The 72,089-nt window shown below is 35.3% G+C and overlaps 2 protein-coding genes and 1 long non-coding RNA gene across 6 annotated transcripts in view; 2 read left to right on the top strand and 1 right to left on the bottom strand.

Moving 5' to 3' along the window:
• Positions 1-30,293, bottom strand: part of LOC127882460 (uncharacterized) — a 60,724-nt gene extending 30,431 nt beyond the window's left edge. Inside the window, exons 1-7 of one of the 4 annotated variants that reach the window (XM_052431100.1) lie at positions 30,245-30,293; positions 13,076-13,517; positions 10,015-10,162; positions 8,404-8,496; positions 3,427-3,512; positions 2,530-3,165; positions 397-423 (exon numbers count right to left, since the gene is read on the bottom strand). In XM_052431100.1, coding sequence (XP_052287060.1) covers positions 397-423; positions 2,530-3,165; positions 3,427-3,512; positions 8,404-8,496; positions 10,015-10,162; positions 13,076-13,195 — 1,110 coding nt within the window. In that variant the 5' untranslated portion in view covers positions 13,196-13,517; positions 30,245-30,293. Of the gene's footprint in view, positions 1-396; positions 424-2,529; positions 3,166-3,426; positions 3,513-8,403; positions 8,497-10,014; positions 10,163-13,075; positions 13,518-17,254; positions 17,348-30,244 lie in introns of those variants that run through there. The other 3 variants (XM_052431099.1, XM_052431101.1, XM_052431102.1) reach the window with 3 other exon arrangements.
• Positions 30,294-41,532: 11,239 nt separating this feature from the next.
• LOC127881333 (uncharacterized) lies at positions 41,533-60,222 on the top strand. Its single transcript, XM_052429091.1, has 11 exons — positions 41,533-41,788; positions 44,634-44,903; positions 47,301-47,401; positions 50,176-50,272; positions 51,003-51,239; positions 51,545-52,735; positions 53,300-53,360; positions 54,015-54,052; positions 55,330-55,415; positions 57,441-57,487; positions 60,158-60,222. The coding sequence occupies exons 1-11, from the start codon at positions 41,699-41,701 to the stop codon at positions 60,220-60,222; spliced, it is 2,283 nt and encodes a 760-aa protein (XP_052285051.1). The 5' UTR covers positions 41,533-41,698.
• Positions 60,223-63,009: 2,787 nt separating this feature from the next.
• LOC127882467 (uncharacterized) lies at positions 63,010-69,829 on the top strand. The gene is made up of 2 exons (XR_008050542.1): positions 63,010-68,799; positions 69,024-69,829. It is a non-coding gene; the product is annotated as an uncharacterized LOC127882467 (long non-coding RNA).
• Positions 69,830-72,089: the final 2,260 nt, after the last annotated feature.

Genomic DNA, 72,089 nt, shown 5'->3' with positions numbered 1-72,089 from the left:
TTAAAAGCAAGTTTCATGATGCCTGGGCAAAGAAGTGATTTGTTTAGGGTTCACAAGCTTTCAATATAGCTCTTTAAAGTAAAATGCCCCCTGCTGGCCATGTTTAGCAACAAACCAGAACCATATTTGAACAAACCCATGGTTTTATTTGGACAAACGTTCTGAGCAAGTTTCATGAAGTTTTGATTATGAATGTGGCCTAAAGAAAGTGTTTCTTCACTTTGAACTAGTGACATAGTTTATGATCCCACATGAACCAGTTCTGAACTCATCCGAGATGTCATAGCGAAAAATGTTTTAAGCAAGTTTCATAAAAGTTGGACAATAAATGTGGCCTATAAAGTGTCAACAGTAAACAAGAACCATGGAACTAGAAGCATGTACGAAAACATTTACCTCTTGGAGTGGCTGAGCGTTGTCTGTCTAAATAGTACAAAAGCATAGTTAAATGTTATGATCTATCTTTGGTGAAAATTAATAAAACCTAATGAATAACAGTAATATTAGACCTAAATGCATTTTCAACAAAAATCAGGCAAATCAAGTACAACACATGTCAACGAACAGAAGCAGCCAATCCATAAAAAGCCAAAACAGATTCTTCACGAAATGCTTAATTATTACATGCAGTGATGTAACCAAATCTAGGATTACTAAATGAGTTAGACAAGGGACAAAATTGTCACAAAACCAGGTTTTCAATTTAAAAAAAAAGTCTGATAAAGGGAGACAATTCAAAATGTGCATTGTTACACCCCTTGTGTCAAATTCAATCTATTTTTACTCTTGGCGACCTTGATTTCAATTTGAAAAACAATCTGATAAAGGGAGACAACTCAAAATGTGACCTTGGAGATATCGACAAAATTCTTTCGCGCGACACACCATCCAATGATGGTGAACAAATGTGTTAAATGATTTTAAAATTTCACAATGAATGACATAGTTATGGCCTGGACAAGCTCATTTATGGCCATTTTTTTACCTTTGAACTCAAAGTGTGACCTTGACCTTGGAGATATCGACGTAATTGTTTGGCGCCACACATTGTCCAATGATGGTGAACAAATGTGCCAAATGATTTTAAAATCTCACAATGAAACATTAAGTTATGGCCCGGACAAGCTTGTTCCGCCTGCCAGCCCGCCCACCAGCCCGCCCGCCGACATTCGCCAATCTAATAACCAATTTTTTCCTTCAAAAAACCTGGTTGAAAATGGACACAGTGAGATAACATTCCACAAGATAATGGCTTTGCAGTGTGAAAATATGTGAAGCCTGCAAGATACAAAAACACCAATACCAGACTCAAAAGACGACAATGTAACTTATGCAGGCAAACCATTAGTTACACTCTCACCTTGGATTATTTCACAGATTAACAGCTACATAAAGACTGTTCATCCATTCCATGTTTAAAACACTCACAGATAAACGATTACATAAATACTACGTGCGTCTGTACCATGTTTAAAACACCCACAGATAAACGACTACATAAATATTATGTGCATTCTGTATCATTTTTAAAACACCCACAGACAAACAACAAAATAAATACTGTGTGCATCGGTATTATGTTTGAAACACCAACAGATAAACAACTACATAAATACTTTGCACATCTGTACTATGTTCAAAACACCCACAGATAAAAAACTACATAAATACTATGTGCATCTGTACCATGTTTAAAACACCCAAAGATAAAGTAAAACAACTACATAAATACTGTTAGCACCCGTACCATGTTTAAAACACCCAAATATAAACGACTGCATAAATACTATGTGCATCTGAACCATATTTAAAACACCCACAGATAAACGACTGCATAAACACTATGTGCATCTGTACCATATTTAAAACACCCACAGATAAATGACTGCATAAACACTATGTGCATCTGTACCATATTTAAAACACCCACAGATAAACGACTGCATAAACACTATGTGCATCTGTACCATATTTAAAACACCCACAGATAATCGACAACATAAATACTATGTGCATTTGTACCATGTTCAAAACACCCACAGATAAAAAACTACATAAATAATATGTGCATCTGTACCATGTTCTAAACACTCACAGATAAACAACTACATAAATACTATGTACATCTGTACCATGTCCAAAAAAACCACAGATAAACAACTACATACATACTACATGTATGTATACTGTACCTCGTATACAACACTTATAGAAAGACAATTACATAAATATAATGAGCATATTTACCTCATTTACAACACTCACCGAAAGACCAATACATACACATGAGTTGCGTTCTAATAACACTGGGCTTCATGCATGTTTGTTCAGTGTAATCCCAGAATAGCCTGTGTAGTCTGCACAGTCGTAACACTTTCCACCTAAACTAGATTTTCTTGCGGAAGAGACTTCATTTAAAGGGACAATTCCATGAAAGCAGAAAGTGTCATCCCTGATGAGCCTGTGTGGACTGCACAGGCTAATCTAGGATTACACTTTACGCACATGCAGAACCATGTTCATCTGTACCTCGTTTACAACGCCAAGGAGCCTAGGTTTCTGGGATATCAGCTTTTCCACGTTTTCTTCCATGTTTGCTCCTGTCCGCGCACATTCAAATAATTTCTCCTTGACCGCATTCAAATCTTTGACCAGTTCTTCCTTTTCATCCTTCGGTTTTGCCTTTGCTTTCTTCTTTTTCTTCTTGCCACCTTGATCGACTTCCTCTTTCTTTGATAAATGTGTGCATCCTGGACATACATCATCTTCGGACGCGTAAGTGGAACGACAATAATGATAAAATTCTCTGTAAGACTCTTTAGTAAGCGTCTCATTCCAGCTGTTTTGTGGACAGGACGTCGGAGAATAAAGTGGATTATTTTCATCATTGAAACGAGGGTCCCCAAATTTCCAAAATTTTACATGAATGGGTTTGTCTTTTGAACCCTTTATTGTTTCAAAATGAAATTTCTCGTCACATAAAGTTACGCAAGTTTTACACATTCCGTTCGGGACAGGAATGGGGGGTTCTTCAGTCAGAGGTTGCTGAATGACCCAATATGAGTCGTCATTGGGATCCTCCATATTGGGCGCCTCCATCCATTTCGTCAAGCAGCGGCAGACAGAGCCACCAAAGCGAAGATACACAGGGCTCAGAATATAAACCTGAAATAAAAGATTGAGAATTACCAAACATAATGGACCACCATACCATGTTATGTAACAAATACTAAACATCTGGGCCTTGTGGTTGCAGCAAATAATTTTTTGTTGCAGATTTTTTTTTTTCAAGCTTTCACTACATACGTGATTTCAACAAATATGGTAAAGAACTGCTAATGTTGGTTTTCATTCTTTGATTAAAGATTTTTTCCAGACATTTCTACATGTTCAGGCATTTCTAATTATTAAGTTTAAATGAACCACCTTCATATATGATGACTTTTGATCAGGCGGTCCAAAAAATTTCCTGAAAAGCTCTCGCGTTTCTCTGTGGTAGAATGGGTCTTTAGCTGAAATGTAAATAAGCAAGTGAAATAAACTGAATTATGTTGATCTCTAATCAAACATGCATTTGAAGAATTAATAATTCTTCAAATGCATGTTTGATAAGCACTCGATTTTCATACACATCCTTTAGAAGCGCCTAATTGCCATATGACAAACAAATAGTAACCTAGTATTATAATAAACGTTTTTAACTTTGTCTAAACGTGTAACACATATTCAAACAAGAGGGCCTGAAAGGCCCAAAGTCGCTCACCTGAGATAACAAGATGTGTTTGTGAAACACTATGTCCGCCCATATATATTTTACCTTTGACCTTGAAGGATGACATTGACCTTGACCTTTCACCACTCAAAATGTGCAGCTCCATGAGCTACACATGCATGTCAAATATCAAGTTGCTATCATCAATATTGCAAAAGTGTATATTAAATGAGCGATTTTGACCCACATATATTTTACCTCTGATCTTGAAGGATGACCTTGACCTTGACCTTTCACCACTCAAAATGTGCAACTCCATGAGATACACATGCATGCCAAATATCAAGTTGCTACCTCCAATATTGCAAAAGTATTCATAAAATGAGCGATTTTGGCCACATATATTTGACCTCTGACCTTGAAGGATGACCTTGACCTTTCACCACTCAAAATGTGCAGCTCCATGAGATACACATGCATGCCAAATATCAAGTTGCTATATTCAATATAGCAAAAGTTATTGCAAAATGTTAAAGTTGGCGCAAACCAACCAACCAACAGACCAACCAACAGACCAACCAACAGACCAACCAACAGACAGGGCAAAAACAATATGTCCCCCACTACTATAGTGGGGGACATAAAAACAAAAGGGCCTGAAAGGCCCAAAGTCGCTCACCTGACATAACAAGATATTATTGGGACAAATCTTCTGACCAAGTTTTATGAAGATCGGAAAGAAAATGTGGCCTCTAGAGTGTTAACAAGGTTTCACTATAGCCATATTAGGAAAAATGCCCTGCCCCTTGGAAGCCATGTTTTTCAAGCAAACATAATTATTTTCGACCTCATCCAAGATATCATTGAGACCAATCTTCTGACCAAATTTCATGAAGATTGAATAATAAATGTGGCCTCTAGAGTAATAACAAGGTTTTACTAAAGCCATATAAGGAAAAATGTCCCGCCCCTAGTGGCCATGTTTTTAAAGCAACCAAAACCATTTTCGAACTCATCCAAGATAACATTGGGACAAATCTTCTGACCAAGTTTCATGATGATCGGAAATTAAGTGTGACCTCTAGAGTGTTAACAAGGTTTTACTTTAGCCATATAAGGAAAAATGCCCCGCCCCCGTGGTGGCCATGTTTTTCAACCAACCGGCATCATTTTTGAACACGTTCAAGATATAATTGGGATGAATCTTCTGACCTAGTTTCATGAAGATCAGACTATAAATGTGGCCTCTAGAGTGTTAACAAGATTTAACTTTAGCCATATAAAGCCATATAAGGAAAAATACCCCGCCCCTTGGCAGCCATGTTTATCAAGCAAACGTAACCATTTTCGAACTCATCCAAGATATCAAGAAGACAAATCTTCTGACCAAATTTAATGAAGAGTGGACCAAAATGTGACTTCTAGAGTGTTCACGTTTTCACTATATACATATAGAGAAAACTGCCCCGCCCCCTGGCAGCCATGTTTTTCAACGGACCAGAACCATTTTTTAACTCAACCAACATATCATTTAGACCAACATTTTGACAAAGTTACATGAAGATTGGGCATCAAATGTGACTTCTACAGTGTTCACAAGGTTTTTCTTTGTTTTGACCTAGTGACCTAGTTTTCCACCCAGCATGACCCAGATTCGAACTCAGTCGAGGTATCAATGGGACAAATGTTCTGACCAAGTTTCATGAAGATCGGACAATAAATGTGGCCTCTGGAGTGTTCACAAGGCAAATGTTGACGGCGCACGACGCACACCGCACGACGGATAAAAAGCGATCACAAAAGCTCACCATGAGCACATTGTGCTCAGGTGAGCTCAAAATATATGATGATTAGGCAAAAAATGTGACTTCTAGAGTGTTCACAAGCTTTTTTTACTATATAAATATAAGGAAAATGGCCCCACCCCCTGGAGGCCATGCTTTTTTACCGATCCAAACCATTTTCGAACTCAACCGTCATATCCAGAAAACACATGTTCTGACCAAATTTCATGAAGATTGGACCAAAATGTGACTTCTAGAGTGTTCGCATGTTTTCACTATATACATATAGAGAAAACTGCCCACACCCCCTGGCGGCCATGTTTTTTCACCAATCTAGACCATTTTCGAACTCATCCGAGATATCAATGAAACCAATGTTTCACCAAGTTTCATGATGATTGGGCAATTATTGTGACTTCTAGAGTGTTCACAAGGTTTCTCTATAGCCATATAAGGAATACTGCCCCGCCCCCTGGCAGCCATGTTTTTCAACGGACCAGAACCATTTTTTAACTCAACCAACATATCATTTCAGGGGACAAAAATTCCACTCGTCCGCTCGTATTGACGAGTAAAATCTTGAAAGGACGAGTGAATTTCCCAAAAGCTCTCGTTCTACAGGACGAGTGAAAAAAAACTGATGTTAAAATATGTATTTTCTGACCAGTAAGACTCTTTTTCATTAAATAAAATCATTTCTTAAAGCATATATATTCCAAAAGTAGACAAGAATGAACCGGAAATCGTAATTGTAAATTTCATACAGCAGGTGCGCGTTGTTATGCGAGACTGTGTCCCGAGTAAATATTGGCTTTTTGGTGTAAACTTTGCGCATTCATGTTGACAGGGAACCATCTGACTTCATTCACTGTAAGTATTGATTTTTTTTAAGAATTATTTTACTGCGAAGTACGGTTTTAAACCAGTCTGAATTTCATCTGAAAAATGTCTGACATACGAGCGTTCTTTAAAGGGGGCAGGAGCGATGTTCAACCATCCGAAATGGAAAGCACGCAAGCATTAGAAAACGGAAAAAACAAATTTGTCTTCATTTATTTATTTTGTGTTCCTCATAAATAAAGTAAGTTAACATTTCTTCTGTGATCAGCTGGCATGAATAACTAAGTAAGCAGCATTTTAGCAGTGATATAGAAAACATTGTTAGTCATATCAGTCCTTTGCAATCTTTCTTTCACACATATTTGAAGGACAAGTGCAGTTGTTTGCAGGAGGAGTGAAAATTTTAATGCACTTGTCCTGCAGGACGAGTGCAATTTATAAATATTTTTGTCCCCTGCATTTAGACCAACATTTTGACAAAGTTACATGAAGATTGGGCATCAAATGTGAATTCTACAGTGTTCACAATGTTTTTCTTTGTTTTGACCTAGTGACCTAGTTTTTCACCCAGCATGACCCAGATTCGAACTCAGTCGAGGTATCAATGGGACAAATGTTCTGACCAAGTTTCATGAAGATCGGACAATAAATGTTGCCTCTGGAGTGTTCACAATGCTAAATGTTGACAGCGCACGACGAACGACGCACGACAGACAAAAGGTGATCACAAGTCTCACCATGAGCACGTTGTGCTCAGGTGAGCTAAAAAGAAACTGTGTCAATTTAACCAAGAGAAAAAACATTTCATCAATACAAATATACTGCAAATACCCGTTCTATTTATCTCAAATCCGTGTAAAAAGTTAACAATATTTATGATTGTACAAATTATCCATGTGAGACGTTTGTTTTAAAACCGTAATATACACATGTAATTATGATTATCTTTCAAACTGATGTTACACTTTGAATCTGATTACATACACCTAGAGTATCATTCGCACAATAATGCATCCAAATTAAACTAATGAGTAACTGAAAATTAGCAAAATATGTCACGCGAATAAGAATCTAAACTTCAGCTAACAGAATGAACTTTTTTCATTGTAACTATTAACTTTGTTTGTGTAACTGTTATAAGCTTGAGGCAGCATTAAAATAATATTATTGCAATCAAATATTCATTAACACGCACAGATTTATAGATCATAATTTCATCTATGGTAGTAGCAGGATTTAAATTAATTTATTAAATAATATTTTTTAACAAATTAACATTGTTTTGCAAAGCTTCTTACAAGAATGATTTTAGTTGTGCTTATTTTTCTTTTTAACCAAATATTTATTAACAAGCATAGTTTTATAGATCATAATTTCATCTATGGAAGTAGCATAGATTTATAGATCATAATTTCATCTATGGTAGTAGCAGGATTTAAATTAATATAATAGATAATATTTTTTAACAAATTAACAATGTTTTGCAAAGCTTCTTACAAGAATGATTTAAGTTGTGCTAATTTTTCTTTATAACCAAATCAATTTTTTAAGACACAACCCCAATTTTTTTTATATTTCTTTATGTCTTATTACAGATGGGGTAATCATAAGACAAACAAAAGCGCGACGTCCATGCTGAGACAGGTAGTTTTCACCATTTTATACCCTTTATTACATGTACTTGCATTTGTTGTTTTAATGCCCCTCAATTTTCCACCATATCAGCAAGAAAATGATTAGCGTTTTTTTCGTATTAACATTGGCTCTTTGATTTGACTTTACTTGCTACAAATTTTCTTAGTAGAGCTGTAATAAGGTCATCTCACTAAGAAATTTCGCAGCGAGTTAAGTCAACATAAAAAGGGAAACTAACATAATATAAACGCTTTTCAATTTCTTGCCGATATGGCTGGAAAGTGAGTGGCATTTTAACAATTATTTAAAGTAATCAAGAGTATACAATGGCGAATAATTGCTTCTCTGCATGTTAAGTAGCCATCTTGTTTGTCACGTGATTACAACCTCTGTATTAGGCATCAAAGAACATATTCCTAGAGAGATTCTTACCAAATGATTTTGAGTCAAGGTCTGGGAATCTCTCCTGATTCTGGGCAAGCCGAGCTATGTCCTCTATAAAGTTTTTTGCCATGTTTACTTTTGCTGAAATCAAAATAAAAGATTAAACAGAAATAGCAGGGATTAAAGTTATTTACTCTCCCAAAGATTATATATCAAACATACAGATAAATCATATTTTATCGAGCTGCATGAAGTATAATGCTTTCTGCATTGTCTTCTTAAGAAACTCTCTATATCTGTTGTTTTTTTCTAAGATTTGACCTGGGGCCCTAGTTTTTTTACACCTGTTACTTAGATTTGAACTTGTCTTAATAAACATGTTCTGACAATTTTCATCAAGATTGAATTATACAAGTGGCTTCTAAAGTGGTAACAAGGTTTTTCTAAGATTTGACCAGGGCCCGTATTCACCAACCCATTCTTAGACTTAAGAATAAAGAAAAGACTTGGATCCAAGAAAAATGCATTCAGTGTTTGAATATATAGATGCCTCCAATGGTAATTATGTCATTTGCACAATGTTCTACATGAAGAATGCAATAGATAGAGGTGATTAATAACAAATTTTACTCAAAATTCAAGCAATTATTGAATATATCAATTTAAATAATATTCTTTATTCTTAATTAGACTTAAGTCTAAGAATTGTTTGATGAATACGAGCCCTAGTGACCAAGTTTATGGACCCAAATGACCCAGATTCCAAGCTCTGATCATTATTGTCAAAATAAACATTCTGACGAAGTTTCATCAAGATTGGATGAAAAATGTGGCCTCTGGAGTGGTAACAAGCTAAAAGGTTACTAATCACACCCACACCTCACCTTGAGCACTTCATGTTCACATGAGCTAAAAGGTTTAATTGTTTCATAAATTATACTTGAATAAAAATTGTTGCAACTTATATCAAATAGAAAAATCCTCAGACACTAACAAAAACAAGCAAATTAGTTGAATTGATATTCCCCATCAAATTTATTTTGTTTATAAATGCAAAGCCCTTGATATACTGTATAATCTTAAAAATCTAATTAATTGAAGGCTATACTTACTGTTTTTATGCATTTCAGTTCTACTCATTGATATCTATACATCCATGATGTTTCATTGTTAAAATCATGTATTGTATTTGAGATATAGCCCTAAAAAGTTACTTCCTACAAAAACAAACAAAGGGAATAGTTCTTCTTTTAGAAATTGAAGGATTACTGTGTGCAAGCAATTCTCCTTATTGATACCAATACACCAATAAAGTTTCATGTGAAAATCTTGAATGGTGTCTGAGATATAGGGCCTGAAGTTACATCAAACAAAAACAACAAAGGGCAATAACTCTTCTTTAAGAAAGTTCAGGGTTTTGGTTCTTGTGCAGGGCAGGATCATTGATCACTATACACCCATGAAGTTTCAAGCCAACATCTTTTACTGTATTTGAGATATAGGTCTGAAAAGTTACATCATACAAAAACAACAAAGGTCAATAACTCTTACCTAAGAAGGTGAATAGTTATGGTTCTTTAGTATGGCACTACTCTTCATTTTTTTTCAAAAGCTTGTCTTCATGAAAATTTTGTACCAGAGTCATACAAGCTCACTCACCGCCTACAAATTCTTCTTCTATCAGTATGAAAGCATCGTCAATTGGGTGGCAGAACTTCTGCATGTCCAGCTTCATCTGTTGGATGATGCCGTGCTTCATTGTGAAGTTGCGGAACGTGATCTCAAACCGTTTCCAGAAAGACTTGCCCTAGAATTGATTGCAAGTAATAAAATAAAGCACTATTTTATTTATTATTTTCTAACTTTTGCATTAGAGGATTAATCAGTGTTCTACACTAATAGGAGTCCAAGACCCCTGGAAATGAGACTAGGACTCCTTGTTATTGTGTCAAGGAAGTAAGTCAAATTCCTTCAAAATCATCTTTAAATTATAAAAAATCGATTGATTTACTTATTGTTTCGCTAGAACAAGAACTAAAGTGCATCTAAAAATATGCCAATCATCATTCTACTTAAACACATAGACAAAAACAACATAGTTTATTTTTGCTCCCTGTCGTAGTCCGTGCGTTGGGCTGTGAGGAACTAGAATTCAAAATTAACCCAATTGTTTTACTTGGATATTTTCGCTAAGGTAAACTAGCTTTCCCCTAACAGACCCAATTCACTTAAAAAAAAATCACAACTGACCGTAATTGTTTAAAGAATGCAAGTTTAATGTACACACTTCACTGAAGATGGTAACAACTGTGAATCAATTGTTATTGAATAACCCCGTGTAACTATCTATACTGCAACACGGTATTCTCATGGTTCATGTACTTTATTCAGGAATAATCATTTGCATCTATGAACCATCTTCATTTATAAGATAAATGATTTAAAAGATATATTTGACATAACTTAATTGGATAATTGCATTTGTATGACGCAAATCCTTCAATTTTAACTGTGGAAGTAACAAAAACAACACTGTCCGCGATTGTTGTTGTTTTTTAGTCGGGTGATTCCACAGTAAATAGGTACAAGAGGGCCATGATGGCCCTGAATCGCTCACCTGACTCATTAAGATCAGATGAAAACTATGACCTCTATTGTCTACACAATGTTTTTCTATGATTTGACCTAGTGACCTAGTTCCTGACTCTAGATGACCCAAATACAATCCCAATCCAGATTTCATCAAGATAAACATTCTGACCACAGTTCATAAATATTGGATGAAAACTGTGACCTCTATTGTCAACACAAGGTTTTTCTATTTATTTGACCTAGATTTTTACCCCAGATGACCCAAATACAATCCCACCCAGATTTCATCAAGAATTCTGACCAAATTTCATAAAGGTTGGATGAAAACTATGATCTCTAATGTCTACACAAGGTTTTTCTATTATTTGACCTAGTGACCTAGTTTTTGACCCCAGATGACCCAAATAAAATCCCAACCCAGATTTCATCAAGATAAACATTCTGACCAAATTTCATAAAGATTGGATGAAAACTGTGACCTCTAATGTCTACAGAAGGTTGTTCTATTATTTGACCTAGTGACCTTGTTTTTGACCTCAGATGACCCAAATACAATCCCAAACCGGATTTCATCAAGATAAACATTTTGACCAAATTTCATCAAGATTGGATGCAAACTGTGACCAATACTTAAGAATGATCAAATGGGAAAAGGTAACCTAGCACTGGCAGTAAATATGGGGCTCATTTACAGGTCAGATTTGGAATCTCTGCTGTAAAATGAGATTTTGAATGAATTAAAGGGAGGCAAATCTGTAATAAAAAGAACATGCATAAACCGTAGTTGTTTCCCTTGTTTGAACCATGCTAAATCCTTACAAGTTTGGAAAGAATTGGATGAAAAATTTGGACTTTATTGCATAAACAACATTTTCTCAATTCAAGGGGAGGTAATTCTGTACTTCATGGACCAATAATGCTCATTTTTTGTAGGGTTCGTGTCCTCATTGATATAAAGACACTGTGCAAATTTGGAAAGGATCGGACAAAAAATGTGGAAGATTTTTGAAAGTTTACAAAATAGGCAAAAACGAATAAACATGCAAAGTTCAACGAGCTCCTGCGGCCATGTTTTTTGACGAATCAAATATCTTTGAACAACTTTTTCAGGGGAGCCTTCAAAGGTCATCCCTGTGAAATTTTTTGAAAATCTGATGAGCGGTTTCTGACAAGAAGATTTTTTAAGGTTTTTACCATATATGGTCATGGCGGCCATCTTGGTTATGTGATTAAAAATTTTTTAACAATTCTTTTGTCCCATGACCTAGGGATGCTCCACATGAAATTTAGTTGAAATTGGCTCAATGGTTTAGTAGAAGAAGATATTTACAAATTGTTTACAGACAGACAGACGGACGGACGGACGCCGGACGCTGAGTGATCACAATAGCTCACCCCGAGCTATCGCTCAGCCTCAGATGAGCTAAAAACAGCACTAATATTAAATTAAACATGAATAAACAAAGACCTCCGACATATTATTCAAAGTAACAATGAATAATGTTTGAAACAATTTAAATTTATGGAAGAATCAACATCAAATCAAATACATATAGCAGGTATTTTCAGGCACTGTCTAATTTTTCTAATATTGTTAGAGTCTGAATTTTAACCCAACCAATGAGATTTAACGGGTTTGACTATATTGATAATTTCTGCTGTTCATTTCATTTTTCCAGTTACTTAAGAGATTGGTGATGAAAAGATCTTTCAGTAATCATTGATAGCTCTTTGGGTGATGGCAACCTGGCGTTAATTTATCTGGGAAGTAATGAAGGTCTAATTTAATTAAAATAAATCTTAGTCCAAACTTGCCCACCCTACAAGTAATATAAAAATATATGAGCCCTTCTCTGCAAAAAAGGGGGTTTATGAATGTGCGTTAAGTGTCGTCCCAGATTAGCCTCTGCAGTCTGCAAGGCTAATCTGGTACGACACTCTCCGCCTATATAGCTGGATTTTTGCAAAGATACTTTTTTGTAAACGAAAAATACCATAACAGCGGAAAGTGTTGTACCTGATAAGCCTGTGCGGACTGCACAGGCTAATCTGGGATGACACTTAACGCACATTCATTAAACCCCCTTTTCACAGAGCACAGCTCATTAATTTACAGTTTTCTACTCACCTGGTCCCTGAACATGTTTTTAAAGGCCTCCTTGTGCCTTGTGAAGAAAATATAGTCATGGGGCGATATCTCTGAGTCAAACAACTGCAAGTCGGTGTCTGATAGGCGTATCTTCCGCATCTTCGCACTTGTTGCAATGAAGATTCTTGTGAAATTCTAATTTTAAGGTAACATCTACTCTCAAAAGATTTTTGTGTTAATATTTAATATTTGTTAAAATGTCTGTACTAGTGTTATTTGAAAGTACTTTCATTTACACCACATCATCTTTCCACTAGCATGATAGGTATATTCATCTAAATTTACATGGTAATGACTGCACTAGTAAGTTCAGCACATGTAAGTCACTGTTCCTATAGGAACATAATACTTTCAAAATGTCTTAATTATTTGTCTAGACACAATCTGCAAATTTTTCTACCATCAGCAGAGAAATGCACACCTGGAAAATATAATCCAACATTAAATATCAAATCGTTTGAAAACAATAATACTTTCATAACTATGACGAGCACATACATTGTATATACCCGCAGACACAAATGAAATGTATACACTTGAAGACTTTTTTTGTCTTGTCCAAACTAGTACTTTTACCTTTTTTATGAAAAAGTCAATAGGTTTGGACACTTTTTTTAAATTATGCATGATAGAATTACCTACTGGTATCACATGTGCATAATATAATATAATATCAGCGAATTTTTTTACCCAATTCGGAAAAGTAATATAACAAGCCCAATTGAGAAAAATAGCATGAAATTGGGAAAATTTGTGTCATGAAGACTTCAGATTGGGAAATTGGTGTATTTTATTTGTTGCTAACAAATACTTTAAAATTGATAACCAACTGTTGTCAAGTTGTCAATATTATATTTTCTGCATAGGGAATTAGTGTCGTTTTCCTGTACTTTATAAAGAAGGAAATAAATCGCTGAATATAATATTTTAATATACATGTTCAATTAGATATATTTACATTAAACAAACAAATTACCGGTATATCAGTTTCAAATTAACCATCATAAAATAATTAGCAATCAATTCATCAGTTTTATCAAAGAGACTACCAGAATATTCATAGCATACGAACAGAAAGTGATAAATTCCATTATCTGTAAACTTGTTATCCTTAGTTGTAGAAACACACTCAAAATAAACTGGCGGAATGCAATTGCGTGATATGGCTAGCTCACTCAGTTCCCAAAAATAGACTTGTTATGCCTATTATTTGAGGCTTTTAGGACAATAAGTGTGAGCATATCATATTACTTGGCTTACTTTGGTATCAGAAGATTTAATCACAATACATGTATCATTCATTGTCTGTGTTCTTGTACACATGCAAGGTATTGAAGGCATACATACAATTAAACAAGTGAAGCATATGAAAGCATGTTGTAACGGACATACACATGTAAATATTTATTGTTCTTATCAGAGTTTCAGGAGTTGTTTTCTAAAATGAATTGTTTGAATAATAAGTATAATAGGAAATATTGTTGGTAATACAAGCCCATAAACCATGAAAATCAACACATTTTTTGTACAGTATTTCAAACAAGAGGGCCTGAAAGGCCCAAAGTCGCTCACCTGAGAAAACAAGATATTATTGGGACAAATCTTATGACCAAGTTTCACGATATCGGAAAACAAATGTGGCCTCTAGAGTGTTAACAAGGTTTTACTATAGCCATATAAGGAAAAATGCCCCGCCAACTGGCAGCCATGTTTTTCAACCAACCAGCATCATTTTTGAACTCGTCCAAGATATTATCGATATAAATCTTCTGACCAAGTTTCATGAAGATAGGACAAAAAATGTGGCCTCTAGAGTGTTAACAAGATTTTACTATAGCCATATAAGGAAAAATGCCCTGCCCCTTGGAAGCCCTTTCTTTCAAGCAAACATAATTATTTTCGAACTCATCCAAGATATCATTGAGACCAACCTTCTGACCAAATTTCATGAAGATTGGACAATAAATGTGGCCTCTAGAGTGTTAACAAGGTTTTACTTATAATAGCCATATATAGCCATATAAGGATTATTGCCCCGCCCCTGGTGGCCATGTTTTTAAAGCAACCAAAACCATTTTCGAACTAATCCAATTAAGATATCATTGGGACAAATTTTCTGACCAAGTTTCATGATGATCGTAAAATAAATGTGACCTCTAGATTGTTAACAAGGTTTTACTATAGCCATATAAGGGAAATAGCCCCGCCCCCGTGGTGGCCATGTTTTTTTACCAACCAGCATCATTTTTGAACTTGTCCAAGATATTATTGGGACGAGTCTTCAGACTGAGTTTCATGAAGATCGGACTATAAATGTGGCCTCTAGAGAGTTAACAAGATTTTACTATAGCCTTATAAAGCCATATAAGGAAAAATGCCCCGCCCCTTGGCGGCCATGTTTTTCAAGCAAACGTAACCATTTTCGAACTCATCCAAGATATCATTAAGACAAATCTTCTGACCATATTTCATCAAGATTGGACAATCAATGTGGCCTCTAGAGTGTTAACAAGGTTTAACTATATATAGCCATATAAGGAAAAATGCCCCGCCCCCTGGGGGCCATGTTGTTCAACCAAACGGCATCACTTTTGAACTCGTCCAAGATATTATCGGGATGAATCTTCTGACTAAGTTTCATGAAGATTTGACAATAAATGTGGCCTCTAGAATGTTAACTAGATTTTACTATAGCCATATATAGCAATATAAGGAAAAATGCCCCGCCCCTTGGCAGCCATGTTTTTAAAGCAAAGGTTACCATTTTTGAACTCATCCAAGATATCAGTGGGACAAATCTTCTGAGCAAGTTTCATGAAGATTGGAAAATAAACTTGGCCTCTAGAGTGTTAAAAAGGTTTTACAAAAGCCATATAAGGAAAAATGCCCCACCCCCTGGCGGCCATGTTTTTCAACCAACCGGCATCATTTTCGAACTCATCCAAGATATTATTTGGATGAATCTTCTGACCAAGTTTTATGAAGATCAGACAATAAATGTGGCCTCTAGAGTGTTAACAAGATTTTACTATAGCCATATAAGGAAAAATGCCCCGCCCCTTGGCAGCCATGTTTTTCAAGCAAAAAGGTAACCATTTTCGAACTCATCCAAGATATCATTGAAAACAATTTTCTGACCAATTTCCATGAAGATTGGACAATAAATGTGGCCTCTAGAGAATTAACAAGGCAAATGTTGATGCCGCACAACGCACAACGACAACGGACGACGGACAAAAAGCGATCACAAAAGCTCACCATGAGCACGTTGTGCTCAGGTAAGCTAAAAATATAGTTAACACATACAAAATCAATGTTCCTTATAGCAGTTACCAACATTTCATAGCTAGACGTGGTCTGTTAACATAGATTTAACAAGATACAAAATTCTCTTTTTTTTATTTTTTCCAGTACAATATATTCACCACAGTCATGTTCATGTACCAAGTTAAGTGTTCGTGTTTGTATCAATAGATATTGTTGCACTTTGAAATGTTCTCTATAATAACCGATTTCCGATTTTTTTAATGCAACCCTTTCAGATATTGAGTTGAAATTGAAATAATAGTCCCTTAATAGAAAGTTTAATTTAATTAAAGACCTTTCTTATAAGATACAAGTTTAAAGGCTTCAATTCCAACCCTTACATACTGATGAGCAGCAAACAGCATTAAACCGGAACATGTCTGTGAGTTACACTCAGGCTGTTCTGGTTTCATGCTGTTTACACATAGCCATGCTGTTCTGGTTTCATGCTGTTTGCACATAGTCATTTTCACTTTGCTTCTTAGAGGGAAAGGGTTAATGAAATCCTTCAAGAAATTCCTTAGGAACTAGCATACACGTACCAAAAACTTAACCTAGATTGGACACCATGCAATACTGACATTCTAATAGTTTGCCTTTTCTTAGATAAAAAAAAGCCAAAAATGTGTTACATTTTGAATATAAATGTGATAGCGTTTCTCCATGAAAATTAGCGGACAATAACTGTTTATCCCTTAGCGGACAGTAACTGTTTATCCCTCAGTGCGCTAAGGCATGTGATTAACAATTTAAATCTGATAATATTAAGTTGTACATTGTAAACTGTACAGAAGTTCATATTGTAAAAAATGTTGAACAAAACATCTGAAACGATAAAAAGCAAGTACTTACAATGCACAATACATTCCTTATAGAATATATTGAAGCTAAATACAAAGAATCAGTCAATAACTGCTTGCACATATACATAATTATAAATAGAACAGGACTTTCCAACCATTTACTATAAATAGCATTGATACGGTGTTTTTGTATATTTGTAGTATGATTACGTTGTTTAAAGTTGAATCTTACACTTGTTATATGTGCAACACTATGGTATATTCACATCAACCATTAAAGAAGGGTTAAATTGTCAAATGACTTAGCTATCAACCGCTCTTAATTATTAATCTTGGTCAAATTTCTTTTTAAATTACAATAAATGTTTTTACATGGTGTGTTAAAATGTTATCACTTAAACTTTACATCTTATATATTACCAAACAGGCAACAAGGAAGCTGTACTTTGGAAATTCCCATTCAAAATCCATGTCTTGTCATGAGTACTTTCAGTCTACCATGATGTCGGTCAGAAATTTTGCTTAGTCAGTAAAAATATCCAGTTTTGGTATAAAATATTCAGATACATGTATCTAAACATAAGAAGCTGAAATTCGACCCATCTTTATAAGAATGATGCTTCTTTACCACAGTTCTGTAATTACAGAATTGCGAGTCATAGACATACATGCCATAAATTTACAGACCAATTCCGTGACATTGAGTTCAATTTTCCGGGATATTTGCCGATTTTTCGGGACATGTCTACATGTAGCAATATATATAGACATATATGCATTTTTGGTACGCTTTTTCTATCACATAGTAAATTGAGTACATTACTAATAAATATATTGTTAACATCTAAAACGTTTTTATGCATCGTTGTTTATCAGAGGCATTTCATTATTCTTTTATAAGTGTATGATCACCATCGTTAATTCAATCTTTATTTGCCATGTTTGCCGAGTCACAATTTATTTTCTTTGAACTCCGCCATCTTGTTAAAATGATGTAAGCGGCAGGTGCGCCTAGCAACGTAATATCATATAATATAACCGCCTAATAGGCGATTCGCATTTTGTTTAATTAGTAATGTTACAGTTATTGTTTCACTAATTCATTGTCATAAAGACGATAAAGATACACATTGTTTGTGTGTGTTTTTTTTTTAATTTAATCTCGCGTAAAAATAAATGTTTTGATATAACTGAACTATGCATTAAATGCATACTTTCCACAAGGACATTAATCAAAAGTCTCCAAAGTAACTGTCCACAATTTTATCGTAGAGGAGTACACAATACGGACCGATAAGTGTGCTTGGTATAACAAAGCCACTGAAACTATAGATTGATATTGACACAGGGTTATTCACGCATGACCAAATCACAACCGCAGGAATCTTCAGATGTGTGAAAAACTCCATTGCCCTTACGCCGAGGGAAATTATAACGAAGTATATTAAAGCCAATTAACAACCATATTAAAAAATGCCGCCTTTTCGGTTTGACTGCGAATGTGAGACAATCGATATAACAGGACCCCTGTTAATTGATCGATTTTGACACTATATATATATATATAAATAGCGTAGTTACCTATTCAGGTAGGCATTGCCATGGAGACGCTGCGGATTAGTGGGAATATTGATTCAAGGTGCAGTTAAGTTAAGCCTAGGTTAATGTACATGTATATACATGTATGGATTTTGTAAAATCCGGGACATTTTACAGATTTCCGGGGCTGCGGGACATGTTCTTTATTTCCGGGACAATCCCGGACAATCAGGGACGTATGGCATTTATGCATTTATCACACAACCTAAAGAAAGAATTATTTTCCACTTTGCAATATTTTCAGGAAAAACAAGGCTATTGCTAAGCAATATAAGTCCCCTACCGGCTCCACCATTGTCAGAAATTCCACCATTGTCAGAATATTTTTTGTTGTTGCCAATTTAGCAACCAGAATGTTTGACATACATGTAGGAACAAAATGAAATGACTTGCATAATGTCCATATTGCCATCTATCCATGTTTCAAGTTTCATGAAAAAATATGAAGAAATTTAAAAGTTATCGCAGGATCCAGAAAAAAACACCATTTTCAGCAGTATTTCTAGTCTATTTGTTGCCATAGCAACAAGAATTTTTGACGTTGGAACAAAATGAAATGACGTGCATAATGTCCATATTGCCAGCTATCCACGTTTAAAGTTTCATGAAAAAATATGAAGAACTTTAAAAGTTATGGCAGGATCCAGAAAAAAACACCATTTTCAGCAGTATTTCTAGTGTATTTGTTGCCATAGCAACCAGAATTTTTTGCGTAGGAACGAAATGAAATGACGTGCATAATGTCCATATTGCCATCAATCCATGTTTAAAGTTTCATGAAAAAATATTAAGAACTTTTAAAGTTATTGCAGGATTCAGAAAAGTGTGACAGACACACAGAGTGAAAACCAGAAGTCCCCTCCGGTGACTAAAAATGCAGGTGTTGCATTCATCTCAAATTCAATGGTTGATTGGTCGTTATAAATAAATGTGAAAAATGCCCAATGCCCATAAATTGCTCTACAAGATTTATGCATATTCAATTGGAATACGCCTGTCCTGATTTGACATCAACTATATCCCACAATTCCCTTTATACCAGCGCTTGCAAAAAATAGTAAATATTTGTGTTTTCACTATCTTGAACATGTTTATTGTCAATATTGGCTAGATTTTGCTTTTGAAATGGAAATGGTGAATTTACAGGATTATCAGATAATGGCTTAAGTTGTTTAATGGTCATATGATAGTGCATCCAGTGATCAAAAAGCAGGTTTAAATATCTCCCTTGTATTGAAGAACTTCGGTGTTATCTTTTAAAAGGGAAAATAAAAAATATTCTGTGCCTCTTACTATTCTAGTATGCAATCATTGCCACTTGCATGTGTATTGTTTTTGCAACAAAAAGAATGCCTACTTTGCAAATAAATTCAGAAAGGCAATTCAACAGACAGTTAGGTTAAAAAGATAAGACTGTAGAAAAAGAAAAGTTTTGTTACATGTATTGTTTTTTTAAAGGTGCTGGGGTAAGACTCAGGAAGCAGTCAGTTTTGACAAAAGTTATAATGGAAAGCTATACTTTTCCTATGAAAAGATACCTGGACGCTTCTGAAACTCTGAATAGAACTCTGGGAATGTCACATGACAAACATGGGCGTATACCGTAATTACTCTATGTTTTCGGACACTCTAAGTTTTCAGACACCCCCATTTTTAGCAAAAATAATTATTTTTCGTGACTCTTTATTTTCGGACAAACGAGTTTTCGTCCGTTATTTATGTCTCTAAGTTTTCGGACAGTATATTTTACAGCGCTATTTAACCAGATTTGGAACCTGTTTTCGATATCTAATGACACTTCGATCATGGGGTTTTACAACCAGATTAACATCATAAAACATTGCGGATGCATGCCTGAGGGCAATGGACCATTACGTTTGCGTTATTGGGTAAATAACCTTGTAAACCGGTATTAAACAATGGTTTCGCTCCATAGCATAAGCGTTATGACAATTACCAGGGGTAGTGCCAATAAACAGTTCAATTATCTACCGCAATTGTACTACCCCTTCTCAGTAAAATAACTGTGACAAATACTAAATGTTTCAAATTGTGATGCACCCTATTACAAGTTTTACGAACAATGGAAGGTGTTACACAACAACTATCGGAAATGAACAAACAAAGAATTCATAGTTTGCTTTCTTATTGCGTTAATTACAGGTTTATACAAGCGTGTATCGGTACATCACATGCTCATTTTTTAACTCGTTGGTCAAAGTACAACCTTGAAATAACTTTTTGTCAAATAAATTAAGCATTTACAATTATTTAAAATGCAGTGCAAACATGTATAACTGTAATTTATACTATACGGCATGGTATTTTACAAGCGCGTGCTATTACCGGTAGTCGTTGATACAATTGACGCTATTTTCGGACACTTCCATTTTCGACTCTAAGTTTTCGGACACCTGTATTTTGTTAATATTTTTCGTATCTAAGTTTTCGGACACGAAAAATTTTATTATTTTTAAGTGTCCGAAAACATAGAGTAATTACGGTACATACCCTGTTGTGTGTCTTTTCACAGTTTTCAACAATAATTAAGGCATATCATGGCGGTCAATTAAGCAACTCACACGTTTCCTAGGCTAGCTGACTTACCAGTGCCGCCAGTACTATGCAAGCACTTATGCCAGTACATGGTGACTGACAACTGGCCTACTTGAATCAGAGGTCGGGGGAAAATGAATGTAGAAAAGATTTTCATACCAATAGTTTACCACACAAGCTATGTGGCCAGAACTTGTGCTGTACATACAAACATGTAGCTAGAAGGAACATTTATAGCACAACAGTTACTAGAAGATTGTATCCTTATGGTGTCCCTCAATCCTTCCGTACAGTTTAAACAAATCACTATTGCCAAATGAATGATATTGTAAACTCACTTACTCTATTATAGATCACAATATTCTTAAAATTGCTGTAAGAACATTAATAGTTAAACAGCATATAACAACATTATCAGTCAAAAAATAATTTACCTGGCATAGAACAAAATAATCCAATACAACAGTCTAGACGGGGTCTATTTTTAATTACATCAGATTTTTTTAAATACTTTAAATCCACTGAAAATTGAACCAAGGAAATAAACAACAAACCCGTTCACAATAATCAATATCAGAATGCAATTCCTGACAGTGAATTAGAGTTTACAATAAGTGATCGCCCTTTTTTTTAAATATGCTTATGGAACTTAGAAGCAAATATATTTCATATGGGTCATATATAAAAAAGGAAAAAAAAGCTTATAGAAAGCAAATCATAAACAACAAGGGACAAAATTGTCACAAAACCAGGTTTTCATTGTGAAAAAAAAATCTGATAAAGGGAGAAAACTCAAACTGAACTTTTGAAATGACCAAAAAAAATTAACCCCCTTTGTAAGTTTTTTTTTTTTTTAAATCTATTTTTAGTCGTGGCGACCTTGACATTGGAGATATTGACGTGATTCTTTCGTGGGACACACCGTCCCATGATGGTGAACAAATGTGCCAAATGATTTTAAAATCTCACAATGAATGACATAGTTATGGCCAGGACAAGCTCATTTATGGCCATTTTTGACCTTTGAACTCAAAGTGTGACCTTGACCTTGGAGATATCGACGTAATTATTTCGCGCGACTCACCGTCCAATAATGGTGAACAAATGTGCCAAATGATTTTAAAATCTGACGATGAACGACATAGTTATGGCTCGGACAAGCTCATTTATGGCCATTTTTGACCTTTGAACTCAAAGTGTGACCTTGACCTTGGAGATATCGACGTAATTATTTCGCGCGACACACCGTCCAATGATGGTGAACAAATGTGCCAAATGATTTTAAAATCTGACAATGAACGACATAGTTATGGCCCGGACAAGCTTATTCCGCCAGCCCGCCAGCCAGCCAGCCCGCCAGCCAGCCAGCCCGCCAGCCAGCCAGCCCGCCCGCATTCGCCAATCTAATAACCAGTTTTTTCCTTCGGAAAACCTGGTTAAAAACAAGAGATTGCCAAGCAATATGGTCCCCTACCGGTGAAACTCCACCATTTTTATTTTATTTTTTTATTTGTTGCCATAGCAACCATAAGTATCGACATAGGAACAAAATGAAATGACGTGCATAATCTCCATATTGCCATCCATCCATATTTTATGTTTCATGAAAAAATATGAGGACCTTTCAACTTTGAAAGTTATCGCAGGATCCAAATAAGAGTGACGGACAGACTGACAGACAGACTGAGCGCAAACCATAAGTCTCCTCCGGTTTCACCGGTAGGGGACAATAAAAGAGAGAGAACTCAGATGAGAATAATGAATATTGAAGAACTATAAAATTTGAAATCTGAAATAAATGATGTTCAGAGCACACATTTTAAAGGATTGATGATAGGATCCAAATTGCAGTAATTCTTAGGTGAAAAGCCATCTAAATATGTATAATCCAGCCTAGAAAAAACAATGTTTGGTAAAACAATAAATAGTGATAGTAAAATAACTGTGTAAACATGTATCATTAATACAATAACATGTTATAATCATGTATAATCAAATGGATGCAGTAATTGAGACTTTAATAACTATGTACAGGGTTTTTTTACCTTATATAACAGACGCCAAATATCGGCGTCTTTCCCCACCAAAATAGGCTGGTTTTCCCCCTTTCAGAACCAAAAATTCCCCCCTAAAAAAAAAAAAAAAAATTTTTTTTTTTTTTAATAGAAATATGTGTCTCATGATTATAATATCTCAATTCTATTTCAATTTAATTATGGAACAAGGCCTTCAAAGACGGATTGTCTACACAGATTGTCTACACAGATTGTCTACACAGTTCGATAACAAATCACATTTCTAATAAATACAATGCTATCCCTCATTGTCCCGTCTTGAAGGTCGAAAAGATGCTTTTTACGTCCAGCCTGGTTGTGCGGTTGAAGATGAGCAAGAGCATGCGGTACTCGGTTCGCAGTTAGCGTAGGGGTCTTATTGTTTGGTTGACCAAAACTAAGGCGCTTGGGATTCAGCACTGAATGGTCGGTCGACTTTGACATGGAATCACTGGTTGCCAGTGGTCTTTGTAGTCCTGTCGATGAGCCCCTTGGCGGTGCTGCGCTGTGGTTAAGAGGCGTGTGGGGAACTTCTGGCGATTATGGTGTGGATAGCATCCCTGCTTGACGCCCGTGATTGGTGGTCCTTATTGGATCTGTGCCAGGGCTGACAGGCATGCCAAAATCACCAGGTGGAGTAGTAGGCACAGACACCTTTGGCCAAGTAGCTGTGACAAGAGTCGAGCCATTGGCCACTACCTCTCCTGATTGATCTACAGTGGGTGTACTTGATAAGCCTAGTGTGCAGGGGGTGTGGAAAGGAGTGAACTTTCAGAGATGTTTGCGATTGCAGATGGTCACCCGGCCTGTACCATCCATCCGAATGACATACTGATGATACTGCTGAACCTCCTGTACCATCCATCCGAATGACATACTGATGATACTGCTGAACCTCCACTACAGTCCCAGTGCGCTCCCATCTTCTAGGATGGTTCCCAACCTGGTTCTGTACGTACACATGATCACCCACCTGGAGTGGTGGCAGCCTCCTGGTGTGCTCATGCCATCTCTCATGATCCCTTGAGTGCAGTCGGGCCAGCGCCAACTCCGGGTGAGACAGCAACTCAGTCCAAGTTTCATGAGGAGTGTATCTGCCAATTGGTATTGGAATAGCATCCCGGATCGGGTGTCCAAACAAAATCAATGCAGGGGACACTTTGGTCTCCGGGTCGACAGAGTTACAGTACATCAGTAGAGCTCTCTGGAACTTGTCTATATCCAGGTATCCTGTTGCAGTACCATTGTCCATCAGGCCATCCTTAAAAATTCTTTTGTTTGGCATAACCCGACCGACCCACTCAAATCGGCCCAACTGAATTTTTGTTTGTTACTTTCCAAAAAAATAATAATTTTTGCTCGCCGAAAATTCTTTCCGCTAAATTTTTCCTTTCCGCTTTTTATCCTTTTCGGTTATTTGCGTCATTTAATTGAATGCTCTTTCAAGGATATCTTAAATAGCAATGAACAAAACGCGTACCGGTATTTATTTGAGTCACCTATTTGTTTGACATATGCATATGCGATTAATAAGACTTTTAATACAATTAAACCGCTCCTGTTTTTCTCGTATCCCTTTAATTAAAATACGCTGCTGTCGTTAAGGATAGTTTGGGAGTAAAAAAAACAAATTAATTAATTATCACCGTTCAATTCAATTCGGCAATCGGCAGAGATGTGTAATATTATCGCCATATAACTAATTATTTAATTATCACTCTTTAATTCAGATCGGTAAATGTTCGGTAGAAAGATAAAAAGTGGTCAGCTTAGAAATATTTATTGACGGGTATTTTCACGTTTTTGTTTCATTTGCTTATCTCTTTATACGACTTTCCGACCGGTCGCTATTTTGGAGGCAGACGGCGATATTAAATGTGTATTCAAATTATACAACATCTGCGCATGAATGACCCAATATTATCCGATAGCTCCACCTGTCCTCACGTTTCATTCGACAACGTCATGTCATGTGTAAGCCAGCTCAATGCTGATTGGCCAGCTACAATTTGCACTTCTTTAACAATAAGGTCAAGCAATGTCTAATCAGGTACAGACCTGGTTTCGTTAACAGTTCGAATTGCGAACACTTTCATTGAAACAAAGAGACAAATATAGAAAACCAGTCCAGATTAAAATGGCGGATGTTTACAACGAAATTTTACTAGATTTTCGCCATTTAGATTTTTCAAATTCTCAATATTTTCGCAAATGACCCAAGGGCGAACGACAGCGCGAGCATTGCGAACGTGTTATTATTTGAATAAATGCTCACTATTACAGGGCTCGCGCTGTCGTTCGCCATTTGTGAAAGTATAGCGAATTTGGCTCAAGAAAAATATAATTCGTGAATATGCATAAATCTAGTTAAATTTCATTGAAAACATCCGCCATTTTAATCCAGAGTGTTTTTTAAAACTATTTTTCTGTTTGTTTCCATGAACAATTTGAAGCCCATATGGTAGCTGGCCAATCAACATAGAGTTCGCTATCGGGTAATATTTGGTCATTTATGCGCAGATAATGAAATACACAGTTGATATTGTCGTCTGCCTACAATATAACGGCTGATGGCACAAGTCGTATAAAAAAGCAAATGAAAAGAAGCGTAACACTCAATAAATTATTTTTAAGCTGATTACTTTACAAATTTCTACCGACTATCAATCTGAATTAAAGGATGATAATTAAATAATTAGTTACATGTCGAAGATGTTGCACCTTTCTGTTCTTGATTGAAATTAAAATGTTATAATTACTTTGTTGTTTTTTACTCACAAACTATGCTATTTTAAAGTAATATGTCAACCAAATAGTATATTAATTACGTATTTGCTAGGCTACTTGTTTCCATTTTCTGTAGTCAAACGATATGCACATTATATGTGCAAAATGCGTACCATTTTTCGGACTGTCGTTTTCAGATTAAGTATTTTTCGTCGATTATATTATATTTTCGAAGTTGTTTATAGAAAAAATAGACTTACAAATACACATGCGGTGATACGGACGGTGCAGAAAAATCTTTACCAGAGACAGAAGACTTGGAGCTTTATTAGATAATTATCTTTCAGTTTGGTATATTTCGGAGTTCAATGTCAGAAAAAAAAATACTAAAAAAAAATAAAATCCCTACCTACCCACCAAAATTTACCTGGGTCGGGTTATGCCAAACAAAAAAAAATTAAGGATGGCCTCAGCATGCCTTGACACTTTTCAGCTCTAGCTCAGCCCTACAGTTGGCATGTGGGTTTGCGACGGATGAAATTCTGTCTCGAACTCCCCAGGCCTCAAGAACGCTCGAGTCTTTCCAGATGTAAACTGTGGTCCCCCATCAGACATTCGTTCCTCCCGAATGCCGAACGTTACAAATGTCTCCCTTAGAAGTTTCACACCAGACTCTGATCTGTATACCATAGGCCAGTTGGAGTACATGTACCTGTCTACAAAGACCACATATTCTTTACAGTTGAAGGTCAGGTAGTCACTGCATATCATCTGAAACGGGTAGTCAGGCAGGGTTAGGTCTGACGGGGGCTGGATTGACTTAGCTGTCCGATGGCAATGCGTACACTGGTCCCTTATCCTTGCAATGGCAATTGTGATACCTGGCCAGTACACAGAATCCATGGCCCTTGCACGCATTGCACTAAGTCCTTGGTGAGCTGCATGGAGTGCATTGAGAATTGACTGACAAAGTGCTGGGGGAATGACTATTCTTTGGCCCATTAGAACCACACCGTCCACAACACTTGAGCTTGCTGCAAACTGATGATAAGGTCAAAGTGCTGCTGGTAGTTCTCTACAGTTGTCTGGAAGTCTGCTCTCCAGGAAGTTGATAAGACTTTGAAAGGTAGGGTCTGATGTTGTGGCCACACGTACCATGTCCCATGTGACAACTGAAACAACAGCATTAAGAGTGCATGTTGCAGCTGCTACCGAAGAGAAGTCATCTGCCACATCAATATCATCTGCATGCTGGTACAAGCAGGGCAGTGCGTCGTGACAAGATGTATCCACTTCTTGTTCTGTATCCGGTGACTCACCAGGCAACACCAGACGCTCAGGACATCCTGTCATATGTCTCGAAGCTGCATCTGGTCAAAGTTTCTTCTTACCGGGAACATGCACCATTATGAACCTTAAGATTGAGAAGTCGTCTGTTACTGATGTCAGTGAGTGACCTGTCATTCAAGATTTCGAGGAGTGGTTTGTGGTCTGTAGCTACAATGAGGTCCTCACATCCCAAGACATAGTAGCTTGTCTGATGAAGTGCATATACAACTGCTTAGGCTTCACCTTCGATGGGAGCGTACCGGCTTTCAACAGGATGAGTGAATCGGCTCCCAATTAGGCACAGTTTTCAGCCATCCTGACAGCAGGTAGGAGTCTTGTTGGGACACTGACAGAACTTCTGCATCATGAAGAAACCAATGCCCAGTCTGTGGCCAAGCATGTTACACAAGTGGGATCGAATAGGCGAACACTTTTCATTTCCTTGATGATGACTTCTTTGGACCTTCAAAAAAGTTCATCCAGTTCATCTGTCCAACGAAACACAGTTGACGGCTTCAAGAGAGCCCGGAATGGCTGCATCTGTTTCGTCATGGCAAATGCATATGCCCCCTGATTGATCAGCCCTGCCCCAAACCAAGCTCTTACTAAAGCCATATACCGATAAAAGCCCCGCCCCCTGGCGGCCATGTCAACAGTCCAGAACTATTTTCAAACTCATCCAAGATATCATTTAATCAAATATTCTGACTATATAAATCAGTGTCCGACAAATCCATTGCCCGGAGCCCGGGGGCAACCGAAATTTTTCATCGGGCTACTGAAATTTTCCAGCTGACGCCCGCCGGGCTACTATAAATCTATAAGAGCGGTAGCCTGGTTTATTGACAAACATACGTAGAATAAACACGCTGACCATGTGTTTGTACACTGTGTATTGCTTATAATCCGATAACAAAGTGCAATCAATTATCTAATCAGTCACCGATCACTTGCGGTAATGTCTTAAACAGTAACAGTGTATTTTAATCATCCAATCAGAATCAACATTTGTCGTCTGCTAATAATATATTGAGAGCCGGTTTGATAGTTGGCGCACATGATGCAACATCATTCCGCAGTTTGGAATTCTTTGTTAACCGCAACAATGAGTAATAGCGACAACGTTTTTGATGTCATTAAATATCCAAGGACGCCAAACATTAAATAAATCAAAACAATAGCGGATTCTTCAAAACGGTAACGAAACCGAAAATGAATATTAATGACAACTTTGAGAACGCGGTTAACACCTGCTAATTAGTTTGCATGTCAATTAATAATTGGATTAATCGACTGTTAATCAATAATCCCATATATGCCCAATTTATATTTTTAAAACCAAATTATGGGTGGGTAATATAGACGATAAGAGTCATAAACACAAACGTTTGAAATTTTCTAAAATGTCAAATGAATTTCGGCATATGGTTCTATTTAAAGATATGATGAAATAAGCTCCCAATCAGGACCGTTGTATTGCAAAATGCGTAAATAACCTGCCACGGTTTGCACGCGTTGTGTACAGCTATTTTAGGTTACAAAATTCTACATTTAAGAAATGAATTTCTTTGTCCTGATAAAAAGCGCGCGAAAATTGGCGTGGGTGTATTTATTTGTAAATAAAAATTTCGTAGCGTGTACAGCATTGAGATCATTTAATTTCCATTAAAAGTTTCGTTGTGAATTTCAACTAAAGTACCGGGGTATCTCGCGAATTATTTGGCATTGACATTTTCTCTTAATAAAATATCATGTAAACACGCTGTATCGTTACCGTAAAGCTGTATCAGTTCCTTTATTATTGAAACAATTATTGTATTGTATACTGACTGCACACAAGTGTCGTACGGATGCAATACGTAAATTCGGACAGTACTTAAAGTATTGCATTGATTAACACCATACGAGTCAATCGCATTGATCATCTAAACGCTTTATTTACGTTTGCGACTTAACGTGCTGTCCGAATTTAAGTACACATACATGTGCACATACATGTAATATCTACATGTAGTATATGATTTTCTTTGGTACATTTACATTTAAGTACAAGGTGCCTGTACTGTAACATTAATTTACGATATTGACTGTGTACATCAGACTACTTGCTGTTTTATGTATATGTATGTATGCATACATATTATGTATATGTAAATGAAGAAATAAAATAAAGATGAAAACCTGCCTCTTATCATTTTGTAGGAAAATTTTATGGGCTACCAAATATTTTTATTGGTAGCCCAGTGGGCTACCTGAAAAATAAGAAATTTGTCGGACACTGTAAATTCCATGAAGTATTAACAAGGTTTTAGTTTAGCCACATATAGCTTTCTAAGGAAAAATTCCCCTGCTCCCATGTCATTGCTTTTTAAAATTTGTTTTTACATGGTTTGCTTCACAAACTTATTTCCTGTTTGCAAGGTGTGTAGATATACAATAGTGACTTAAATAACTTCCAATAACAATTAATTTGCAAAAAAGCAATTCGTAAAATAAAGACAAATGGCATTCGCATTCCGCAACAGCTTTTAATAGAAGTAATATCTATCGTTGACGTTATTCGAAATGTGTATGCAGTTCCTATATCAAGTTGGTACGATTGTTTATTGGTGCGAAGTGTTTTTGGTACGACTACGAAACGATTATAACCCTATATTGAACACTATTCGACACAAATTATATGACATTGAGATACTAAGAAGTACTCCACAACGCAAACCACCAAAAAGTTTTTTATAAAATGTTTCTTTAATATATAAAATAGCGAATCTCACCTACCATTCAGGCTTTGTCAACAACATGGGTTTTCCCCGTGTATTCTCGGGCAGGTATAAAACCCGGAACTATCCGGAAATCTTTATGGTAAAACCCGGAACCGATATAAATGGTTATAACTTCATTATTATTCGTCCGATATTAATTATAATGGTACCGTTGTAAAGAAGATCCTCTACAGATTCTAACCATATCAAAATATTTTATGGCAGGGTCGTAGTCGGCCTGTAAATCGCGGACAAAGTCGGCCTGTTTTAACGTTTTTTTTTACACACGCAAATGCCGAAAAGAAAACCCGGAACCGATATAAATGGTTATAACTTCATTATTATTCGTCCGATATTAATTATAATGGTACCGTTGTAAAGAAGATCCTCTACATATTCTAACCATATCAAAACATTTTATGGCAGGGTCGTAGTCGGCCTGTAAATCGCGGACAAAGTCGGCCTGTTTTAACGTTTTTTTTTTACACACGCAAATGCCGAAAAGAAAACCCGGAACCGATATAAATGGTTATAACTTCATTATTATTCGTCCGATATTAATTATAATGATACCGTTGTAAAGAAGATCCTCTACAAATTCTAACCATATCAAAATATTTTATGGCAGGGTCGTAGTCGGCCTGTAAATCGCGGACAAAGTCGGCCTGTTTTAACGTTTTTTTTTACACACGCAAATGCCGAAAAGAAAACCCGGAACCGATATAAATGGTTATAACTTCATTATTATTCGTCCGATATTAATTATAATGGTACCGTTGTAAAGAAGATCCTCTACAGATTCTAACCATATCAAAATATTTTATGGCAGGGTCGTAGTCGGCCTGTAAATCGCGGACAAAGTCGGCCTGTTTTAACGTTTTTTTTTACACACGCAAATGCCGAAAAGAAAACCCGGAACCGATATAAATGGTTATAACTTCATTATTATTCGTCCGATATTAATTATAATGGTACCGTTGTAAAGAAGATCCTCTACAAATTCTAACCATATCAAAATATTTTATGGCAGGGTCGTAGTCGGCCTGTAAATCGCGGACAAAGTCGGCCTGTTTTAACGTTTTTTTTTACACACGCAAATGCCGAAAAGAAAACCCGGAACCGATATAAATGGTTATAACTTCATTATTATTCGTCCGATATTAATTATAATGGTACCGTTGTAAAGAAGATCCTCTACAGATTCTAACCATATCAAAATATTTTATGGCAGGGTCGTAGTCGGCCTGCAAATCGCGGACAAAGTCGGCCTATTTTAACGTTTTTTTTTACACACGCAAATGCCGAGAAGAAAACCCGGAACCGATATAAATGGTTATAACTTCATTATTATTCGTCCGATATTAATTATAATGGTACCGTTGTAAAGAAGATCCTCTACAGATTCTAACCATATCAAAATATTTTATGGCAGGGTCGTAGTCGGCCTGTAAATCGCGGACAAAGTCGGCCTGTTTTAACGTTTTTTTTTACACACGCAAATGCCGAAAAGAAAACCCGGAACCGATATAAATTGTTATAACTTCATTATTATTCGTCCGATATTAATTATAATGGTACCGTTGTAAAGAAGATCCTCTACAGATTCTAACCATATCAAAATATTTTATGGCAGGGTCGTAGTCGGCCTGTAAATCGCGGACAAAGTCGGCCTGTTTTAACGTTTTTTTTTACACACGCAAATGCCGAAAAGAAAACCCGGAACCGATATAAATGGTTATAACTTCATTATTATTCGTCCGATATTAATTATAATGGTACCGTTGTAAAGAAGATCCTCTACAGATTCTAACCATATCAAAATATTTTATGGCAGGGTCGTAGTCGGCCTGCAAATCGCGGACAAAGTCGGCCTATTTTAACGTTTTTTTTTACACACGCAAATGCCGAGAAGAAAACCCGGAACCGATATAAATGGTTATAACTTCATTATTATTCGTCCGATATTAATTATAATGGTACCGTTGTAAAGAAGATCCTCTACAGATTCTAACCATATCAAAATATTTTATGGCAGGGTCGTAGTCGGCCTGTAAATCGCGGACAAAGTCGGCCTGTTTTAACGTTTTTTTTTACACACGCAAATGCCGAAAAGAAAACCCGGAACCGATATAAATGGTTATAACTTCATTATTATTCGTCCGATATTAATTATAATGGTACCGTTGTAAAGAAGATCCTCTACAGATTCTAACCATATCAAAATATTTTATGGCAGGGTCGTAGTCGGCCTGCAAATCGCGGACAAAGTCGGCCTATTTTAACGTTTTTTTTTACACACGCAAATGCCGAGAAGAAAACCCGGAACCGATATAAATGGTTATAACTTCATTATTATTCGTCCGATATTAATTATAATGGTACCGTTGTAAAGAAGATCCTCTACAGATTCTAACCATATCAAAATATTTTATGGCAGGGTCGTAGTCGGCCTGTAAATCGCGGACAAAGTCGGCCTGTTTTAACGGTTTTTTTACACACGCAAATGCCGTAAAGAAAACCCGGAACCGATATAAATGGTTATAAATGCATTATTATTCGTCCGATATTAATTATAATGGTACCGTTGTAAAGAAGATCCTCTACATTTTCTAACCATATGAAAATATTTTATGGCAGGATCGTAGTCGGCCTGTAAATCGCGGACAAAGTCGGCCTGTTTTAACGGTTTTTTTACACACGCAAATGCCGTAAAGAAAACTAGGAACCGATATAAATGGTTATAAATGCATTATTATTCGTCCGATATTAATTGTAATGGTACCGTTGTAAAGAAGATCCTCTACAGATTCTAACCATATCAAAATATTTTATGGCAGGGTCGTAGTCGGCCTGCAAATCGCGGACAAAGTCGACCTGTTTTATTCCGTAGTATGGTTCTGATATTCTAGATGTGGTCAGAAGATATGACCAAACATTTACAAGGGTGTTTTAATGATATAATAGAATAACACTAACACATACAAGCGTGTTTTTATTTACATTGCCTCGATCAAAATGCTCAACCTTATTCAACATATGAATATTTTTTTTTCTTAACCAAGGAAACATACATGCTTTATAAAATGAACACTTTTTCATATACGGAATACTGTATAAATACTGTGTTTGACGGTAATAGCCGTTTTACTGAGACAGTGAATTGTGTGAATAACAATTTACACATACATATTAACCTTTGTATGGGGGAATTAGGTATTCAGATTCAGGAACAATTGGGGTTAATAGAATCAGATATTCCAATGGCCATAACTTTCTAAATAATAGACAGTACATAACTTTCCGCAATTACGCACAACTGCATGTCGCCCTGAATAATGTCCATGAGTTGAAAGAAAATCAATTGAAATTGCAAGGAGATGCGTTCACACAAAATTATTCTTATACTAAGTATATTGAAGATATAATCATATGGTCATTATTTCAGTTTAATGGCATGCGATGTTTAAATTTCCGAATAAATGAAGTGTAAAAAAATGAAATTATTGAATACTAACTATTTACTACATTTAATCTTTAAAAAATCACAATTTGGAAAACTCACGTTTTTTCGCAAATATTGCAAGTTCGCGACTCATTTTCACAATTCTGAAGAATTCGCGACTTCAGAAATTTCACAAATTAGGCATGTTTCTTCAATGGCCATTATATACTTTCTTTAGCGCGTTACATGACTTAACGAGTGTTGGTTTCTATTCAAATCTGCTAAATACTGCGCTCTTAATTAGAATCGCATAAACGGTTTTGGTGGCATTGTTGATGACGTAAATTACTTAGATTATAAGACTTATACTACTAAATGCTGATTGAGCAAATACGACGTAAACAGATCATAATTTCAACAAAGTCATAATCTTGATGCAATTTATATTTTTATGAACGTGTTTACACGAGCATTAATTTGTACCCGCGCTTTCGGTAAATCTAGTAACCGTTTATAGATATATAAATATATTTACGTAAAACAATGACACTGCGATAAGATGCACTAACGCGCATAATTTAAAATGGTTTAAGAAATCAAGTATATTATGACCAGGTCGGAAATTAACTCATTAGCAATGGTTACCCACGCTTGATTTATAACTAACAGACCCTAAAAACAACGACAATATTTACATAGCTTACAATTAAAGACTATATCAGTTATAAATTATGTCAACCCTCCTGAACATCAACATACAACGGACAGTGAACGAGTACATGTATTTCATCCTCGATCTTATCTGTACAATGAAAACAAGTTCTGTTACATAGCTCATTATTTTCATTCCGGCCGGTCTCTAGCCTGACTACTGAACATACTAATATTCGCGAATAAACCTGAGTTCACAGAAATGAATGCTATTTACATTATTATTTCATGTTTCAAAATCAGTGTGCACTTAATCAACTAGATCTAATAATTAGCACTTACTCATTCGTACAATAACAAAAAATCTGTATAAATTAAGACTCGTTTCATGAAGACTGAAATCAAAATCATGATGAGAGCTCGAATATACGAATTTGAGTTTTTTAGTGAATTTTACTTTAAACGAGAACATTGCACTATGAATGCATACTAATTCGTTGATTTTGGACCAATTCGTACAAGTTTTTACCCGCAGCCTTGGAGCGTTCAAGTCTCTCTCTCTCTCTCTCTGGTGTTAAATGCAATATACGTTTACAATCTCATATTTTTGTGCAGTTATTTCAGCTTGTGGTCTTGTTTACATAAGACGTTTAAAACGATTTTACTACTAGCGAAAGGCAAGTCAGTCTTTCGTTGATTTTTTTGTTCTAAAAAGTGCTTTCTGCAATGCGTGCTTATACTTTTGTAAGATACGCTAAAGAGAAGTACAATTCCTTTTACCAAAATATGAATCATTTTCTGCACACGTGAAATGCAAATTATTTCATTGCGAATGAGATGCTAATAGACTGATGTAATGACAGCGATGAATTTAAAGAATCTGTTTGTCTTACATGTACACTATACATGAAAGGAAGGTATCATTACTCTCGTTTATTTTATATATATTATTATGAAAAATTATTTTGTTAAAGGCATAGTCAAACGGAAAAACTTTTCATGGTTATTATAATATATCATTCCTTCACTAAAATGAATGATATATCTTTGGATAGTTGTCAATTTTGTGGTTTAAATTTGAAATGTCATAATATGTAACGTCTCTTACAGAGTATATTATATATACGATTTTGTAGTGACTGTCATGTTTTATACATAGCACACACAATGCACCCATATCCGATTTTTCGTCATTTAAAGTCAAAAGTTTCAATTGGTTGCATCAAAATATCACTCACTACAAGTTGGTTTTTAACTACTTCAAAAAATGAAAATGCCCCTTTAATTGACTATAGAGGATTTGACACCTTTGAGTTAATGCTGTTAGTACAGATGACATAATAGTTTCAGATTTTAATTCGCACCGTTCGCTTAACTCAACGTTCAATGGCACGCGAACTTATTATTGTAACTAATGCAAGCTTAAAATAATATGTGAATATTTTCTAAAAAAACCACTATCCTGCGAAAATGGATCTTATTTAATTGTGGTTCCCTCTTATGTTGTCCGTCGACTTTAAGAATAATGTGTCAGTAATAAAAGTATTGTACATATTCACATGCTTTGTAATAAATGAAAGATGCAAATGTGTCCAATTCATCTTTTTCAGTGCGCTTAATGTAGCTTCTTTAATATCAAACTTAATTAGCGCCGTCTTTATTAAGGCTATGTCTATTTTAAGAACAGATTACGGGGCGCCTAGATTACAGTGAAGTTTATACTAATGTGCAACAATGATGTGGGTCCACTCTCGTTGTTTATTTTATATGTACATAACAATTTGCAATAAATGACATCAGTTATTTTCAGTAAATCCAATTTGTTCATAACAGTAGCCAGGTGCCTGAGATAGAGCTGATAAATAGGGATAACCACAGCAGGTGGCTAATACACAGTGTAGACTTCCCCTGTTTTATTATTGGAATTGTTTTTTATCTGATTGGCATTTATGAAGTGTATTAATTCGGGTCTGTTGGCGATCATTTTATGTGCAAAACTGTGTTGTTTTTTTTCTGACTTTTAATCGTTATGCTTTTAAACACAATTTCATGAAACCATTTAATTAAATACATTGGCGCGTTGGAACATGAATTATAAATCAAGCTGAGTGGTATCAGTTTTTAAATCGCATAACTCGCTTAAATCAACGTTCAATATCACGCACGCTTAACAAAATTATAAAAACATCACGTGATTCATTATATTGGTTTAAAAAAGTATGTACACATATGATATGTATTGTTATATTTTGTTTTTGTTTTTAATCATCAAGAAAAAATAAAACATTGTCATATATATAGCGCTTTACCTTTGCAAAATTCTACATTACATAAAGAAGTATCGTATTTGTTAAAGTGAACATGCTTGACATATTTATAATGCATTATTACAAGTAATATAGTGCACACGGAATTTGACCTTTAACTTTATGCAATCCACATTTTTAAGCGTCGTATTGTAACAGTAGCAGACAACAGGCATCAGGTTAATAAGAATAACTGATGTATTTATAGAACGTGAATAAAATCACCAAGTAACATGTTTTGAAATTACAAATAATAGTATAACATTATTCATCTATCAATGGTCATTAAAAGCTATGTTTAAAAGCAAATAATATCAAAATGTTTGCCGAAATAAACAATTGTGCTGTGTTTGTGTCACGCTCTATTGGTATTTAAGTCGGTCCATACAATCACCGAAAAGCACCGAAAGGCACTCAATTTCTCTCTCTATATATGCAATATATCGTTTCTAGCGTGTGTTAACGGGTTTAATTAGTTATTAATGGTTATATGAATGTATGTCTATACTACATTTTGCCCAAAATTGGATTAATATCGGCAATATACCGACCGAATAGCAATTCATGTGAAGACCGAAAAGCAATCAATTTCTTGTATATAAATGAAAAATTGCGTTTCTATTGTGTGTAACGGATTAAATGAGTTATAAATGGTTATATTTTATGCATACTTATACTACCTTTTGTTTATTATGATGTATTAATGCCCAAAATTGGATAAATATCGGCAATATACCGCCCGAAAAGCACTTCATGTGACGACCGAAAAGCACTCAATTTCTCGCTATATATATGAAAACTTGCGTTTCTATTGTGTGTAAACGGACTAAATTAGTTATAAATGGTTATATTTCATGCATATTTATACTACCTTGTGTTTGTTATGATGTATTAATGCCCAAAATTGGATAAATATCGGCAATATACCGACCGAAAAGCACTTCATGTGAAGACCGAAAAGCACTCGATTTCTCGCAATATATATGCAAAAATGCGTTTCTATTGTGTGTTAATGGACTAAATTAGATAAAAATGGTTATATTTCATGCATATTTATACTACCTTGTGTTTATTATGATGTATTAATGCCCCATATTGGATAAATATCGGCAATATACCGACCGAAAAGCACTTCATGTGAAGACCGAAAAGCACTCCCGCGACAGCACAGAATCACCGAAAAGCACTCAATTTCTTCATATTTACATGAAAGTAAGCCATAAGTGCCGTTTATAATGGATTGAAAACATGTACGTATTAATTAAGTCATTAATCACTTCGTTAAATATTGATTTAAGTGTAAAGATCACGCACAATAGTATTTTTATTTGCAACCGAAAAGCACTATCGCGCCAGCATAGAATCACCGAAAAGCACTCAATTATTCTATATATACATGAAAGTAAACTATAAGGGCCGATTTTAATGGAGTGAAAAAATGTACATATTTATTTAGTCAATAATGACTTCGTTAAATGTTGATTTAAGTATAAAAATAAAAAAGGCAGTTCTTCTTTTCATTTGCATCAAATTAAAGGTTAAAGACCGAATGTTTAAAAAAAAAACTGCTATTTTATGAATATATATCAAGCACGTACACTTAACCAAAAAATACGATATTTCTTTATTTAATGTAGAATTTTGAAAAATTAAAGCGCTTTATACATAACAATGCTTCTTTCTGGTACTTCTTGAGTAAATAAACAACAATGTACAGCATATTATATTTGTACATAATTTATAAAAAGAACTATGCGCGTCCCATTGAACGTTGAGTTAAGCGAGAGTTGAGAATTAAATTACACATTCATTGTTTCATTATTTCTTTTTTAAATTGAAATGATTAAAAAAATAAGTCAGAAAACCAGCTTTTCTGCATTAAATGACCTTTAACAACACGCCATCAGACCCGAATGAATACACGTCATTTATTCCAAGCAGGTAAATAACAAATACTATAATAAAACAGGGGAAGTCTACACTGTGTATAAGCAACCTGCTGTGGGTATCGTATCAGCTCAATACACAGGAACATGGTCATAATGGCTACTGTACTGGAAAAATTGGATTTACAGTCAAAATAACCAATTTCGTTTAAGTCTACACTGTGTATTAGCAACTTGCTGTGGTGATCTTATCAGCTCAATACACAGGAACATGGCTACTGTACGGAAAAAAAATGGATTTACAGCCAAAATAACTGATTTCATTTATTGCTGAAGTGGTGTGTATTTAAATTAACAACGAGCATTGATCCACCTCACCGTTGCACATTATATTAAATTAATTAATTTAATGAACTAATTAACGGCGGCGCTAATAAAGTGTGAAGGTGGAAATTAAGAAATAAGATATATTTTCGCATGACACTGAATACACACGATACATGGATAAAATATAAATAAGACACATTTGAATCTGTCATTTCTCCAACAAAATAGCACGTAGTCACATATATAAGATAGCTTAAAGACCAGAAAACAATATAAGTTAGACACATTTGCATCTTACATATCTTAAAAAAAACAAACATGTGAATCTAAAGCAATACATTTATTACTGACACTACCTATTCTATATGTTGGCGGACAGCATAAGTTCAAAAAAGGAACCACAATTAAATAAGATCCATTTTCGAATGATAATGATTGTATAGCAAGAAGTCATATATTAATTCTAGCTAAACTTGCATTAGTTAAAATAATTGTGTTCATTAAGTTCACATCAATCTGTTCTGTAAAAAGAGATAGAACAGATTAAAGACGGCGCTAATAAAGTGTGAAAGTGCGCGTGCCTTTGAACGTTGAGTTAAGCGAGAGGTGCGAATGAAATTACACATAATTAAAAACTGATACTATTGTGTCACCTTGCATTGTGCTAACATCAATAACTCAAAAGTGTCTCGATGCTCGCGCAATAAATGGTTTTAATGGAACCATTAAAATCGCTATTATTAATACAAAGCACATTAACTAAAATTCATGCTGCAATTTCTATTTAAGAGTTTCACGTCAATTAGAAAAACTTAAAACATTTACATCAATGAAGTGCTTTTCGGTTGGTACATTGCCGATATATTTATAACTTGCTACCAGTTGATTATAACTATATATTTTATTTGATATTTTACATGACTGTCTTAGTCCTCTAAGCCGAAATGATCCGTAAACTAAAAAAGTTTCTTTGTGTCGTATTACTTAAACTAAATTTTGATTCACATCGTGCATCGAATCATTTCTGTCGGTCATGTCGGTTGATATTCATTATTTTCATATGGTTAGAAAATGTAGAGGATCTTCTTTACAACGGTACCATTATAATTAATATCGGACGAATAATAATGCATTTATAACCATTTATATCGGTTCCGGGTTTTCTTTACGGCATTTGCGTGTTTTAAAAAAACGTTAAAACAGGCCGACTTTGTCCGCGATTTACAGGCCGACTACGACCCTGCCATAAAATATTTTGATATGGTTAGAATCTGTAGAGGATCTTCTTTACAACGGTACCATTATAATTAATATCGGACGAATAATAATGAAGTTATAACCATTTATATCGGTTCCGGGTTTTCTTCTCGGCATTTGCGTGTGTAAAAAAAACCGTTAAAACAGGCCGACTTTGTCCGCGATTTACAGGCCGACTACGACCCTGCCATAAAATATTTTGATATGGTTAGAATCTGTAGAGGATCTTCTTTACAACGGTACCATTATAATTAATATCGGACGAATAATAATGAAGTGATAACCATTTATATCGGTTCCGGGTTTTCTTCTCGGCATTTGCGTGTGTAAAAAAAAACGTTAAAACAGGCCGACTTTGTCCGCGATTTACAGGCCGACTACGACCCTGCCATAAAATATTTTGATATGGTTAAAATCTGTAGAGGATCTTCTTTACAACGGTACCATTATAATTAATATCGGACGAATAATAATGAAGTTATAACCATTTATATCGGTTCCGGGTTTTCTTCTCGGCATTTGCCTGTGTAAAAAAAAACGTTAAAACAGGCCGACTTTGTCCGCAATTTACAGGCCGACTACGACCCTGCCATAAAATATTTTGATATGGTTAGAATCTGTAGAGGATCTTCTTTACAACGGTACCATTATAATTAATATCGGACGAATAATAATGAAGTTATAACCATTTATATCGGTTCCGGGTTTTCTTTTCGGCATTTGCGTGTGTAAAAAAAAAACGTTAAAACAGGCCAACTTTGTCCGCGATTTACAGGCCGACTACGACCCTGCCATAAAATATTTTGATATGGTTAGAATCTGTAGAGGATCTTCTTTACAACGGTACCATTATAATTAATATCGGACGAATAATAATGAAGTTATAACCATTTATATCGGTTCCGGGTTTTCTTCTCGGCATTTGCGTGTGTAAAAAAAAACGTTAAAACAGGCCGACTTTGTCCGCGATTTACAGGCCGACTACGACCCTGCCATAAAATTTTTTGATATGGTTAGAATCTGTAGAGGATCTTCTTTACAACGGTACCATTATAATTAATATCGGACGAATAATAATGAAGTTATAACCATTTATATCGGTTCCGGGTTTTCTTTTCGGCATTTGCGTGTGTAAAAAAAAACGTTAAAACAGGCCGACTTTGTCCGCGATTTACAGGCCGACTACGACCCTGCCATAAAATATGTTGATATGGTTAGAATCTGTAGAGGATCTTCTTTACAACGGTACCATTATAATTAATATCGGACGAATAATAATGAAGTTATAACCATTTATATCGGTTCCGGGTTTTACCATAAAGATTTCCGGATAGTTCCGGGTTTTATACCTCGCCCAAACCGCCTGTATTCTCGAACGCAGTAATAATACGACGAATTTGATTGGTTCACATCGTCAATTATAGTGGAATGCAGCCTGATCAGAATTTCAATTCATTTTATTGGAATCAAATTAAATTGGATTGAATTAATCTCGTGAATTGTCAATTTAAAGCGGAAGTAAACATTTTATAAGTGAACTGAAACATGTCAAGAGGAATACAGAATTGCTACAGTAACATTTTTTAACAATAAAAAAATGAATGAATTAGACCTTCATTTTGAAAGACTGTTAGGCGAGGGTTCCTATGGGAAGGTGTTCTTGGTAAAGCAAGATAACGGAGACCAGGTATTATTTTCATAAACGTTTAGGAATGTGTACATATATTAACTATTGTGTCTATACATTAACTATTGTGTCTATACATGCCTAGTCCATATAAACGTACTCTTAGAGCCTTTGATATTTTTTGCTATGGCGGCTCTGGGAGTTACGTATGCACCCGTTAATAAACCCAATCGCAGTTAAGTTGCAATAATCCAACTCCCAGCTATTGACCCTCCGGGTCGCTGGGACTGTACATATGTACCCATAAAAGCTCAGAGCATTCAAGAAGAACTAAATCTTAGTTCTACTCACATATTTCCAGTGCAACACTAAACAGGCGTTGCGGTGGTGTAGTGGATGAGGTGTCCGCCTAGCAATCAGGAGTTTGTGGGTTCAATCCCTACTCAGGGAGCGTTCTCATTATCTCCTCCGTAGACACCAAGTACTGGTTCTTACCAGGAATCTGACTCGACATTGTCCATATCTGCATATAATACTCGAAAGAGCGGTTGGCATTAAACAGAGATAGATAGATAGACGTTGTTCGTTACCAATTAAGGAAAGCTGTTAATAAACAGACATTATCCTTTACATGAAACCTAAAAAACACAATGATGTTTCAACACATTATTCTTGCTGACATTTTCATTTGGAAATTTTGAACAGTGTAAATGTTCAACATCTGTTCGACATCATTATAGACTTGGTTTACATCAAATGCCACGATGTGCAAAAGATTGGTGTACTGCAACCTAACCTATATATAGTAACACTATTAATCTGCAACATTACCAAAGTTTTGGATATGGTGGATAGAGCGTACGAAAGAATAATAAAGTAAATAAAAAACAATCATTTCTTGCTTTAATGCTTAGGTACCATTTGCTTTAGACAGGTAAACGTTGATAAGTTTTTGCAGCATCAGTGTTCCTTAGCATTTTCAGTGGTGATCAAATTTCGCACCTATGTACAAAAGAAGGCGCATTGCAACTCTCAGCAACCCTTTGGGTTATACAGCTGAGAGTTGAATAATTGCATCTATATACATGCCAGAAATGGTCAGGTGTCAATCAGGAAATTCCATAAAAATTGTCGGGACATTTGACCTCAAAGTAGGACTATCCAGCTAGGACACCTGAAACTAGATGAAATTCTTAAGAAAAATTGTTTTTAAAAGTTATTTGAAATAAAACACTGCTTTCCGTTGTGTTTACATCCATTAAAGTTTAATTGGGAAACCCACAAAGTCATTTAATCCTGGCTGCATCCTGTATGGAGCTTCTCCTGGTATCAATAATTTTGTTTTGTCACACACATGTGCTGCAAGTATTATTTTATTAAACTAACATTACTACCCTGGAACATAAACACAAACACTGCCGGAATGAGGAAAACAGGTGTATTGGTCCTTTTCATTAAATTTTCGCATAAATTGCAAAGTGAATCTGACAACTGCACTACTTTTATGGTAACACAACAATTCAAAACCATAACTTTCACTTTCTCTTGATTTTTATAAAATGTTGCATGAAATCATCATAGATTCTACCATAAGAGCAGTGCGCAAACATTGCATCAGACTATATATGTGTACAGTGTGAATATTATCCCCGCTACTATTGGACATATTATATTATTATATCAAATCTTTTTATAGTTCAGTGAATCAAATGTTTAAGTTTAGCAGGCAGTATGCCTATTGCAATCATGCACTTTCCCTTTCCGGTGTGACGTCTATAAGGTAGTGGATGCTATTGCAGTAGTGTATGGAACTATCGGCTTCAACAGGAATTATATAAATATTTGCAGGAAAATAGGTTATTGTTGTATTGTTTGCATTAATTCAGAAATTCGGTCATTTGTTTCCTTAACCACATGATACGCGGTAAGCAGAGGATATGAAATCTGTAGATTCTTGGGAATATTTACGATAAATGTGTGAAAGAATTTCATGAAAACAAACGTTCTCCAAACGTTCTCCAATTTCCAGAAGTAAACACAGGACTGGTGCACTATGGGCTTGACGTCGTTAATTTAAATATAGTATAGCCTCTATTTGATGTCCCATCAGGACATGGGTTTTCCCATGGAACATGATTGTGCAAATCATGTAACCCAACGTGCATGGTTTAATTGCAATAATCCCCCTCCAGATTACTGGGAGTTGCAACTCCTAAAGGCATTTTTCATGTAAACTTGCCACCTGGAATCTAGGCAGCACCTTACTCCATAATAATGCGCCATATTATCACGAATAAAAACAAAAAGATAATAAATATATCTCTAATGCGCACATTTAAACATTACATGATATTGTGTGCTCTAAGAATAATTATATTATTACAAGTGTCAAACAAATAGTACGGGCTTGAGGAGGGGGGGCACTTCCCTTTATCTCTGTTGGGGACGTGCGTCCCCTCGGCCTAATTCTACGGATTTTAAATTTGGGACAATTTACACCCCTGCTATAGTAAAACCTTGTCTAGAGGTCACATAAATAAGTGACATTTATTTTACAATGTTCATTAGGTCAGAAGATTTGTCCCAATAATATCTTGTTATATCAGTTGAGCGACTTTGGGCCTTTCAGGCCCTCTTGTTCAATGTAAGGAGGGAATTTTTCCCCTACTTTTAGTTTCTAGAATAGACACTGTAAATGTATTTTGAAATAACATTATTAGTATGTGAAGAAACTTTTTTTAAACTTGTTTATATTTAAGTTTGCAGTCAAGGAGATTGAGAGAGGACTTCTGACTAATTTGGAGATTTGTTTTAAAAATTCATCGTCTAGAATCAACAAAGTCGGAATATATTTTTCACAAACTAAAACACAAGTTTGTAACATTAAGAATTTAATATATTTCAGTTTGCAGTAAAGGAGATAGACTTGACCAAATGTGACGATGCGGGCAGAGATCAGGCTCATGGCGAGGCTCATCTTCTGTCTCGTCTCAAACACGCAAACATCCTCATGTACGTGGAGTCAGTCATCTGTGATGAGAGTCTCTTCATTGTGACTGAGTTCTGTGAGGGTGGCGACTTGGAGGATTACCTTCAGTTGAACAAGAAGCTCAACCAGTCCGTACCGGAACCAGTGGTATCTGACTGGATCTTGCAGCTCGGCAGTGCTCTAAAGGTTTGGTGTTTATGTGCCTTCAAATGTTTGATAAATGCCGTGTGCATAATGTTTTGTTTTGTTTTTTTGCTAAGGTTGCGCATGGAACTGTTGTTTAATTGAAATTGAAATTTTATTTATATAATGGGCAGATCTATACAATACATGTAGGTCTAGGCTTTAATAGCTTAAAATGGTAAGGTAAAACATTTAATTTTAAATTAAACACAAAAAACATAATGTTAATTTTCAAGTATTTTTTTCATATTCCAATTTTTTTATTTTGCAAACAGTCTGTTTGTTTAGGTAAAATAATTTATGCTATCAATGCTATATTAATGTCCCAAAAACAAAGTTTGAGAGGGTTTTTATAGGAGTCACTCTGTCAGTTGGTTGATCGGGCATTGAGCAAACAATTTTTGTTGGTGTAGTTGTTGTAGGTTTATGGAGCGGTATTTTTCAAGCTTTTGAATTGAAACCTAAAATATTTCATCACCATCCTAAGGGTGCAAGTTTATGGAGTAAACTACTTCCTATTTGTTCAAGCTATTGAATTGAAACTTCAGTTGATGACCATAAAGTGTAGATGTTCTAGTGTCAGTTTTCACACTCAGTGATTCAAATGTTTCTGAGTTATTGGTCCTTGAAGTTTAACCTCGTTAAAGGGACCATCAACCACGAATAAAATAAATAGAATTTTTTTTAAATACCATATTTTTTTGCAATTATTATTTTATATTGATAAAATATTACGACTGGTATATTTCATTACTTGAAAAAAGTTCATATTTTCAGTATATTCGGGAATGCAATTTCGCGATGTGAAATCGAAGGTACATCGCGAAAATAGAAGACATAACGATATACACACTATAAATAACGCAAATAGATTGATAATTTTATATATAAAATATATACAATTCACTACGCATGCACAATTTGCATTCCTGGGTTTACCACGTGACAATGATGATCAATCTACTTGCGTTAGATATAGTTAACTGGTATTTACCTGGTAACATGCCCAGTAAAATTTTATTACCGAAGATATAAAAATATGAAAACTTAAAAACTTTTTTCAAGTAATGTAATATACCAGGCGTGATATTTTAATCAATATAAACTAATAATCGTAAAAAAATATGGTATTTTAGAACTTTTCTTGTTTCATCATTCGTGGTTGACGGTCCCTTTCATAAGCCTGAAATGAAATCAGTTTTTGGAGGGGAATTCTTCTTCATTTTTCAAGCTATTGAATTGAAACTTCAAATATGTCATCACCATGTTGTAAGAATAGCAAAGAGTTATTAAAGGCTGATTATTTTTGCATCCTGCCAGAGACTTCTTTTTCAATTGTCAATTAGATGTTTGATTATGATAATTGTGGAATGTGTGTGTTGGAAAATAAAAATAAAAAGTGAATAGCATGTTTGAATTTTATTTGAGTATGTATTACTGGTTTTTGTTTCAAATTTGTAAACATTGCACCATAGTCATGTTGTTATAACAGTATAATAGTATGTGGTTATTCCATTTATACAAATCTCATATGATTATCAATTTATGTACATTAATTATGACATGATAAGGAAAATAAATTGTGAAGAGATGAATTGTACTGACCATACAGCTTAGATCACTAGTGCATGAAATGCCCCCTAAACAATCCGGCATGACTTGTATCAACAGTTTCATAGCATTTGTAATATTTATTTTCCATCAAATGATTCTTATAATTATTGTACAGATCACATATGGCTTATCACTAATGACCTAAAGTCAAACTCACCACACTTACTTGTAAAGTGTTCAGCACAAGATTATGAGACATTTTATCTTCAAGATTGTGTCATATTAACATCAACCCATAGTTAGGCTTAATACTACAGATGTCACTTAGAACAGAACTCGTTAGAATAAGTAGCTGTGTATTGCAAATAATGAAATTATTATGGGCCATGCTCTGTGAAAATGGATTTTAATGCATGTGCCTTAAGTGTTGTACCAGATTAACCTGTGCAGTCTGCACAGGTCATTAGGGACGACACTATCTGCTTGTATGGTATTTTTCATTTACAGAAAGTCTCTTTTTAGCAAAACTCCAGTTATGCGGAAAGTGTCGTCCCTGGGAAAACCCCTTTTCACAGAGCATGGAACACATCATTGATTCTTAAAAGGAACATAGCATTTATTAAAACTGAATTTTGTTCTAAGCATTAGTGAATACCCCTTATTATTATTATTACATTTACATCATTTTAATCATATTGTTGTGTATTCTATGTTTCAAGAACCTTGAAGTCTAAGGATGGGTTGATGTACTCTGGCACTGATGATAGATGAATATTTTAGTCACCTTTGCTTTGCATTATTTTATTAGTTAATGTAACATTTGTGTGTGTTGCATGTTGGTTTCAGTATATGCATGATCAGAAGATCCTGCATCGGGACATGAAAACAAAAAACATATTCCTCAAGGAGAACTTGTCAGTCAAACTTGGTGACCTTGGCATTGCTAAGTATGTGCACGTGAAATTATAAATGAGCCTCTTTCTGAGAAAACAGGATTTAATGCATGTGCGTGAAGTGCTGTCCCACTTTCAGCCTAAATTATATTTGTATTAAGAAGATACTTATTTTGAATGAAAAGTGGAAAGTGTAGTCACTTATTAGCCCGTGTGGACTGCATAGGCTATACAGCCAATTAGGGACAACACCTAAAAGTGGAAAGTGTTGTCACTTATTAACCTGTGTGGACTGCATAGGTTATACAGCCAATGAGGGACAATACCTTACGCACATGTTTTAAACACGGAAAGTGTTGTCACTTATTAACCTGTGTGGACTGCATAGGTTATACAGCCAATGAGGGACAACACCTTACGCGCATGTTTTAAACACGGAAAGTGTAGTTACTTATTAGCCTGTGCGGACTGCATAGGCTATACAGCCAATGAGGGACAACACCTTACGCACATGTTTTAAACACGGAAAGTGTAGTCACTTATTAGCCTGAGTGGACTGCATAGGCCATACAGCCAATGAGGGACAACACCTTACGCACATGTTTTAAACACGGAAAGTGTAGTCACTTATTAGCCTGTGTGGACTGCATAGGCTATACAGCCAATGAGGGACAACACCTTACGCGCATGTTTTAAACACGGAAAGTGTAGTCACTTGTTAGCCTGTGTGGACTGCATAGGCTGTACAGCCAATGAGGGACAACACCTTACGCACATGTTTTAAACACGGAAAGTGCAGTCACTTATTAGCCTGTGTGGACTGCATAGGCTATACAGCCAATGAGGGACAACACCTTACGCACATGTTTTAAACACGGTTGTCCCAGATTAAGGCTCAAATGTACTCTGAATAGTATTTGACAGTGTTCAATATTCCTGTATGTTTAAAGCTGCTCAACACAATCATTAAAAAATGTTTGCCTAAGAAGTAATCATGTTTTAAATATTTGGATTTTAAATGATGGTTGACTGTTTTTGTATTTAAACTAGCATTTTGAGTATTTGTCCATGAGATATAACCTTCATATTTGGTATGCATGTGTATATGGACAAGGCCTTTCCATACGCACACAAAAAATTACCCCTTTGACCTTGACCTTGAAGTTAGGGTCCGCATTTAGGTTTCAAATCTGCATTAAGGTTTTGAAAAATGCTCATAACTTCTATGTCCCTTGAGATATAACCTTCATATTTGGTATGCATGTGTATATGGACAAGGCCTTTCTATCCATATGCACACAAATTTTGACCCCTGTGACCTTGAACTTAGGGTGCACGTTTAGGTTTTGAAGTCTGCGTTTAGGTTTTGAAAAAAGCTCATAACTTCTATCAAGCGTTTATAGGGGGCATAAGTCATCCTTTGGTGACAGCTCTTGTTAACTTTTAATTAGACAATTATTCTCATAAATGTGTGCTTGAAATTGTAAGATTCAACAGCTACAAATAATAAATTATAAATTAAGAATCTCTTTTCCAGTAATAATAAGTGATATTCGCACGTGTGGAAGCAAACAGATCAAACGGTCGCATATTGCTTTTAACTCAATAACCAAATAATCCGCCGCTAATTAATTGCCAAAATGTTTATCACACATCACGCTTCAGTAATACAGAGCCTTAACCGCAGACTGGAAGTACGTATCGATTATTTTCGCCATTGCATTAGTGTTATTTTGTACATGACTGACTAACTCGGGCGTGACCACTCATATGGGAGAAATTTAACATTTGGGATGCAAAATTGCTGGCCGCTGGCCGGAGAAACGGGGTTACTGCTTAAGAGGGGTGCATTATATAGTGTTTATCGACGGTCGCGGCACAGACCGGCCGCCTACATGGGTCGACTGACAATGAGGGGTGACCGGAAGTAGGGGTTGGACTGTATTGCCAAATGATCATTACGTTTGGTCAGAACATTAATCCAAATGCCAGAGTCTAAATTGGGTCATGTGTGGTCAGATTATTTGTCACTTGGTAAAATTAAAAATAAATTTTGGTGAAACTTGGTCATTAGATTTGTCACAATGATATTTCAAGCTTGTTCAAAATTAAATCATGCGGTGTAATTTGTAAATACAAACTAGCTTAACTAAAACCTTGAGAACTCTCTAGAGGCTACAATTATTTCCGAAACTTCATGGAACTTGGTAAGAAATTCTTCCCAATGATGTCCTGGGAAATTTCAAAACCTGGATCATATGGGTTCAGAATTTTAGTCACTATGTCAAATAATGGACATAAAAAAGCTTGTTATCTCTTTAGAGGAAACATATATATTTCCAATCTTTAAGCAAATTGGTCCCAATCAATCGCGAAAGTGTGTCACATATAATAGGGTCTCTGGGGAATTTAAAAGACGTTTTAACAACACTCCAGAAGTCAGATTTCTTTTTAAATGGTCTTGAAATTTGTTAAGAACATTTGTTCTAATTTTTACATCCAGTCCATTTTATAACATTGCTGTCATAAGCCGGGCAGTTTGAAAACTCTAGAAGTCTTATTTTAACCCAATTATCCTAAAACTTTCTTTGAAAATTAACTAATTGTGTTGTTATATCTGGGCTGAATAAACAAAATGAATATGATTTGTTCTTAAACATCCTGTCAGGTGTTGTCACTGTTTATCTAATACATGTTAGTCTATCCTGATCACTTCCTGCTCAGAACAATTAAGTTCCTAGGGCTCTCTGATTAGCGTATTAGGACAGGTGGCCCTCTTGTTAACCTTAACATATGTGCCATAACATATCTGCTTCTTGACATTATAGGGTGCTTGATCTGAATCAGAGTAAAGCAGACACCTTCATTGGAACCCCGTCCTACATGAGCCCTGAACTGTTCATGGGCAAGTCCTACAACCACAAGGTATGCAGTAACTAGGCAATAAAAAGACAGTAAATAGGCAGTAACTAGACAGGAACTCGGCAGTAACTAGACCGTAAATAGGCAGTAACTAGACAGTAACTAGGCAGTAACAAGACACTAAATAGGCAGTAACTAGACAGTAACTGGGCAGTAACTAGGCAGTAACTACACTGCCATGAAGAACAAAGACTGCAAATGCTATTTCTTTATGAAATTAATACGGCCTGAAAATGTTCACCATTTTGTTAGTTTGTACTTACTGGTACAGATAGTTGTAAAAAGTTTTAAGACATTTATAATGGCTTTTGCTAAGAGTAAATTTACTTCTGTGACGAAGCTTCTAAAGCTGTCACTGCATTATGTCTTTATGTGCACAATATAACTTAGTGTGGTTTGGTGTTATAACTGGTGTTTCACTTGAACATATTGAATATTTTAAGCTATTTAAGAACATATGTAAGCATATAATTATGCTTTCATTCAATAGATTAAATCTAACAAAACATTCAGATATTGGCTTTGTTTTCCCATATTTGTCATGTTTAAATTAGCCTGTTATTTGATAACATGCCTAAATTTATGTTTCATTTACCTTGATTGACTAATCTGTTAATGTTTATAACAATTCTAACTTTATTAATATTTATTACATTTCTAACAAGTTAATCAACTGTACCCTTATTTAATAATATATGGGTTATTGGTATGTATTGGTAATATTTACATCTAGACTGACATCTGGGGTCTTGGTTGCTGCGTGTATGAAATGATGACCTTGAAGAGGGCATTTCAAGGTCGCGCTCTCTGGACTCTTATTCGGGAAATCAAGAACGGCAAAGTCCTTGAGACCCCTGACTCGTATAGTCTTGAGATTCGCATGCTCGTTCAAGAGATGATGGCACAGAATCCGGAAGAAAGGCCAAGCGCAAAAGACATTGTCAATAACGACCTGCTGGGATATCACAGGGTCATTGATTTAAATAGATTTATCAAATTATGAGTTTTAAAATAGCCGTACTATGTCTGCATTAAGAAAAAAAGTTATTTTAATGTATTTGTAAGTGAAAAAGATTTTGTGAATGTTTCCCCCTCTTTGTCATCTACCTTTTCCAAATCTAAATATGCAATTAATATGTTAATTAGTTAAGGTTTTCCAAATCCATTTACCTATTTAGGTTATATGCATTTGCAAACAGTATCGTAATAATTCTATACATTTCGGACAACAGTTTAAACGTAAAGCTAGTAATAACATTAAATGTTCACTTACAGGGTTCTTCAATAAAGCTTGCCAAGTCTTTACCCCACCCAAACCAGAAAACGGATGAAAGTGCAAAGAAACCACCGCCGTCTGGTTCAAAATCAGGGTCACTGAAAAACGCACTCCAAGAGATGAACAAGTCCCAGGAAGCAAAGTTTCGCAATACGATCGAGAGCGTGTGCGAGAAAATCAACACTCTGCGGTTGAACCAGCAAAATACTGGTACGGGTACCGCTCAAGACTTTAATACTTTTGTGTGTAAGGAAGGTGGAAGTGATAGTGAAGAGGAATTGGAGGCACCTGGGACCATTCTGGATAGCAGTCTGTTACAGCATTATGCGGAAGAGCTTGAAACGTTCGTCTTAAAGGGAAATGAAACAGGAGATACGAAGGATCTAAACTCTGACAAGAAGGTGAAGACAGAAATTAATAATATTGATAATGATGATGAAGATGATGATGATGAAGAGGGTAGTAGAACTTTACTGAGACAGTACTCTGAGACTTTAGATGATAATGAGGCTGATGAAGAAAATGAAAGTTCTGATGTTGTTATGACAATCAAAGGCCCACAAGTTGTCATAACTGGTTCTCAGAACTCACCACAGAATTTGAAGGAAGTCGAAGATGAGTTTAATGAAATGACATTGGTTGAGGTGAGTAAATATAAGTACAAAGGATTGCAAGACACTTTTGCTCTACGCCCAGACAAACGGTGGAAAAGACCTAAAAGTGACCCATATGATTGGTTTTCTCCTGGTAAAGAAACTGAAGGTGCTGCAGCTCAAGGTGTTGCAAAAAACAGTCATACAAATGTCAGCAGACATGAAACTCCACCAAAATCAGCTCAAAACATTAAAGCCGCATCATTTTCAAGTACAACTGAATTTAACAGCTCAAAAACAACAGATCCACGATTGTTACGAACTTTAGAGGGAACAGGATCCAAGACTCGCCATAAGGTGCCAGTGGCGGACAGGATACAACAATCTGCCAAGGACAAAAATAGCTATTTTTCGTTCACTGCCAGTGATTTGCTGCTATCGACACCCAAACAAGCATTCACGCAAACTGTAGATGAGGACTTGAATATTCCTGAAGTAATGAGACATCTTAAAGATAACTTGTCACCTAGTTCTTCGGTTGATTCACGTTCAGAAACAATTCGGCCTGCAAAACCTGAAATGTCACTAGAAGATCAGGTAATAAAATATCATATCATGATTTATGGCAGTGGTAAAGTTAATCATGAACTTGTCAGTCTTAAACTGGTAAATTTAAAACGGTCTTCCTTAAATCAGTTTAGATTGGTATGTATGTGTGTGACTGTTTAGCCAACGGTCTTCCTTAAATCAGTTTAGATTGGTATGTATGTGTGTGACTGTTTAGCAAAAACACACAAGTGTAGTATGTATTATGAAAATGGTCTAAGCTGTTGCAGTGTTTTGAAAAAAATTAAACCTGATTGAATTTTTTTTAATCTCTACATTCAGTCAGCTGTGCTTGAATTTCTTCTCCAGAATTTATATAAGACCTCAGGCTCAATTTTTGTCTTAGCTAGTTAAAATGATTAGGCCAGTCATTGATTAGGTTGTGTATACAACAAGATTATTGAAAGCTGTCTATTGATTATAATTATTGAAGGATATGCTTGCTTTAAATTGCATGTACAGGAATGATTACAAATATATAATAAATAATAAAGTTGTTTCATGCATGACATCTATTAATCTTTGTTAAACAGAAAAATGATAAAAAATGTTTAGGGACCTGGCTCAAGTAAAGCTAAGAAGAAGAAAGAGAGCTACCTCAAGAAGCAAAGTGAAGGTAAGAGCATGGGGTGAATGCTCACTGTGACATCCAGATTTTAGTTTGCCACGATCTGGGAAAATGGGGCTTAATGCATGCGCTTTTAAGGAATTTTTTTATTCAAATGATGTCTTCTAAATAAATATGCAAACTAAACAGAAAGTGTCATCCTTAAATAGTCTGTGTGGACTGCACAGGCTAATCTGAGACAAAACTTTACGCATATGCATGAAGCCCCACAGAGTTGCTTAAATAATTTGTGTTATTTATGGGCTAAGACGACAATTCGGAATGCTTATGTGTACAATCAAACCAAGAGGTCATAAGCCCAAGTGGTTAAATAGCCATATATCATAACAATAATGAAATGTTAATTGTCAGACAGACAAAGTAATTGTGAACATTATTTTCATTCTAAAAATATGATCTGGCAAATAGAAGATATTTTTTCTATCATGATGTGTTCAGGTTTAGGACATTCTTTCTGATTTGTTCATGAGTAAATTTGTCAAATGATGAACATCATGTAAGAGCAGTTCTGCTGGTCGTTAGCAGCACTTTGTCTGGAATGGAAAAAGTCATTAAAATCTCATTGAAAAATGTCTTTGGCTGAATGCCATCATTATTCTCCTGTTGATTTATCATGTAACTCATACTGTTTTTGTTTGACAGCAAAACGCAAGAACTCAGATGTGTCAGACTCAGGAGATGTAAGTAAACAAAGCAATGGAGAACTTTTGCAGCTAATAGGCATTCAAGTCAGATTTTGATGAAGTTAAAAAATTGAAGATTTTTATGCCCCCGGATCGATTGATTGGGGGTATATTGTGCCCCCAGATCGATAGATCGGGGGTATATTGTTTTTGGCCTGTCTGTCTTACATTCTGACATTCTGTCCCAAAACTTTAAGGTTACAGTAAAGTTTTGCAATAACTTTTGAAATATTGAACATAGCAACTTGATATTTGGCATGCATGTGTATCTCATGAAGCTGCACATTTTGAGTGGTGAAAGGTCAAGGTCATCCTTCAAGGTCAAAGGTCAACAAAAAAGCGGTGCATTAGGGGGCATTGTGTTTCTGACAAACACATCTCTTGTTTGTTTTAAGTTACAAAAGTTTTTGATGTTTGAAAATTGACGTGCTTACGGTAATAAACCGATGTCGATTGTCTTGTGTGTTGTTTAACCAAGTTGTATTGGTAGGAATCTATGAATAGCTTATTCAAATTATATTTTGGCATAGTCTGTAATATATCAACCATTTCCAATGTTTGGACAAACAACGGAATTTGTTAAGAGTAAAATTCAGTTTAAAAATGCACTTATCAAATTATTTAAATATAGAAGTGTTTATTAACATATATCATTTGATGACAAATTTTACCTTTTTATTTAACCAAATACATAGCAAAAATGAATATTTCATTAATTGCATGGAGACAGGAAATATTTTCATTATGCTTTAAATAAAGACCATATAACCATGTTATTTGGGAGAAACCCTAGCCTAATGATTTTTGTGAAGAATTATGGCTTAAATAGCTGTTATTAGAAATTAAAAAGCTTTGATTAAGCAGAAAACTATATGATTTTATCGAAATTTTAAATGCTAAGAGGGCTTTTTTGGCCTCTGTTATATAAAGTGAAAACACCAGATTCAATGCTTCTGAAAAAATATCTGTATTGTCAACATACGTTTTGGACAGATCTGCATAAATCTTCTAAGTGTTAGACATCTTTATTATTCGGATTTAGCAAACTGTTTGAAAATGTACTCAAATGGGACAGTTTCTATCCGGCCCCTTCAAACAGCACCCTGTAAATGAACCTTTTAAATATATATATAAATGTAATATTTGAGGAAAAAAATTGACAAGGTATTTAGATGAGTTTGACTTGTAAAATGTTTATATATTATCCCTGATTGTATACTGTTTATCAATAAAAAAAGGAAATAATAATCCATTTTTTTTGTTTTATTACACAGGTCAGTTCAAGTTTAAACAACAATGACATAAAACTGTTCACTCGTGCACAGGCAGCAAAGTTTTCCAAGTTACTTGATGCAGAAAGGTAACCAGGATGTTTCCTATGTTGATGGTTTGGTGCAAATGAATATTAAATTTGGAAAATAAGATCTAAATGAGTCGTGAATTTGTTGGCTATTTAATAATGTTTTGTTTCATTAATATCACTTTTATAACTGTTCACAGTCCACGCAGAATTGTTTCACTGTTTACAATTTTATATGGCAACTGTAATGTTTCGCACACACAAAATAACATTATAACTAAAAATACTATATTCTTGTATCAAAATGTCTACAAATTCAGTAAAACAATGTGAAATAGTAAAATGAGGTATAAGGCATTTTTAGCTCGACTGTTTTCAGAGAAAACCCGAGGTATTGTCATAGCCAGCTCGTCGTGTCCGCCGTACGTGTAAAGGTTTGTTAAGGTTTTGAACATTGGCTCTGATATCAAAGTGCTTCAACCTACAAATTTGAATCTTCATATGTAGATGCACATTGATGAGTTGTACATGCCACACCCATTTTGGGGTCACTAGGTCTAAGGCCAAGGTCACTGTGACCTCTAAAAGAAAAAAAAAATCTGTCAAGCTTTCATTTATTCAAAACTGCACCCGCAGCCGAGCGTGGCACCCGTTATGCGGTGTTCTTGTTAAATGTTAATATATGTGAATACATTAATGCTTTAGGTAAGAAATTCATTGAAATCCATTCTCAATTATTTATGTTAAAAAAGTTTTTTATGTGTATTTTTATTATGCCCCCGGTAGGGTGGCATATAGCAGTTGAACTGTCTGTCAGTATGTTAGTCTGTCCGTCCGTCTGTCCGTCCAAAAAAAACTTTAACATTGGCCATAACTTTTTCACTATTGAAGATAGCAACTTGATATTTGTCATGCATGTGTATCTCATGGAGCCAAACATTTTGAGTGGTGAAAGGTGAAGGTCAAGGTCATCCTTCAAGGTCAAATGTCAAATATATGGCGTCTGTCCGTCCGAAAACTTTAACATTGGCCATTACTTTTTCAATATTGAAGATAGCAACTTGATATTTGGCATGCATGTGTATCTCATGAAGCTGCACATTTTGAGTGGTGGAAGTTCAAGGTCAAGGTTATCCTTCAAGGTCAAAGGTCAAAAAAAATTAATTAAAGCGGCGTTCTCATGAAGCTGCACATTTTGTGTGGTGGAAGTTCAAGGTCAAGGTCATCCTTCAAGGTCAAGGTCATCCTTCACGGTCAAAGATCAAAAAAAATAATTTCAAAGCGGCGTTTTCATGAAGCTGCACATTTTGAGTGGTGGAAGTTAAAGGTCAATGTCACCCTTCAAGGTCAAGGTCATCCTTCAAGGTCAAAGGTAAAAAAAAAAAATTTCAAAGCGGCGTTCTCATGAAGCTGCACATTTTGAGTGGTGGAAGTTCAAGGTCAAGGTCATCCTTCAAGGTCAAAGGTCAAAAAAAAAAATCAAAGTGGCGCAATAGGGGGCATTGTGTTTCTGATGAACACATCTCTTGTTTTGTTAAAGTTCAGTTTTCTTTTCATGATAAATTTGTCTGTGTGTTGTGTGTATATATGTTTATATTAAGGAAGAGAAAGCTTCTGCAAAAATGTTACTTGTGTTAAGCATTATGGTTATGCAATCATATTTATTTGCATAGTTAATTTAGTATATATGTGCCTTTAATTCTCCTAATGTTGGTTGCATAATATAAAAAAAGGTAATTGTTTGAAATAAGGTCATGACTATAAACAGAAAGAAGTTGTTGTTGGATGTTATTTGGATGTTCATAGACATGAGAATACAGATTATATGCAATTGAATGGACAGGTTTTCATTTCTTAAATGGGCGTCAATATTACAATGTTATTTCTTTAGTATTATTAATTAAATAGTGTTGCAAAATTACTCTCCTCTCAACAAATTAGCCAGTAACTGTCAGTATTTATTGTAGAATATATATATGTATACATTATGTGTGGTGTATATTTAGCTATGTTGCATGCTTTATACCAAGTGTGCTTTCATGCTTCAGATAAAAGATACATGTATCTTTTTCTATCTTTATCTAGCCCCGTCTTAGTTGAGAATGGGAATTATTCCATACAAGATATTATCAGTAAGTTTCAAGCGCACTTACATGCGTCCTACCAGAACATGGCTTTTTGTTATGCTACCTGACCGTCGGTAAAATGATTGCACAATGATTTTACATAATATTTAAGTGTTAAAAAACGTTTGTTCAGACTTGTTGGTTGGGTATAACCTGTGTGTCAAAAAACTATGGCGTTTCTTTTTATTTGAGAATATTACCAATAACACAATTGGTTATTGTTGTCAAAGTTATTGTATGCAGTTTAACATCTTTGCATGAATGGTTTCAGTAATAAGACTATTAATATTATGAAACTTGCATCTACATTGCTGAATAAATCAGAGATCAGGACATGTGTCAATTCCTCAGCGCTCTAGTTTATGCATACAAAAATATTAATACGCTTTTTAAAGTTCAGTCTTAATCTATGAAGCTTATGTAATAGCACACCTTATAAGGCTGTATATTATGTGAGCCTTGTCATGCAAAATAGAGCCTTATGCTGCTAGGGTAGCTTCAGACCATCCTTTGCAGTTTTGCTGTCTGCTTTAAAGGGGCCTTTTCACAGATTTTGGCATATTTTGAAGTTTGTAATTAAATGCTTTATATTGATAAATGTAAACATTGGATCTAAGAAGCTCCAGTAAAAAATCAAGAATAAAATTCTAAAAAAGAAGTAAAAGTTAACCTCAGCAGGGCTCGAACCAGTGACCCCTGGAGTTCTGGAGTAAAAACCAATTAGACCGCTCGGCCATCCTGCCAAGTACGCATGACAAACGTATTTTATACTTTATATAAGCAATCTTCGTAGTTTCACAAAATTAAACGACAACAACAGAACTGTCGAAATTATTCAATCGTTTCGCGTTGCAACGCTTTATAATTTTCAGGTTTTTAAATCGTCAAAAGATGCATATAATGGATATATAAGAGCATGTTAAATGTTCAGTTTTATACTGTTTCCTCACAAATATCATAACTAAAACGAAAATTTGCGAATCTGAAACAACTTTTATCAATTTTGTCAATTTGCCAAAACGTGAAAAGGCCTCTTTAACCCTTTCAGTGCGGGAACCGAATTTTAAAGACCTTTGCAAACAGTTTGGATCCAGATGAGATGCCACAGAACGTGGCGTCTCATCAGGATCCAAACTGTTTGCTATTCTGATAGTATTCTTTGAAAAATATAGAAGAAAATGCTAATTTTAGAAATTCTGCAGACGACATTTTAGCAGACGACAAATTTCCCAGCATGCAAAGTTAAAGTCCTGCAAGGTTTTGTGATCTCATTAGCAAACAGGGAAGCCTCCTGACCAGACTGCATGGATCAAATTATGGATGTACAGCAGGGTTTTTTTTTCAACTTTTTGGGAAGATAGCCCATGGCTTTGGAATTGGGAATTTTATCGGCATTTTCATGAAATTGGGAAAATAAATTCATTAGCCTTTTTTTCCACATGAAAAGTCCACTGATTAGAGAAATACTTAATTTGATATAACTCTTTATAATCAATCAAATTAAAAGAAAAAAATCATATAATACTTTGTTAGATGTTATTGAATTAAAATGGAGATAAAATACAAATAAGACTTCTTTCTAAATGAAATAATAAAAAAAAATTATTTTTTTTTTTGGAAATTGGGAATTTTTTGCCACATTTTGGGAAAAAAGTATACTTTTTGGGATTGGGAACATAGCCGAATTTCGGCTATAAAATAGGGCCAAAAGAAACCCTGTACAGGCTGGGCTGGAGCTTCATTGACCACATATGGCATAACACCTCTTTTTGCATTATGCAGCTCATAAGAAACACTTGCTTGGTTATATTGATTTGCTCTTAAGCTTACTCACATAACGCTCCTTCACCCACTTACAAATATATATAATTAATTTTTATTTGTTTAAGAAATGTGTAACTTTAAAAATTAACCCTTTCCCACTCAGAAGCTAAGTGAAAAATGGCTATGTGCAAACAGCATAAAAGCATCAGGTTTTATGCTGTTTGCTGTATCAGTATCTAAGGGTTGGAAATAAGGCCTTTAAACATGAATCTAGTTGCAAAAACATCTTTAATTAAATGTATGTTTCTAAGGGACTTCACGTGCATCAAAAAACATATCTAAGAGGGAAAGGGTAAATAAATGTTTACCTCTAAATTTGCAGTTTGGAGTACATGGTTATCCTGCTTGTTGAAAAGCAATGTACAATGACCAGCTGTTCAATATAGACCTCACTGTACAATGACCAGCTGTTCAATATAGACCTCACTGTACAATGACCAGCTGTTCAATATAGACCTCACTGTACAATGACCAGCTGTTCAATATAGACCTCACTGTACAATGACCAGCTGTTCAATATAGACCTCACTGTACAATGACCAGCTGTTCAATATAGACCTCACTGTACAATGACCAGCTGTTCAATATAGACCTCACTGTACAATGACCACCTGTTCAATATAGACCTCACTGTACAATGACCAGCTGTTCAATATAGACCTCGCTGATAAAACATTAATTATACCAGCATGTGTAACAACTCATGAATCATTTAAAATACAATTACTTATAGTAGCATGCATACAAATGTATGTTCCATACAAATATGAACTTCTGTAATCAATGCTTTTTCCTTTTGTAATACAAAAATTCGACCATATTATATATATAAGCAATCACTTATATTTACAGATGAGATACAAACAGGGAGCTGTGATACATTGAACATAGAGCATTTATTTTTTGTACAACAGTAAGTAAACAGTCATTTTGTTCAAATTAAGTGTTAACACTTTTAGTAACTGATGTTTAGAATCAAGGTGTGTTATGGTAATTATGCTATGAACCAGCATAGGCTGATCAAGAGTGACCATATGAGCTGTGTTCTGGGAAAACCAGGCTTAACGCATGTGTATAAGATGTCATCCCAGATGAGCCTGTGCAGTTTGCTTTTATGGAATTTTTTGTTAAAAAGAGGTCTCTTAGTTGTTAACAAAAGTCCAGTGTAGGCAGAATGTGTTTTCCCAGAGATAAGCTTGTGCATACTACACAGGCTAATTTGGGACAAAACTACATTCATGCTTTAAGCCCTGTTTTCCCAGAACGAGGCTCATACATGTATATTCTTCCATATAGGTCAGTAAAAAAGCAACACATTGTCTTTTAATTTTCTGCAAAAGTAAAATAAATGAATAAAGTGACACCACAGAAGCTTTAACATCTTATGTTTGTGTATTCTTACATCATAAACATTACCTCATCACTAATTCAAACTTTTCTTTTCTTGTATGGCGGGGTAATAATTTTAAGTATATTAGTCATAATGTGTGTATCAGTTAAGCTTTATAATAGGTTTGTGAATTCTGTGCATGAATTATTTGGTTAACACTTGTAGTTGTTAAACAATATGCAACACTAATTAACACTTGTCTAGAGGATTTATTGACTCTGTTTGACTGATGTTGCTTATGGAAAAAAATAATTATGATTTTTGTTGTCTTTTCACTGTATTGAAATATAAAGTAGGGCTGTAACGATACATTCTAATTACCCGAATACAACTGTGGACGAATCGTATTCGTTATTCGCCACCTCCCGAACCAAATATTTGGCGAATACAAACAACGTGCTTTGGAGTTATCTAATCTTACCTTTCAAATGGAGGTTCATACAATAAACCCCTATATTTAAATGTTCTTGTCCTTATTCCGGCATTTTTCATCATGTTTACCCCACACACTATGTTACACAGTGAGATTATCAACAATAATGGCGGGCACCGGTTGAATATTCACTACATTGAATTGAAAAATCTTTCGATGGTTGTTTAATGTTTATATAGGCAAATACGAGTGCTTTGATGCTCAAACATACACACAAAGGATTAGCAGATGGAATTTCTGTTTTGTTTATCTTTACGCCAATGATCGTGCAACTTATCAACAAACATGGAGCCTAGCAAAGGGAATGCTATTGATATAGTTGACCTGCCTGCCAAATACACGGCGTTTGTCTGGCGCTTTGTTCAAAGTTTAAGCAGTTCTAGTCAGTGTTTTGTTATTTCAAAGTGTTATATTTCATATGTTCAGTATGCAATGGTACTCAATTAATCAAATTGACAAATACCCATAGTTTCATACTATATAATGTCATGTCAAGTTGTCAGTATTACTTTTGCTCATTGAAATTCATATTCGTGAATAAATATTCGTCTTCACCACCCTGTATTCGTGATACGTATCGTATTCATTACCTAGTGTATTTGTTACAGCCCTTATATAAAGAACTGACATTTTCACTAGTATTGAATTTTCCTTCGCCAATAAAATTCTATATTTCATTTTAAAGCATATTACAGAAAGTTTGGATTGACAAGCATATCATAGATTTCAAGATGGGCAACATCCCTGTCACAATAGTAATGTCATCAAAATGGTGATAAAGTTATTCTTAATATTCTAACATGTAATAACAACATACAATATTTTAAGAGTAATATAGATGATCTGAAACTTTGAAACCTACTAAAGTAACAGCAGTATTGCCCAGATTGTATTGCAAATGTGAAGAATTATTTGCAGCAAAAGTCTTAACAATCTGTATTCCATAAAATCGTTAACTGGTCTGATTGGATATATTGTATTGATCTTTGTTATTATGCCCCCCTTCGAAGAAGAGGGGGTATATTGCTTTGCACATGTCGGTCGGTCGGTCCGTCCACCAGGTGGTTTCCGGATGATAACTCAAGAACGCTTGGGCGTAGGATCATGAAACTTCATAGGAACATTGATCATGACTCGCAGATGACCCCTATTGATTTTGAGGTCACTAGGTCAAAGGTCAAGGTCATGGTGACCCGAAATAGTAAAATGGTTTCCGGATGAGTACTCAAGAACGCGTATGCCTAGGATCATGAAACTTGATAGGAAGATTGATCAGGACTCGCAGATGACCCCTATTGACTTTCAGGTCACTAGGTCAAAGGTCAAGGTCACGGTGACCCGAAATAGTAAAATGGTTTCCGGATGATAACTCAAGAACGCTTATGCCTAGAATCATGAAACTTCATAGGTAGATTGATAATGACTGGCAGATGACCCGTATTGATTTTCAGGTCACTAGGTCAAAGGTCAAGGTCACGGTGACCCAAAATAGTAAAATGGTTTCCGGATGATAACTCAAGAACGCTTATGCCTAGGATCATGAAACTTGATAGGTAGATTGATCATGACTTGCAGTTGACCCCTATTGATTTTCAGATCACTATATCAAAGGTCAAGGTCACAGTGACCCGAAATAGTAAAATGGTTTCCGGATGATAACTCAAGAACGCTTGTGGCTACGATCAAGAAACTTCATAGGTACATTGATCATGACTCGCAGATGACCCCTATTGATTTTGAGGTCACTAGGTCAAAGGTCAAGGTCATGATGACCCGAAATAGTAAAAAGTTTCTGGATGATAGCTCAAGAACGCTTATGCCTAGAATCATGAAACTTCATAGGTACATTGATCATGACTCGCAGATGACCCCTATTGATTTTCAGGTCACTAGGTCAAAGGTCAAGGTCATGGTGACCTGAAATAGTACAATGGTTTCCGGATAATAACTCAAGAACGCTAATGGCTACGATCATACAACTTCATAGGTACATTGATAATGACTCGCAGATGACCCCTACTGATTTTGAGGTCACTAGGTCAAAGGTCAAGGTCATGGTGACCCGAAATAGTAAAATGGTTTCAAGATGATAATTCAAGAACGCTTCTTCCTAGGATCATAAAACTTGATAGGTAGATTGATCATGACTCGCAGATGACCCCTATTGATTTTAAGGTCACTAGGTCAAAGGTCAAGGTCAAGGTGACTCAAAATAGAAAAATGGTTTCTGGATGATAACTCAAGAACGCTTATGGCTAGGATCATGAAACTTCATAGGTACATTGATCATGACTGGCAGATGACCCCTAGAGATTTTCAGGTCACTAGGTCAAAGGTCAAGGTCACAGTGACAAAAACATATTCACACAATGGCTGTCATTACAACGGAGAGCCCATATGGGGGGCATGCATGTTTTACAAACAGCCCTTGTTTGAAAATTAATGCTTTTTAAATCAGTTTTAATGCCTAACATAAATAAGAAATATAGGATCTGGCATGAGTTGTCATATTATACCATATTTTATTAAACGAGTTCAGGAATTTTGTTAGTAAGCGAGCCTTTGGTATGGCAACAAGGTATGGCATGTGATAATAACATTTTCGTTTAATATTAAGAATTTCACAAAACTTATAAATCCTGTTTAGTTAAATAACATTATGCAATTATAGTTTCATTATATTCCATCATTTCTACTTTACTGCAGGTGCACTTTGAACATGTCCTTGGGCCAAAATTATATGGAGATTTCAAGCAACATATTCATGCTCTTTGGTGCCTTGAAAAATTAGGTCTACGTTAAAAATGAAACTTTCTCAGGGTTATTGTCGGATAACCAGGATGTGGACAAACAAATATGCAGGGTCAAGGACATAGGGTCATGGTTATCTCATTCTGTAAAGGCCAGTTCACCAGGGATATAAGCTTCAAGGGTTGTGATCCAGCCAATGTGATTCATTTTTAGCAATGCGTTTTGTTGTGCAATAGTATACTGTATGATGTATATATTTTACTCAATGTTTCACAGTTGCTCTAGCTGCCAAAAATTATATTTTTACATGTTAATTTGAATATAAGTGTAATATGTTTCTTTATTAACTACTGCAGTGAACCATGTTATTTGTTGTCAATATTACATGTTGACAGTCTTTATCAGAGCTTAAACCATTCCACATACATGTATGTTAGTAGCTAGCAATTTTAATGTAATAGTTAGTCTAATTTTTATCCCCATGCATTTTGAAAAGCGTGGGAATATTGTGGTTATCTCCGCTGTCTGTCTGTCCATCCGTCCTGGCCACTATCTCCTCCTACACTATAAGCACTAGAACCTTGAAACTTACACACATGCTATGAGCATATGTGCGACCCTGCACTATTTGGAATTATGATCTGACCCCTGGGTCAAAAGTTATGGGGGTTGGGGTGGGGCCAGGTCAGAGATCTTCACTAATTTTTATGCCCTCAGTATGGTGCATTGGCCATAACTTTTGCAATATTGAAAATAGCAACTTGATATTTGGCATGCATGTGTATTTCATGGAGCTGCATATTTTGAGTGGTGAAAGGTCAAGGTCATCCTTAAGGTAAAAGGTAAAAAAAAACAAATCCAAGGGAAGTAATAAGCTTTAAAGGGAGGTAAATAATGAGCCTGCTAAATGATAAAATAAATTTAAATAAATCAAAGGGGTGCAAGAGGGGGCATTGTGTTTCTGACAAAAACATCTCTTGTTTTATGTTATTTTATATTAACTTCTTCATTTCTGCACCAATTCACTTCCAATTATACTGAACATCTCTTATGACAATACGGTCAATCTCAACTATGCATGGACCCATTACCAACCCTGGGGTGCCACTTGGGTCAAACATGCGGCATGGGGATACGCGTCGGCCTCTGCCGTCCCATTTCTAGTTATAACTGGTATGTCTTGCCTGTAAAGCAACATATAAACCGAGAAAAATGGTTGATTTGTGTGTACTTTTCCTTGATTATTATGTGTAGGATTTCATACTGATGTATAGGTACATTATTTTAAGGTTTGAATAATAATTTAGTATTAAAAATACTACCATTATAAATATAGTTATGCGTCCGATATTACCAATTAATATTGAAACTTATATGTAGATTAGAAATCTATGTCTGTCAGTTCATAAGCAAACATGATCAAATACAATGTAATTTGCCTCTACCACGGTTCCTATAGCACGTGACTTTTTCGGATCTGTGTTGGGAGAATAAAGCGCAATCCAGTTAACAATTTTAAGGATCTCTTTTAAAAATTTCACCATTTTTAATGGGATAAAGTGGAGAGCCCGCTCATTCACTAAATATTTTTAAAGACATCATTAAAAATGTTAACAGGGTCGCGCTTTATCCTCCCAACACAGATCTAAAAAAAAGTCACATGGTATAAGCACTATGTCTAAGCTGTTGAAGTTAAGCTATTGGATCGTAGGTCATCAGGGGCCTGAAGACAAGCACATTCAATGGTCAAGATTGGATATATATTTCAAATCATTTCAGTGTACAATCTGAACTTTAACCCTTTGCATGCTGGGTAATTTGTCTTCTGCTAAAATGTCGTCTGCTGAATTTCTAAAAATAGCATTTTCTTCGATTTTTTTCAAAGAATACTATCATAATAGCAAACAGTTTGGATCCTGATGAGACGCCACGTTCTGTGGCGTCTCATCGGGATCCAAACTGTTTGCAAAGGCCTTTTAAATTCGGTTCCCGCACGGAAAGGGTTAATAACCAGTAGTCTTTTATTGCACTTGAAACATTTGTGCTTTGCCTTACTTTCAATGTTTTTGTTTTATACTAGGCACACATAATTATGTTAAAAAATCTTAACTTGTCTATATTCACTCAGGTTATATTTTATGACATAGATACCATAGAAAGTATTTAGTCAATAGTATTATTGTATGCATTTCAAGTTCTATTTAAGATATACATTTAATTGTTGATGCCCACTCATGCCTCAATAGTGCTTAAGCTATTAACAGTTTCTGGTTGAGCTGCTTTTACAAAATATTTTAAATAATCTTCATATGAGCCGCACATGGGAAAAGGTGGCTTAATGCATTTGTGTGAAGTGTCTACCCAGATTAGCATGTGCCATCTGCACAGGCTTATCAGGGACAAAATGTCTGCCTAGTCTGGATTTTAGTTTAAATCTTTAAATCTTCCTTTAAAAGAGATATTCCAAAAAGTGGAAAGTGTCATCCCTGATTAGCCTGAGATGGTTTTAAAGGAAACGGCAAAATACATTCTGATACACAAATATGAACACAATTTAAAAAGTTTTGTTTGTGAGTTCACACTTGCAACACTTCAAACTTAATTAAACTGATTATGTTTGGCTGAAAAGTAACAGATGCATTATGTTGAACAGTAAAATGCTACACCGCGTGATATTTAGATAGACATGTTCTCAGTGTAAATTTTTGTTTGGTAAACATAGATAATAGAGATCTGAATTAGTAGTTGTCCTATATTAAATATATTGTAAAATTTGTTGTCCCCTACCGGTTTAACCGGAGGGGACTTATGGTTTGCGCTGTGTGTCCGTCAGTCCATCAGTCTGTGAGTCTGTCACACTTTTCTGGATCCTGCAATAATTTTAAAAGTTCTTAATATTTTTTTCATGAAACTTGAAACATGGATAGATGGCAATATGGACATTATGCACGTCATTTAATTTTGTTACTACGTCAAAAATTCTGGTTGCTATGGCAACACATAAAAAATATATATTTCTGACAATGGTGGAGCCGGTAGGGGACATATATTGCTTGGCAATAGTCTTGTTCATCTTTGAGCTGTGTGTGAGATTTTGTATTATTCATATAATGCAATGAATGTTGAAATGTCTGCATGATTAAGTTTAATCTTACTGCATTTACCTGGTCCCAGTACTATAGGCTTCAAGAACAAAGCAAATCTCATATTATTTAACCAATTAAACTTAGCATCAACTCAAATGTTGGGCAATGAAAATGCACTACATGTAAGTTTGCAGCATTTGTTTGAATTGGTTAAATATATGAGATTAAGTATATGATTTAATCATGAATGTTTGTTTTTGTTGAGCTTGGTTTATATTTATTAACCTCTCAATAAGAATAAAAATTCTACGAATTATCAAAGAATTCATTTTTTAGCATATCTGTCTTTTAAATGTAATACACTTTTCTTCAAATACCTATCATGTTCACATTTATTTGCAATATTATCAAATCATTCCACTTGGATATCACATGTTTAAAATTTAACTTATTTCATATTTAGACATCCTTCTAAATGTATTTGTGTGGGATTGCCACCCAATCTTATTAAATCGTCCAGATTGAAAAGTTTTGTGTTTGTTTTGTAATTTTGTTATACCAAACTTGTTTAAGTTTTTTTGTTAAGATTTTTTTCCCCCAGTAGGGTAGCATATAGCAGTTGAACTGTCCGTAAGTCAGTCAGTCTGTCCATCCATCCGAAAAAAACCTAACGTTGGCCATAACTTTTGCAATATTGAAGATAGCAACTTGATATTTGGCATGCATGTGTATCTCATAAAGCTGCACATTTTGAGTGGTGAAAGTTCAAGGCCAAGGTCATCCTTCAAGGTCAAAGGTAAAAAAAAAAGTCTTTCAAAGTGGCGCAGTAGGGGGCATTGTGTTTCCGATGAACACATCTCTTGTTCATTTTTTTTTTGTGGAAATAGAAACCTCTCCAAGTATTTTTCTTTTCTTTTTTATTTTAGATTTTTTGTCCACAAAATTATCTTCACCTAGATATATTTATGCCCCCGGTAGGGTGGCATATAGCAGTTGAACTGTACATCAGTCAGTCAGTGTGTCAGTCTGTCGGTCCGTCCGAAAACTTTAATGGCCATAACTTTTTCATTATTGAACATAGCAACTTGATATTTGGCAAACATGTGCATCTCATGGAGCTGCACATTTTGAGTGGTGAAAGGTCAAGGTCATCCTTCAAGGTCAAATGTCAAATATATGGCGTCTGTCCGTCTGTCTGAAAACTTTAACATTGGCCACAACTTTTTAAATATTCATGATAGCAACTTGATATTTGGCATGCATATGTATCTCATGGAGCTGAACATTTTGAGTGGTGAATGGTGAAGGTCAAGGTCATCCTTCAAGGTCAAATGTCAAATATATGGCGTCTGTCCACCCGTCCAAAAACGTTAACATTGCCCAACACTTTTTCAATATTGAAGATAGCAACTTGATATTTGGCATGCATGTGTATCTCATGGAGCTGCACATTTTGAAAGGTTAAAGGTCAAGGTCGTCCTTCAAGGTCAAAGATCAAATCAAACTTTAACTTTCGCCATAACTTTTTTATGCCCCTGAAGAGTGTCATATAATTTTTGTACTGTCCATCTGTCTGTTTGTTTGTCCGTCCGCCCGTCCAAAAACTTTAACATTGCCCATAACTTTTGCAATATTGAAGATAGCAACTTGATATTTGCCATGCATGTGTATCTCATGGCGCTGCACATTTTGAGTGGTGAAAGGTTAAGGTCAAGTTGAAAGGTCAAATTTTGCAATATTGAAGATAGTAACTTGATATTTGGCATGCATGTGTATCTCATGGAGCTGCACATTTTGAGTGGTGAAAGGTCAAGGTTATCCTTCAAGGTCAAAGGTCAAATTTTGCAATATTGAAGATAGCAACTTGATATTTGGCATTCATGCATATCTCATGGAGATGCACATTTTGAGTGGTAAAAGGTCAAGGTCAACCTTCAAGGTCAAAGGTCAAAATTTTGCAATATTGAAGATAGCAGCTGTATATTTGGCATGCATGTGTATCTCATGGAGCTGCACATTCTGAGTGGTGAAAGGTCAAGGTCATCTTTCAAGGTCAAGGTCAAATTTTGCAATATTAAAGATAGCAACTCGATATTTGGCATGCATGCATATCTCATGGAACTGCACATTTTGAGTGGTGAAAGGTAAAGGTCATCCTTCAAGGTCAAAGGTCAAATTTTGCAATATTGAAGATAGCAACTCAATATTTGGCATGCATGCGTATCTCATGGAGCTGCACATTTTGAGTAGTGAAAGGTCAAGGTCATCCTTCAAGGTCAAAGGTAAAATATATGGCTTCAAAGCAACACAGTAGGGGGCATTGTGGTTCACAAACACAGCTCTTGTATATATATTTATATATTGGCCCAATACGCCATTTGGAAATGCTTGCATCTTTGTGTCTTACACGATCCTCTTCAAAAAAGCAGACATACATTACTGCAATCTGTAAAATATCATTGAAAACATAATAGCTATAATGTTGTGAATAATAGAATCTACAGTTTTTACCTCTAAGTATAGTGGCTGGATTATTTTTGATAATGAGTTGTTTGCTGATTTAAATAGGACTGACACAGTGTTACTGTACTTGTTTAGTAAAATAATAATATATCAAATGCAATCTTTTTGTTATATGTTATATTTTAATCTTTATTTAATCATTGATAAGTTTGCATTTCCTACCCTACTAAAAGAAATTATTTTGGTACCCATCTCCAGCACCATGGGTAGGAAAAGGCAAACACATTATTGTATATGGTGATTAAAAGAATATATGCAGATTGTAGAATGTTTGTTTTATTTATCAGAGCATGTGATAATGTGGGATAATTGAATATGTAAAATAAATCATTAAAACATGAGTCGGGTGAGCTTTTTATGGCTAAACCAAAATCGGTCTATATGGAAATCATGCTGTAGACAGAATATTCTTATGTTGGCCATATTCAGTTGTTAAGATAGTAATAAGGTTAATTTTCATATGTCCATTGTAAAAACTTATTGCAAGTTGCACAATCAGATTCAATAAATAAAAAAAAACAACAGAATATACTAAGGTCACAACAATTTGATCATTTAATCCAAGCTATTTGGCCTAAAAATGTTGTTGCGATCTAGTGCCAGCAAATCTTCATGAAACATTTTCAGAACATCTCTTCTAGTGATATCTGTTTCTAGAAGAGTTCTAATCTGTTGAGGGAAGATTTCCTTTCATGGGTAAGGTGAAACATGGCTAACGCTCTCAAAGTCACATTTTTAGTTCCAACATCAAGAAACTTGCTCAGAAGATTTTTTCGAATGGTACCAAAGCTGAGTTCAAAAACGGTTCCGGCCTGTTTAAAAAAAAAGCCACTAGGAGGCGAGGAAGTTTTCCTTTAATGGCTTTTAAAAGTGAAGCATTGTAAACGCCATAGACGTCACATTTTTTGTTCCATCATAAAAAAACTTGCTCATAAGATTTTGGTCAAATGATACCCAGGCCAAAGTCCAAAAATCGTTCCGGTATATTGAAAGGCATAGCAGTCGGAGGGTAGGAATATATAGCAAGATTGAAAGATGATCACATACATGTATATTAAAGAGGTACTTCGTAAGTGAGATGTTGATATGCATCGTATTTCATAGCTGTAATTATTTGTATCTTACAATTTAATCTATAAGTAATTCACAAGTGACCTATTGAACTTTGTATAGACCGCCTCTTTTGCAGGAGAAACAAACAGCAGCTGGCTAAATGTGTTGTTCCAGTTGAGTTGCTCCAATTAATTATATGTTCTGTGTTTGAAATATTTTCAATTATCACGACTTTGTCCAAAATATTTGCCTTAACATTAAATAATTATGTTTTTTAAGTTCTTTTATTCTTCCCAACTCAACCTTTTATAAAAGTGTTGTTCTTTCGGGGCTCTGGTGAGTGCGATAAGGCTCTTGGTCCTCTTGTTCTGTTTTAGTTACCGTTATAGTTTAATCATATTTATTTCAAACAATACACATTGTTTTTACATTACGTTACAGTTATCTTGACCCGACCGGCCCAAAATACAATTCCAAGCTTGTTGTACATATAAGCTTGCTATATCCAAAGTGGTATTAAGATTTGGTAATGCAACTAAAGTTATTGACCGAAATCCTGTTAATATCATAACCAGCCAGACAACATTTATTTGGCAAAGTTGGGAGTATCCAAGGGCCATAGCTCTTGAGAGCTTCATGCGATTTTGCTTGTTATCAAATTTACTGGAGATTTATTTGCCCACAAACATTTCAAATAAGTTTCATGAGAATCGGATGTAAACTATTGAGATACGAGAGCAGGCAAGGTAAATTTTGGCTTTGTGTAGAATGCAAGGGCAATAATTTAAGAGTGCTAGAATCCATCTTGTTGGTTATCAAACTTGGCCGAGATATTATATCCGTACACAATATTACCAATTTTTATCATCCAATTTAAACTGGTGTAGTAATTGAGATTCAATCATTCTTCTGGACAGCGCATTATCCAGCTAAACCGCTCGCCCATCGTTGGTGTTCCCACAATGCACCATGGTTTATTAAACTGGTGTATAAAACCCAAACTCATGTAATAAGTTAAACTAGAAATATCCAATGCAGATGGCCTTCATTTGTCGTTATTCTGAAAACGATTTACATTCATTCTTGCCGTAGTAAAAAATCAAATCTGTTTAGAATTTAAAAATAAAGGTTAATATTTATAAGCTTTGTTTACTTTAGTATTGTGCAAAGTCGTTCGATTAACAACGTCATGCGCAATTTGTCGTAATGACGTGAATCGCATTAACTGGGTGAGTGCAGATTATTATGTGGGCAGGTCAGTCCCATTCTAATATCGTCAATTCATCCGTATAATTGAAATATACAACAACACGCCGACGCCGGGGTGAGTAGGATAGCTCCACTATATATATATATTGCTACTCACCCCGACGTCGGCGTTAGCGTTGGACAATGTTAAAGTTTGCTTACCACCTCAACTATTTTCAATGTCCCTTGACATATTGCTTTTATATTTTGCATACTTCTTTACCAATATGACCTCAATCTAAAAACAAGAGCAGACAACTGTATCAAGTATTTTGTAAGGATTATGGCCCTTTTTTCACT

This window comes from Dreissena polymorpha, chromosome 5 (assembly GCF_020536995.1).
Source record: "Dreissena polymorpha isolate Duluth1 chromosome 5, UMN_Dpol_1.0, whole genome shotgun sequence".
NCBI lineage: Eukaryota > Metazoa > Mollusca > Bivalvia > Myida > Dreissenidae > Dreissena > Dreissena polymorpha.
Note: the sequence above shows the minus strand (reverse complement) of the source record. Positions and strands in the feature narration are given on the sequence as shown.

Coding starts and splice junctions, on each gene's coding strand:
- LOC127881333 (XM_052429091.1), top strand. CDS start 41,699: ATGAATGAATTAGACCTTCATTTTGAAAGACTGTTAGGCGAGGGTTCC. Junction 52,736..53,299: donor AAATGTCACTAGAAGATCAG/GTAATAAAATAT, acceptor AAAAATGTTTAG/GGACCTGGCTCAAGTAAAGC. Junction 54,053..55,329: donor ATGTGTCAGACTCAGGAGAT/GTAAGTAAACAA, acceptor TTTATTACACAG/GTCAGTTCAAGTTTAAACAA.